General features: G+C 37.7%; 4 protein-coding genes and 1 long non-coding RNA gene across 7 annotated transcripts in view; 2 read left to right on the top strand and 3 right to left on the bottom strand.

The window, feature by feature from the left end:
* Positions 1–14062: 14062 nt before the first annotated feature.
* On the bottom strand, positions 14063–23576 carry LOC107597414 (WD repeat-containing protein 3-like). Its single transcript, XM_016288462.1, has 25 exons — positions 23442–23576; positions 22641–22827; positions 22333–22542; positions 22117–22235; positions 21456–21534; positions 21075–21170; positions 20840–20935; positions 20617–20718; positions 20539–20546; positions 19748–19841; positions 19171–19272; positions 18912–18997; positions 18668–18806; positions 17658–17714; positions 17466–17566; positions 17119–17230; positions 16703–16837; positions 16342–16392; positions 16193–16258; positions 16014–16106; positions 15787–15837; positions 15421–15464; positions 15183–15311; positions 14921–15014; positions 14063–14813 (listed from the first exon to the last, which is right to left on the bottom strand). The coding sequence occupies exons 2-25, from the start codon at positions 22812–22814 to the stop codon at positions 14658–14660; spliced, it is 2394 nt and encodes a 797-aa protein (XP_016143948.1). The 5' UTR covers positions 22815–22827; positions 23442–23576; the 3' UTR covers positions 14063–14657.
* Positions 23577–24984: 1408 nt separating this feature from the next.
* gdap2 (ganglioside induced differentiation associated protein 2) lies at positions 24985–43290 on the top strand. The gene is made up of 13 exons (XM_016288461.1): positions 24985–25273; positions 26463–26686; positions 27716–27855; positions 28041–28194; positions 28822–28910; positions 29034–29110; positions 29434–29593; positions 36103–36253; positions 36906–36982; positions 38176–38252; positions 39105–39244; positions 40778–40832; positions 43084–43290. The coding sequence occupies exons 2-13, from the start codon at positions 26490–26492 to the stop codon at positions 43288–43290; spliced, it is 1524 nt and encodes a 507-aa protein (XP_016143947.1). The 5' UTR covers positions 24985–25273; positions 26463–26489.
* An 827-nt stretch (positions 43291–44117) lies between these two features.
* Positions 44118–50224, top strand: LOC107597371 (uncharacterized). Its single transcript, XR_001610454.1, has 2 exons — positions 44118–44265; positions 49171–50224. It is a non-coding gene; the product is annotated as an uncharacterized lncRNA (long non-coding RNA).
* An 8352-nt stretch (positions 50225–58576) lies between these two features.
* On the bottom strand, positions 58577–62009 carry tent5c (terminal nucleotidyltransferase 5C). 3 transcript variants are annotated; one of them, XM_016288389.1, is made up of 2 exons: positions 61968–62009; positions 58577–59966 (listed from the first exon to the last, which is right to left on the bottom strand). In XM_016288389.1, the coding sequence occupies exon 2, from the start codon at positions 59952–59954 to the stop codon at positions 58785–58787; it is 1170 nt and encodes a 389-aa protein (XP_016143875.1). In that variant the 5' UTR covers positions 59955–59966; positions 61968–62009; the 3' UTR covers positions 58577–58784. The 3 variants fall into 3 exon arrangements, with proteins under 3 accessions (XP_016143875.1, XP_016143874.1, XP_016143876.1); XM_016288388.1 differs by lacking the exon at positions 61968–62009 and adding an exon at positions 61685–61794; XM_016288390.1 differs by lacking the exon at positions 61968–62009 and adding an exon at positions 61424–61442.
* A 5863-nt stretch (positions 62010–67872) lies between these two features.
* LOC107597367 (mannosyl-oligosaccharide 1,2-alpha-mannosidase IB-like) overlaps positions 67873–72089 on the bottom strand; it is a 55064-nt gene continuing 50847 nt past the window's right edge. Inside the window, exons 10-11 of the mRNA XM_016288387.1 lie at positions 70268–70383; positions 67873–69882 (exon numbers count right to left, since the gene is read on the bottom strand). Coding sequence (XP_016143873.1) covers positions 69750–69882; positions 70268–70383 — 249 coding nt within the window. The 3' untranslated portion in view covers positions 67873–69749. The remainder of the gene's footprint in view (positions 69883–70267; positions 70384–72089) is intronic.

The raw sequence follows: 72089 nt of genomic DNA, 5'->3' as shown, positions 1-72089 counted from the left end.
CAGCTTCGTCCACAGTGAAAGCCGATCTAGCGATCGTCAGCGCGAAGTTGAAGTATTTCCTCAGCGACCAGCACGGATCAGCTCTAGGCATGACGAAGCGGATATCATCCTCTTTTGGAAGGCCAAACAAAGTAGTTTCACTTTCACAACGAAGCACACAGCGTCTTCACGACATGGCGGCAGCAACAATACTACAGCGAGTATAAAAGTTACGCCTTCTTTCTTTGCGTGAACATTTGGGCGGCGTTATGCAAATCTTCCCACATCGTGATGTAGACATGTGGGGGCGTGTTAGAACGAGCCGTTTTAGGTAGGCGTGGCTGACTCTTAACTTTTATAAAGAATATCTCTTTGAGACTTTAGTCTTTGCAACTTTACAGATCTTATTTATGCACCAAGAGCTTGTAACACTCCAAAGTGAAAGGAAAAATTGAAATCGCATCATGTGACCCCTTTAATTAACGACTCTAAACTTTTGAATGGTTGTGTACTGTAAGTTGTTTTAAGGACGTTTAGACAAAATGCTGAATAATAAGATAATATTTTGCATTGTAACTAACAAAAATGAATGAAGATATAAGTTATGTGGATATTGTTGCACAAAATGGTTAAGAACATGTAGAAAAAGCACCAAAAAAAGAGTAGCATAAAAGTTATATGACAAACATTGTACCCTTGAAAGTGTACCCATGAGGTTTTGACTGGTGTATGCAATGTAAGTCCTCTGGTCTTAAAGAGTTAACATGTTAGTGTGGATGGTCCCAGCTGGTCAGACACGTCTGTCAGCACAGCTATTACAATCCTCTCTGCCAATTGAAAGGAGAGTAGGGCCAGTGACCTTGGAACCAACTCTGAACATTATTTTCTGCCTGCCACCCAAATACACATTACTTTTAGAATTCACCTGTGGACATATGTTTATAAGTGTGTATTTGGATTTATTGTGAGCGTGACTGTCCAGTGCTTTTAGTGTACCATGTTAACGCAAGTCCTCTTTCAGGAGAATGGTTTTCTGCTTTGACCCCTTAAACTTCCTACAATGTGATAATGCAACAACGGGTCCGTATGCTAAGTGTGAATATGTGTGAGTGCTAATGTCAGTGAGAGACCCTGAGGAGTGAAGGAGAGTGTTAATTTTGCTACTCAACAAAGAAGCTTTGTGGCCTTCAGTTTAAAGTCCCATATGGAGATTTAGGGAGATCTCATTTTTTATTGTGAGTGATAATGGGGGCTTATGCTCACTGCAAAGCAGGAAGACATATTGACCAGAGTTCATAGGAGATGCATGGTCTACTTTTTCCCGAAGGGTCAAGAGGTTACAGGCAGACCAGAATTCCACAGAATTCTGCAGAATATTCCACAGATTTCCACAGTGGTTGATACTGATATATACTGTATGTATACATACCACATGCACATTTATTTGGAAATGTAATTAACAAGCTACTTTAAAAAGATCATTATGACAATTTCTAAAGTGAAAAAGCTGCTTTAAAAAGATCTTTATGACAATTTCTAAAGTGATGGCACAGCTAACACAAATATGATGAATTTAGATTTTTATTTCTAATTTTTATTTAGAGTCATGAAGATTACAGAGAACTTATCAACAAATAAATTAATAATAAGATACTATAAAATACTGTGTCTTTAACTGCTCTAACTGTTGATTAGTTTACTTAGTAAATGTTCATAACAACAGAAGCTCTGGCCTTGTGTGTCTTTTGAGCGATTCATTAAAACAACCGGCTCATATGGTTCATTTGATTGTGAATCAGAATACACAGTTCGCACTGCAAGTTTCTGTTTGTTGCTCGCGGGAACAGAGCGGCTCAACATAAAAACGCACACAGATCTTTTCTCGTCACATTCAATTCAGGCTGAACTTGCATTCACAACTCAAGTAAACGGGATTTATTTTGCTGTAGTGTTGTTTGCGCCTCATTCAAATTGCCGTTTCACATCTTACATCTAACTTATCGACTTTATTTTTAAGGTAAGACCATTTTTTGGCCAATTTTTGAATAGGCATTTGGCAAGGTTTCCAGTTTCATCTGTTTCCACTTCTTTTAGATGTACAACAGTCTGTTGCGCTGCTTAAAATTGTAACATATTTAGATATAAGTTTAGCAATGTGCAGATATATCAGCTAATGAAAAAAGACACATTTGCTAATTTAGTTGCCATATTACAAAATGTAGCTCAAAATGCTTAAAAGACCAGGGGCAAAGTGTCATCAAAATAAAATACTAAATCAGCTATTTTATTTGACAATTTAGTTTACAAATGTTGTTATACAGATGATGAAAATGAAGAAGAGAATAGCCATTCTTGAAATTGCATTAGGGTGTGGGATCTCACCCCATTTTACACAATTTTATATCATATTATTTTAATTTATTATTGTAACAAAAACATAGAGCAAGTTGTTTTGCCATGATATTTTTGTTATTTACTGCAGATAATGAATCTGAAGTCTTGAACATTCACAGAAAATAGCTTATTTCCATGTTTAAAAAAAGGTGAATGTCTCGCAATCTTTATATCTCGCTATTGTGACTTTATCTCACGTTGTTGCTTTGTATCACACAATGTGACTTTATCTCACAATTACTTTTTTATTCTTTTACTCTCAGACAGATTTGAGCTTCCATTCATAACCACAATAAAAATTATACTTGAAAATTTGTAGGCCTACCTGTAGACAAATTTCTACTGGCACATAGTTTAGTGTAGTACTGGGATATGGTTATAATAAAGTCTAGAAAGAGCGAGAATATGTGAAGCCAGCAGCTCATGAGAAATGTTGGTGAAGCACGGTGACAGGTCTGACAGGCCAGGCTTTCACAGTCCTTAAGACCTTGGGTTAATTATAGATGGAGGGATTGGATGTGCTCTTGGAGACATGAGCTGAGGCAGTAGAAGAAAGTGATGAGCTCTTCACTTGTTGGATCTTTCTAAACACTAGCATGTCTGTCCATCACTCGTCTGTTGGCACCTCAGCGCTTAAGTCTCCTTCATCTCACGTCTTCCCTCAGCAAGCATCTCCAGCTTTTAGAGCCCTGTGGTTCTGTCCCGATACAAGTTGCCACATAAATCAGGTGCTGTGCACAGGCATTGGGGGCCTTGCATGCTAAGTGAGTGTTTGAGCAACTTTGCTTGTGCAGATGAGTGAAGTTGAACACATGTGGGTAGTCACCATGTATCTGGCATGTTTCTGGGACAAGCCGTACTGTCGTGCGTTGCACCATTAACATTTTCACCATGTCATTCCTCTTGAAGGTAAGACTACACCACACTGGTTCAATAACAAGCTGGCGGAGAGGCTGAACATCTGAATAGCGTGGTACAAGATGTACAGCTGGGCTTCTAGAATTCAAGTCATCATTAGAACATGTATTAACCATATTGCCTTGCTGCTGTTCCCGTCCCTCAAATGACACGACATGTTTTAACTGATTCAGGCCACTATCCAAAAGATTATGTTGACTATGATTAAAGGCCCCCTTGTGGTTTAAGGAAAACCAGTGCTTCAAATCCATTGTCATCAGCTATGGGTTCAGTGATTATGTGAAGTCAGCATTGTCCTGAATTGGATGAAGGTTTTAAAATGTATTTAGAGATCAAGCTCAGTGACTTGGTTAAGCCTTGGTCCTGGCTACCAGGTAATAAAAATGGCTCACCTCTGATCCAAAACATGACCGAAGAGCAGCATGCTGGAGGCTTCTGGCAGTAAAGTTGGCTCAAGTGTGATCCTGGCCATGGCATCTTAGTCTTAGCATCTCTGATCTGGACAAGTCATCAGCGAGACTTTGCCTAACAGCTAATTAACATGACACTGTGATCTGTACGTTGCATGCTAATACCAGCTGAAAGGGTTTTGCACTTGGAAATAAATTGATCAGCAATTTGACATATATTTGTTTGCTACTGTTTTACATTTGCGAAATTAAATGGGTCAATGGCATATTTGTGTCCATGATTTTTTATTTTTTTATTTTTATGTAAACTTGGTTTTTATGATGGTTTCATATGGATTTGAAAACCTTTATACAATTTTCAAGAAGGGTTTACATGTAATTACTTTATTAATGTATTCAAGTCATGTATGACTTGCAACTTTTTTTCTTATTTTTAAATATGTTAATAGATAGGGGGGGAAATGGTGTCATGTCATTGAACCAATTAGCAGTTTACTAAGTTCAATCATCGGTACATTAAACAAAGTAATTACAGTATGACATATTAAGGTAAGAATAGAATGAAAGAGATGAAAATACAATAATAGCATGATCTTGATATCTAGAGTAGATCTTTTCTCACTAGTATCGTATGACTGGACTCAGTTCCTTTGGTGTGTCTCTTTTTAGTTGGCATGGATGTGAGATTAGTTTCCAGCTGTCCTGGTAAACCTTATCATACTTCAGTATTCTGGTTTGTCAGAGAAAGAAATAACTTTTCTGTCCCTGGAGGCAGAGGGAGAGCGGCTGGGACCACCTGACACTGGATCACCTCCATGGAATCCTGGGAATGGTGGTGTTCATTCAGCGGAGCCACACCACGGGAGAGCTGGCATCCTTGAATTGTGTTTATTTGTTGGCACCCTGTCGTGAAAACCTTTCCATCAACTGCATATTAATCTTGTCAGCAAATTTCTAAAGGTCTTTCTTCCTTTGCATCCACACCCCTCCCAGCTCAAGCTTCTGAAGAATTTATTGCCCTCTCTTCACCTCCTCACTCGGCTCAGCCTTGCTCCTGTTCTCCTCCTGTTTCTCGGCTCCTCTACTCCCTTCCGGTTCATATACATGTCCTCTACCCGCACATGCATTGATATACACTGGTGACATATAGCCATCACAGAAGGTCACTAAGAGCGCCAGTGAACAAAAACCTCTCAATCCGGCTGAGAGAGTCCATCTATTGGCTGAAGCAATGGCCACAATCATGATCTGACTGAATACTCCTAGACTGGAAGTAATCTAATCACTATTGGCTTACATTCCCTCACTCTGACTTTAAACATATGACTGGAAAAGTTACATTGCTAATATGAATCTGCAGTTGTTTTCACATTACAATAATTATATTGAATTGTATTTTGAATTGCGGTTTGCATTGTGTTGTGTTTTAGGGATGAAGGAAATGTCTAATAAATTAACAGAAAAAATTTACTAGTAATTTTCTGCAAGGACATTATCCATTTTTTATGACTTTTTTCTTACAGCGTGCTGAAACCTCAGCAGGTTCCTGTCATTTATAAAATTATAAAAATCTCCTTATGTTAGGGTTATTTATATACAATTATAGTATTTATTGCTATTTCGATTTAGCTTTTATTTTTATATATATTTTTTTTATTTCAGTTTTATTTTAACTTAAACTTAACTCAGACTTTATTTCAGTTAGTTGTTTTTTAAGTTAAAATTTTTCATCTAATATTTGTATTTAATTTTACAATTTATTTCAATTAACAAAAATTATTGTAATAGTTTTAGTAAATAATAATGCCACTGCTTCTTCCCCTTACATGTCAGTTAATTATATTTTTGGTCATTTAATCATCCTTTTGGGTAACAAGATGCAGGTTTTCCACAAAATTGTGAAAAAAACAATACCTTTTTTTTTTTTTTTTACTATTTTACCTGGTCAAAAAATCTGACAAGGAACATACAATTGAGGCCAAATACTCGCATATAAAACATCAACCCATAAACCACCTACAGTAGCTTTAGAGTCTGAAGAAAATGGTTAATTATAGACTAAAGGTACAGTTCAACTTTGCACTTTTTCTATTGCTTCCCATCAAATTATCGGATGCTTAATATTTGTGTTTTACAGGCTTTAGGCTGAACATGTGTGTTGGGAATCAGGTTGCAGGGGTAGTCTTGTGTTTTAGGAGTCCAGGGAGACCTATAGTCAGAATGAGAGGCGAGCATGTCCCCCAGTACAGCACAGTTACCACAAACACTGCGCTAGACTGCCAGAGAAAACTGAAGTACAGCGCCAACATCATCATGACAACAGCTAGTCCTCGATTCATTTTCAGAAAAGAGACCTCTGAATGATAACAGTTTTTGGTGTGTCACCAAGAGTTTTGCTGTGTTTCTGTATGATGATAAAAAATTATCAACGGCTAAACAGTATATGGTGGCCCAGTAGTCATATTTTCAGTCATGGCTGAAACAAATTACATATAAACACCTGCAGTGTAGCACTCTGGAGAGTTAGTGTACCCTGCTACTGAAGTTACTGAAGCCCAAATGTCAGGCAAGGACCAGGGTTACAGAAGACCTTTAATGCCTGCTCACCCTAGACCCAAACTGCTTAGATTTACTGAGATGTTGAAACATGGGAAGAAGATCTGGGCCTATCGGAGTACAGCAGACTGAGTGAAATAGAGAGGGAGGACGGCTCTGTCATAGTAATGAGGCAGTCCACACTTCTTAGAAAGAGGGTCAGGGTGCTCAGAGAGAAAATATTATCTCCAAAATGTCTGAGGTCATAACTCACTCTGAAAATATCCCAGGACTGGATTTATATCTTTTTTCAATATACTTATTTGTATGTGTTTTTTAATGATACTTTCCATCTCATTTGTATTATTTAAATACATTAATAATTTGTTATATCAAGTAATATCAAGTAATATATATTCACTCTACTGCAGTGTTTAAATTCACAGCTCACTACCAAGAGAAACCCTGCTCTGAACTACAAAAAACAGACGCTCAGAGAAAAAAGAAAAACACCCCTGCAAAATCATACAACTCTGCTTACCATTCCACATTTAATCTGCATCATTCATATGCACTACCAAAGACCGCATTTATTTGTTTAAAAATATTGTAAAAACAGTAATATTGTGAAATAGTATTTCAATGTAAAATTACTGTTTTCTGTTTTATTTACTAATTTATTCCTGTGATGGCAAAGCTGAATTTTCAGCAGTCATTAATCCAGTCTTCAGAGTCACATGATCCTTTAGAAATAATTTTAATATGCGGATTTGGTGCTCAAGAAACATTTCTTATTATCATCTATGTTGAAAACAGTTGTGCTGCTTTTCATAAATTCCATTCCGGCACTGTGTAATGGACTCAGGGGAAACAAAGCCACACTTCCCCTCTAGAACTTCAGCGAAGTGTGATCTTACATCCCTATGAGCATGAAGCTCCATAAGAAAGGGGCCGTTAAATCCCCCTTCCCCTTCAGTGTGGAAAGAAGGATCTCATTGTATAAATATTACACTGTATGGTGGTGTAATAATGAGATTCTTTTTAAATTAAATACTAGGTGCCACAATAAATACAGACTCTGTAGTGTAAAATGTGCAATGATAGATTTAAACCATTTTCTGTTTTGTGGGGCATTATAATAATGGCACGGAACAAAAAAATCACCATGGTGATGTAATTGAAGCCCACTAGATATTTTATTGCTTAAAGAGATTTATGGTCCTTTGGCATGTTGGCCAGATAAAATGAAACTTGAGACACCAAAAACAAACTTTTTCAGACTTCGCTCACTTTTTTTCCCCTTTCAACTAATACGAGATTACATCTTGATCTTCTGGAGAAGATCTCTGGAGATCAGACGTGGCTGTTTTTAGCCCGTATGAAGGTGCTAAGCAGAGACCTTTCAGTGCGAGCGCTTCAGGGAGCGTCTGTATGTGTGTGCTTGTTTGTGCAGAACTTCAGATGGGGGTCACTCTTAATGGTTTTATTGAATTAATCACATGATTTGGAGATCAACCTTGGCCAAAGGCTACAGGAGGCCTGGCGGTGATGGCAGCCCATCGGAATGGGTTGTTGCTCTGCACGTGGAGAGGGAATGAGAGCGTGGGGGTCACTCTTTAACTTAATTAAACGTTAATATGAAGCAGTCAGTGCGTCTGCCTTTGTTGTACGGGGGTGTTGGGATGGATCTGGGCCTCTTAGTGTGTGCTGAAGCTTCTGAGATGCTATTAGTGCAGGATTACACCAAACCCCAGGGCTCTCTGGCTGGCCGCTTGACTCTCAGAAGGGAGATGGTGGTGGAGGGGGTCCTGTGATGTGGGACCGGCGGAGGTGTGATCACTGGCCAAAAGATTAGAGTGAGATCTACGTCTCAATCCCGTTGTGCTGACAGATAGAAGAGAAGCGGTGTGGAACCTTGAACGCTCTTGTAGGACGGTGGCAGCGGTTCTTGACTTATTTTTTGTGCGGCGGTGAATGAAATATGAGAAAAATTCAACATTTTAGGCGAGCTGATGTGTTTATGTTTCTTGGTAAACATTCACATTAGAAATGTGGGATCTTTAGTGCTAATTTGAGAAAGTATTACTGCTTAGTCTGTAAAAATGAACGCATATGTTTTATGGATGATTGACAGGTCACTCTGTGGTCTGGGTGGTCTTTGCGGTGCTAGCGTTGGGGGAGTGATGGTTATGACAGCTTGCATGCCTTCAAGACATTTTTATTTTGTCCTCCTCCTTTAAAGAAAAAAGAAAAAAGTAAAAGAAGTAAACCTTAAAGGGATTTACCATACCCATGGCAGGCATGAATATCGCATCCCCGAAGGCACTTCTGACATGTGGGGCTCCGAGTCCACATGTTCCCAGTAAAAAGAAAAACCATACAGTCTCTAATGAATACAACCTTTCACTGACTTCTTTTGTGTATAATTCGCTTTTTACGGCTCATTTTTGACTTGGTTTACTTTCAATTCTTCAAAGACTGCAGAGTCTCGATGTCAAAGGAACTTCACAGACGTTCTTTGAAGGCTCTCACAGTCCACTGATTTGAGCCTCACAAATACATTGACCTAAACACTAAACATCTTATCCTTGCACACACCGTCTGTTTTTTTTAGATGTTCATCACGCTGGGGTGTTTACATACCAGACCCTGGTGACCTTTACAAACATCCATTAATTGGAGATAATTACATCTGTTTCCAACCGAGAGAAAGAGCATACAAAATCCAAACAGATCAGTGGACAAAACAAAGAGATCCCTAGGCCAGGAGATCCCATCATCCCCACTGATCCTCTGCTTGAAATCATGGATGTTGGATTTTCCTGCCCACACCTGTTGTCAGACAGCTGAACCCAATGATATGCAGGGAAGGCCGGGGCTAGTGGTTTCTCGTTAATACCTGATAATATATTTTGAAGCTTCGTAAACTGTATGTTCATTATAAATGTGAGTTGTAAGATTTTAATAATTTACATGACTTTCCCAGGAATAGAGATCTGAAGGGGTGAATAAAAAAATAAATAATGTCAGAGACAGTAGCCTTCACGATGATTGGGGCAACCTAAATTGGAATCCCTGCTCGTAATCCTCTCACTCCCATTTCGCTTTTGTGTCCAGTCTAACTACTGTACTCTTTAAATAATGGCAAAAAATTAGAAATAACTTTTTGTTGTTTGGGCTTATTTTAATGCTTATTTTGACTTAATTTAAACAATTGTAAGTCATTTTGAGACCCCCTTGGAAGTCTACTGGAGCCCCCTGGGTGAGAACCATTGTATTATAGGCTTTTTGGCAAAATTTAAACAGTACAACAATTATGAAACACAAAACAACAACGACAGAAACTACAAGGCTATACAAAATGATTAAATTGCTATTTTGGCCAATTGTAGTAATAATAATATTAAAACTAATTGTATTAAAAACCTTCACATAAAACTCACTGCTAAAAAACAAAACAAAACACAATTGTGCAATTGGATTCTTCACCGAAATTGTATAGCCTAGCCTTTGTGACAACTTCCCTGTGTGGCAACTAGCCCCGATCTCCATTTTTTTATATTTAAAAAATGTAATATATAGCCTATACATTTTCTGTAGACATATATTAAAAGCCAAAGCAGGCACAATGGGTGAATAACACATGGGTGTGACAGACTCTGTTGCATTCAACCATTTTATATTAGTTAGGAAAGTGGGAAGAAAGTCAGGTTGATTTTCACCATATGTCGGTTTGTGCATCCGCTATGTGTACATCTATAACTGAGGTTACACTGACATCTGAAACAACATTTACTTCCATCCAGATCACTTTAGATTTCCTTGAGTAACCCCAGCTACTCCTAAATATTTGAATAAGATTGACATTTATAGTGTGGGTACTTGACTTGAGATAAAGAAATAAAATAAGCTATTACTATAATTGCCCAGCATGCTACTATTTGTATATTTTTCTTTTGAAATCACATAATCATATGAACTGATCAAATATTTTAGCAAAGCAGTAATGTTTGTCAATATGTTAACGTATGTGACGGAAAACTTTTACTGGCAAACGGAAGGTCGCTTTGCTTGTGTAATGCAGATTTATGTCTGGATATATTTAGATGATGTAGATCAAACCTTTGAAAAACTTGTCAAGGATGTTTTTCATTCATCACCCCTGCAATATTTGCATCGTAAATCTAAAAGTTGTGTGCTGTTGTAAAAGTGTTTTGGGAACAAATCTCGACATTGTGTCCATAATCGATTTGTATTTATTTTCCTTGTTTAATTGGACAAATGAACTGCATTCCTCCGTGGAAGTATAGGAGCATTATTGTTGGGGAAGGATAAACAGATGGTGGTCCAGAACGGATTGTAAAAGACTAGGATAAACAGTGAGGAAAGGATGGAACAGTGAGGAAAGGATTGAATGTCTGTTTATAGGGAGTATTATGAAGTTCATGACTCTGAAATGACTAATTACATCAGCTGTGTGGATTTCTGGGGAGAGCTCTTAAAAATGTCTCTCTTTGTGTGGGTTCATGGTTGTAATGGGGTTCACATAGCAATGGGACGCTTTCAAAGGCTCAATCACTCTCCACACCTTTGGTGAATCAGTGTGTAGTGGCTCAGAAAAGAGAGCAGTCCTGACCATCTGACACAAAAATTACATTCTAAGATTCTAACATTCTTGGTTGTTTTATCTCAATTTAAAAGTAAACACACTGGACCACAGGTCAGCTGTTATTGTTTGAAATCATTTTCATGGTGGGAGAGAATTCACTGGTGACTGTTTGAATTGCCTTTCGATACTGAAATGTGGTGGTTGCCAGCTGGAACTGATAGAACTAACCAGAAATGAAGGTGAGGGAGTGAATAAAATGCAAGCAAGGTAGAAAGACAGATTAAAAGAACGAGAGAGAAGGTATGTCTCTGCATCTCTATGCACTGTAATTCATATAGCGAAATGGTGGTTGATAGATTTGAGGTTATCTATCCACCTTCTTCTTCAACGCGGAAGTAAGCTTATGGGTGAGACTTCCGGTTCATTAGCCGCTATAGGTAAATAACGAGGAGAATAACAACTTGCAGTAAACGGTAAAACTGTTTGCACTACAAACCAGTGTGTTCATAATTAAGATAATACATTAAAATAATATGATAAGACACACCGACACATTTCAATATCAAGCAGCAAAACGAACTGTTTTGTTCGGCTAAAAATAGCTGGATGGAGTGGACGCAGAGACCGGAAGCCAGACCCATATAATTTACAAATGGCCGCACCCATTTTTACGACAAGAAAAAGGTGGATATCTTTTTACATTCAGTAAGATGTGTGCACGGTCAGGTATTTACAAATGATAAAACAGTGAGCAATTAGCAACTTCCATTTACCCACTCAAAATCGCTGATCTTGAGATTTGCCAGTGACTGAAAGCTCAGAAGAGCGTTTTTGGAAAAGCAATGGTGCCACCCAGTGGTCATTCCACATTAAATAAATGAGTATTTACTAATGTGGTTACATACAATTAAACATAAAGCATATTTAAACTTTGATTAAAAAAAGAAACTAAATTTAACATAATATATGTATTTATTAAATTTAATACAATTTACACATTGTTATTATTTACTAGCATTTAAATATTTTATATTGGTCTTGTTTATTTTATTTTTAAATTTTTATATAATATATATTTATAATATTTATATATTTATAATAAAGTGGACCCCATGTTGGGAACCACTGAAGATTAATAAATAATTAGTAATAATCTTAAGTCATTAGCTGCAGAATAACTAAGTTAAATAGAATAGGTTACTGGTAAATCTGACCACTGTTACCATCTGAACAGCCCCAAGGGATTGTCTGTTTCAGCCTCATCTAGGATTCATTTGACCAGTTCTTGGCCCATAAACCAGTAGTTGAAGAACCAAAACTGTCCTCTACTAAAGCTTACTTGGATAAAGATATAGACAGGCAACTGATACACACTTGACATCAATTTTCCTACTTTTTTCCCCTCTTCACTAAATGCAGTTTTCGATCCCACTGTGCATATGCTGTATATGTTGCCCTGCTTTATTGTCCAGTGTCAAATGTCAAGACGTTTTTGTACTTTGTTATTGTTTATATGTGTTGTAATAATTAAGTAATGTTCATATAAAAGAGATATAGCAATAAATCGAGAGACACATTCATGTACATTAGAATAACTCGAAACAAAGTCACCCACTTTTTATTTTTTACAATCATTATTTTTATTGAGAAGCGGCACGATCACTGATGTCCAGTCAAAGTAATAAAGGGGGAAAATATATTATGAGGTGAAAAGCGAGCAGTAGATCAGTAAATCTGCCCGATGACTCAAGCGTTGGGGAACCGAGGAGATGTCAGGAACATTTCATACACACTCTCTATGCTGTGGATGTTATGAGTGCTCTGTTATTGCTATGAAAAATATCAGCCGCAGTATGAAACAAAATTATTTCTGGACTCAACTGTATAGTTTTTGAAATTGGTTCAGACCAAGACAGCTATTATTCTGTTCTGTTTACAACTGAAGCAGGAGGTTAAAAGGTTATAGGTTCATAGATTTGAGAGAAGGACTGATGTCTCCAACATGCTGACTCTAGTCATTATCAGTGGTAGCCATGTTTAAATTAATGTGCTTTTCCATAAAAGCACGGCAGTGTTTGATTAGTTTGTCCTGTTCGAGGGGGATTAACACAGAACATGTTCTCAGGCGTTTAACTTCAACTTTTTTCTGAGGAATTTTTAATATTGGTAGGTGTGACATTTATAGCTTTGAGACCCAGACCGGTCTCATAAAATGCTGCAAGCCTTTTTACGGCTTTATAAATACACACTTCATTTGCTTTTTTCCACTACTGTTAGATTGAACAGGTCGGAAAAGGAGTGTGTTGAGGGATTTGTTTCATTATTTCCAAGACACTGATGATTAGGATGTTAACACACAGCAGGAACATGAGGTGTGAGAGGTTGGTGAGAATCGCTGTTAAGACCGAGGAGCACTAAATAGGAGTGAAATATGTCGCTGAAATAAGCAGCATCAGTTTCCAGGTGGTGAATTATGAATCCCACATACGTACAAGCTTTTAACTGTAAATTTAATCCAGGTTATGAGCTCAGTAAAGTCAAGTGTGGATCTCACCACTTCAGCCGTACAGAAAGATTGAACTCATTTAATTATTTCATCCCTATTGAAAGCTCTTGTGTTTTTTCAGGCTTGCAGAGATTAGTGAGATTGAGAATATGTCTTGACTCACTTCTTCATCTTTTCCACAGAATTAAGCATAACAGAAAACATATGGGCATTAATGTTGGGTAATTGAGGTTAATCTGGGACATTGGGTAATGTGGGGCTCCAAAGATCTGATGCATACATTTCTCTCTTCCACAATCAAAAAAAGTGCCCAAAATGTCCCAGATTACTCTGATTCAATCTTAAATTCTGCATATTTTCTATATATGCTTTTACATAAGAAAATTACATGATTTATTTGTGCCACTCCATCATTTGATGCACATGAAAGATTTAATTATAAAACACTGCTTCTCCTTAGTGGTGCTGCTGCTTCACTTTTCAGTAGCAGCACTTGTATTAACCAGCCAGTAAGAAGCCTAACTTTGGTCCTTACATTAAAAAAAAAGCTTTTAAATATCTAAAAATCCTTAGAACAGTCTACATTTTCTTAACATGTTGTTTTCATGAAATGTGTTTCTTCTTGAAAACTTTTCATAGCCAATTTAACAAAAAAAAATGTCCCAGATTACTCTGATTCAATCTTAAATTCTGCATATTTTCTATATATGCTTTTACATAAGAAAATTACATGATTTATTTGTGCCACTCCATCATTTGATGCACATGAAAGATTTAATTATAAAACAACACTGCTTCTCCTTAGTGGTGCTGCTGCTTCACTTTTCAGTAGCAGCACTTGTATTAACCAGCCAGTAAGAAGCCTAACTTTGGTCCTTACATTAAAAAAAAAGCTTTTAAATATCTAAAAATCCTTAGAACAGTCTACATTTTCTTAACATGTTGTTTTCATGAAATGTGTTTCTTCTTGAAAACTTTTCATAGCCAATTTAACAAAAATAATGGTGAACAGGATTTTTTGCAGTGCATGCAGCTACAGTATAAGAAAGATGCAAATGAAAATCATCATAATGGCCATGGAATTGGTTGAAGCTTTGGCCTGGACTCTCCATTCAAACACACACACTTAAATATTATAAAAAACAAAATAGCCTCACTAAGTTGATTTGTGGAGAAATGTACTTTTATGGACTTTAGACAGGTGCAAATGATACATTAACTTATAAAAACATCAGCATGATGCTTCTTCAGGATGGTAAAAGCACAAAGCAGTAGTCTGTTATATCAGTTGACAAGCACATCAGTTTCATGTGACTGTAAGGACGGCTCTTTCACGTTTCCTTCTCTTTCTTTTTTTCTCTTCAAAGCGGTCTGTGGCATCAGCAAAGAACATTACGTCCTCTTTGCTCTCAATCTCACGCTGCAGGAACTGAAGACCCGCACTGTTAAAACCCAGGACATCCTGAAAACATGGGTAAATGAGAATACATAGGCTTACACAATCTGATCATATGAGAGGTGTGATCACATTAGTTCCATCCTGTTTCCAGTACTGAAAGCGGTACTCACCCTGATCTCTCGCACTTTAGAGATCGTGTTGGTCCTTAACTCATCAATGACTGACAGCAGCATCTGATTACTGGTGATCTGACCAAAATGGACTCTAGGAAAATGGTAAATGATAGAACTGTTAGTCAGGAGCAAAATCACATGGGCCTAGGAAAATAATCAACTCAATGCTAATGAAAGTATAATTTAATAAAATGGTAAAATGTAATGAATAAATGTAAATGAAACCGTAATATGAAAAGCAATAGCTACAGAGGAGTACCTGAGCAGGAAGAAGAGACAGCGGCACACTAGCTCCACCTCCAGGCCCTGCTGTACGTAACCATTGAAGAGCTTCAGCAGATCTGGGACGTAAGGAAACGGCAGCACCAGCAGAGACACTTCCAGCTCACTAAAGAGAAAAACAGTGCTGAGAATCAGACTGACCCATAAAATATAATGGTATATAACAGATGGGAAAATGTAGAATACATTTGACTGGGTTGAGGAAGAGCTCTTACCTGGACCGCACCTTCTTAATAACTTCCAGAACATATCGAGAGGGCTGCAAATATAATGGCAACCATCAGTAAATACGAGTGATGAATCTCAGTTTTTAAAGAGACTTTTAAATGAAAAAATTAATTTGGCTCTTTAGTGTGGTGTAATATTAAAGATTAACTTTAAGTGAGCAGTACATGACAGCAAAGGTAAATCTAAATATCAAAATAAAGGAAATGTGCATGTACAATAAAATATATAATATCATCTGATATATCTTAAAAAATTCACTAATTGGCTATTGACCGATATGGTACTGATACATTGCGCACCCCTAAATTATTGACCAAACAAGCCCAGTGCTAATAATTAAAACACACGCTCACAGAGATATTTCCAAAAGCGACAAGGATGGGGTTCATCTTAGGGGGTGGTAACTGCAAACAAGAAAAGCACAGAAGGGTCTGTAAAGCACCAGCATCATTAGATATAAATCCATATTTTGTGAACTCTTCAAGCTCCAGTCCTAATTATGTGCAGACAAAAAGAGAACTACAATAACATTTTGTGTTTCCTCTCTTAATGGGCTTTGAGTGTCTAGAAAACATCATACCTCCTTCCCCGCTGCCTTGCAAGCGGCTCTGTGCTCCTCCAGCTTTTCACTTTCCTCTCTATAGAGCTCAATAGCCTCCATTATTTGCTCAGCCTATAGAAACAGAACACAAGTGTCATTTCTCCATTACTGAATTTAAAAGAGAGGAGCTCTTTATCTGTACAGTTCGGCAGACTCACAGCTTTCACTGTCTCAATGGTCTTCTTCCCAGCAGGCTCTGCCTCTCCTTTAGTCTCTCCAGGGACCTGCGAGACATGAGGAAACACTGAGACCACGCAGAGACATAAACATACATAACTGTTCTCTAGGATTTAAGAGAACCACTTACCACAGGTTCATCACCTTTAGCTAACGACTCCTCAAATTCTGCTTCCCTTTCCTGAGGAGAAAAATATTTACAGAGATAAAATATACATATATAAAATATACAGAGTCAGCAAAAAATATTCTATTGCCATGTATAGAGTAGATGTTTGTTTTTATAGATTAACTAATATAGATATTAGTTTGAAGCCAATGTAAAATAGTAAAATAGCTGAAAATTAACTTGCACAACTATGATGTGATCAGATATTCTAATATTAATGTGGCAAGTTGGAGGTGTAAACGTAGATTGTACATTTGTAGATTTAATACCATCAAACCTGTTTTCTGCTGTGTGACATTCTGCTGAAAAACCAAGCACTCACCATCTCCTTCTCCTCCTCCAGGATGATGGGCTCCCTGGTTCTCTCCCACAGCCTCAGGGACTTATCATGAGACGAGGAGACGATGTGGTCTCCATTGGGGCTGATGGCCAGGCACCAGACCTCCCGATGATGACCCTGAGGAACATCCAAGGGTCAAAGTTCAAAAATACAGTCAAAGAGTATGAGAGGGTCTGCAATAATGCAACCGTTCCAATACATCTTTGTCTGTGATTACATTGATTAGGGCTTAAGCAAAAGCAGACTGCGGCATACGTAATGCAATCAGCCTCTGCTCCATATTGACTGGGCTCTTATTATAACTCTAATCCTTTCAATATAACAGCGACCTTTGGAAAACTCATTCCAGCTATGGAAAAATGTCTATTGAAAGCAGTCCAACTATCAGAGAAGGTCACCTCCAACGTCTGGATGTGCTCAAACTTATCAGCGTCCCACTGCTTGATCTTTCTGTCCTTTCCCGCAGTGAAGAACAGATGGGTTTTAGGGACAAACTGAAGAAACATGATACTAGGGAAACAGGGAAAAAACAGTGGATGACAAATAATGACCATCTGGGCTGATGTCATCCAGCGACTACAGCTCACAGGCGCTGGAGGGATGTCAACACCGTAGGTAAGCAACACCTGACCGAACACTGAAATCACTGTACTTGTCATCAACCGGTATCATAACTTTCACTAACAATATAACTAAAAACCGTACAACTAAATGTGTCATTATACAAGCAGCAGTGTTTTATTACCTGTCGTCATGTGCAAACATAGAGCGATGACAGTCTCCGAAGTCCAAACCCCAGATCTTCACGTTTCTGTCTGCTGAGCCTGTGGCTATTAAAGCGCTGTCCTGCAGAACACGCACAGAAACCCACAAACAACATTTGAGCATAATTACGCCATCCGCCAGAATGACTTGCAGGATGTGTCAATGCACTTACATGTGAAATGTCCAGGCATAGAACGGGCAGCTTGTGTCCATATAGCGACAGGAAGAACTAGAGGAAGTTGAGGCAAATCTCTTATTATTCTGCACAGCTCTCATATCTGTCCTGTAAAGCACTGCTGTTGTTTTGGATAGAGTTGGACAGTAGGCATGAGGGCATCATATTATACGAGTGGTGATTGGTTATTTAATGTGCTTACAAATTTCTGAGACACTGTGGCCCCATTTATTGTTTGTATTAAACATGTACAATTTGAATTCAATTGCCCACACCCAACAGGAAGTTGAATTGATTGACAGGAATTGGAACTTACTGAATTGCAATTTCACAGGTAATTGCAATCATGTGTTCTGCTACATCGGTCCATAAAATGAAAATGAATTTACTAAATATAATACTTATGAAATATAAATTAAATATAAATTTCAATAGGGCACATTTTAAATATCTTTTCCTACAAGTATGAGAATACTGTAGATGAATAGAGAAATTGGGTAAGTAATAATTTACTTAGAAAAATAACCAAAATAATAGCTTTAAAAATAATTACAATTTTAAATGTAATTTTTTTAAAGAATTTAATTAATTTAAACAATTATTAAAATATATGATAATTATTGAGTAAGAAAATTATTGAATGATTGAAATCTCATCCATCAATCAGGCCTATAAAACCTTCAAGACTTTTTTAATTTCAGTAACATATATCATGCGAAGCACAAACACATGAACTGAAGATCAGTTAATGCAAGTCCTCAAATAAAATTACAATTAAATGTCAAGCATTGAAATATTTCATTCATTGTGAGCGCTGCTTTTTTTTTTCTCAGTAAATGTAACTGAAGTATAACAGTGGTCTTTTTTTGGATACTCAACCATTTTTTACATTTTATTTTATTTTTTACAAAGCATTGGATTTATGTATGGATTTGACATACAAGAGATACCAAGTGTTGTGGTATGAGAAAAGTATTGTAATGCTGTATGCTGTGCTTGTGGTTTACCTTTAGCGTGTCTGTGTAAAAGATCTTCACCGTACAGTCGAGAAGAGAGACAGCCAGCAGTCTCTGGTCAGGACTGTAGCGCACACACAGCACGTCCTCATCTAACTGTAGGGTGCGTGTGTGCTTCACCGTTAGTCTCCTGTGGATTACACAAAGCAATAATACATTAAAGCCAAGTAGAGAAAGAGAGATGGAGAAATCAGGATGAGAGAGCCATGGTTTGTGATCACAGATAATAACTCACTTGTTCTTCCCAGAGTCCTGATCCTTTATGAGCTCAAAGTCCCAGAATTTCACAGTCTTGTCAGCACCACCAGTTACAATCCCTCTCTGTATAAACACACACAAATCAAGAGTCAAATATGTTCACATAAAGCTAAAATCCTTGCTGATGGCTTACAAAGTCTTTGGAATAGAGTCAGGAATTCAATGTATTCACAGACTGTGGTGTTTTGTAGGGATGAGAAGCTCTTTGTCATTCAACAGAGAGATCGATATTATACCTGGTCTGGAGAGAGACACATGGACCAAAGAGCTCCATCATGGGCATCAGTCGTCTCTAGAAGGCTTCCTGAGGCCAGGTCGAAAATCTGAATCTTCCCACTCTGTGACAGAAGACACATAAATACCACAATACGGAACAAGCTGCTAACAATAATGCAAAATTAATTTTTCTGAGGAAAGGATATATGGACTAAAAGTTTTGCAACAGAAGATCTTTCAGGATCTTAATTAGCATTCACGAAACGTCTCATTCAAATCTCATTCATGCATATTCAAAGTTGGTGGCTCATGTTCGGTTACAAGACACTAATGGCATTTGATGCCAATTACAGTCAACTTGGCACAATGGCTTTTTTTTAGTTTGAGCTTGATAGCCCATAGTCATGGTCTACCTTTTTTTAATGGGAAAGAGCAGAGCAGACATTCTGCAAACCATCTCATTTTGTGTTCCACAGAAGAAAGTCATACAGGTTTGTAATAAAGTTAAGACATGAAGTTAAGCAAATTATGACAATTTAATTTTTGGGTGAACTATCTCTTTATTGATTGTTGATAGAGAAGTTAATAGTTATGTACCTTTGTTCCTAAGATAATCTGTCTGTCTCCAGGAACAAATAACGAGCAGAGAGCATATTCACATCCCATGGTACGAATGACCTGCAAGGTGGACCTGACAAAAGAAGATACTTCTTGTAAAGGACTAGTCCGGGGTCGTCACATGTGGTTGCTGCAAACTCGCCGGACGCTACCTTTCATCGAACCCACCGGCCGCGCCGTTCTCAAGCCCGCCCGCCTCTGCTCACTCTAGGCCGCCGTGTGTGACGCTGTGTTTCGTTGTGAAAACGAAACTACTATGTTTGGCCTTCCAAAAGAGGACACAACTAAAAATCAGTGGTTAAATTGTATTTACAACACTGTTCCAGAACACTTCAACCCAAATATTCAGATGTGGGCAGCACATTTTATGGAGGACCGTTTCCTGATCCTGGTAGAGCAGACTACAATGCCGGCTGTTCTGACTCAAAGACTGTAAGTACGTTTTTTTATATTTAAAGAGTTTTTATATTTTATATATTTAAAGCAAGTTTTTTGGGCAGTGTAGAGTAGGGCTTGTTGTTTGTCATTTCTCCGATCACAAATGCAGACATGGTTTTATGTTTACGCGGCGCGATGCAACGCAACACGTAAAAAGACAGTATAAGTCATTATAATCCATAATTATGTCCCCACTGGATGCAATGAATGCCTCGTTTATAATGGGTTTTCATGTTTTTGAATCACACATTTCATTACACCAAATACACAAAATAATGTTCTTTTTTGCAACATCATATGAACCCTTTAAATTAGGGACTTCCCAACAATACCGACCAAGCTAAAGAGAGTGGAACCCTTTTTCAGTAGGAAGTGAAACACTAGTATACACAATTATGAAATATACTTACATGGCATGCAAGCACTTTAGCTTTGGCGTCTGTGACCAAGGACACTACCCTGTCTCTGGCTTCCCTCAGAACAGAACCAGCTTTCTTACAGCTGAGAATTCTCTGTAGACAGAAATCAGATCTTTGATGAATATTTGAAGGAAACCCTTTTTCTTAAACTAAACGAAGTGTTTTGCGTCATGTCAAATCACTAATATCCACTGAATACTGGAAGAAATATTACTTCTTCTGGCTCTTCGTCAAGTCCTTCCTCATCATCCTCTTCGTTCTCAAGAAGAGTTCTGACTTTCTTTTCCTGTGGCTCCCCCACTTCTTTACCCTGTGAAAAATCTTTAAAGTCATTCTGAATACATGAGATCAGTTTCAATTCTCTATATAAGAGACCAAAGATCAAATTCAAGACTTAATTCAGCCTACAACGTAAACCATTTGCCACAGCATGAGTGATATTGCCTTACCTCCTCAATGTACTGAATGTCCCAGGCTCTGAGCTCACTGTCAGCAGACCCTGTAATCAACCTACTCTCCTGGTTCAACAGGACCATTCCCCATACCTACAGAGATTGGACAATGTTGCACTGTACTACAACACTAACAGATATTTAGATTGTGCTGGAGACTCATTCTCCAAAATTAAAGTAAGAAAACACCTTATGTGCGATTTTCTTCAAGATACTAAATGCCACCTAGGCTCAGATCATTTACAGTACAACCCCCTAATCATTTACAGTACATTGATTTATGCTGATATCAAAGCAGCAAGAACATGCATTGTGTGTTGTGTTGTATATTTCAGAAAGATCAAAACAGTCTCAACAGTGTCCAGTGATCCTATTTACCTCAGTGCGATGCCCCACCATGGTCTTGAAACAATGCTGTGTGTCCAAGTCCCACCACTTTACAAAACTGTCCTTAGAGCTGAGAAAACATGAGAAACACAGAATCAGATCAGCAGCGCATTACTACATTGCTGCGCCAAGGTACACATCCAGTTACTTTATTCTTTCAGCATGAAGTATTATATAAAACAAAGCAGTCGTTCCTGAAAATGTAATCAGTGTCGCTTCAGTGTATTTATAAGTCACATTTCATCATTATATTAAAAAAATTATGTAAAACACAGTAAATAAAATGAAACGGTTACAAGCATTACAAACACTATGCACTATTTTAGTTCCCCACACTCAAATCCTTTCAATTTAATAGTATTTAGTACAGAACAGCAGTAATCAAAGTAAAAATTTATTTAAAGTGAAACCACTAGCATGTGGGAAATGTGCTATACAAATAAACTTGTCCTCATGTACTACTCACTTTTGGCAAAAATACAAATGCTTTACGTTTTTGACATTAAGTCACAGCACATCTCAAATGATAAAAAAGCGACTTATATTATGGGAAATGATGTGTCCATGCACGTATATGTATATAATATAATATAAAATGTTGAGTATTTTCAAGTGTTGAATTCATTTCAATAAAATATACAGACTGATTTACCTTGTAATCAGCAGGTTTTTGCTCTCCAAAAACAAAATTTGTGTGATTGCATCTTTGTGTCCTTTGAGTCTGTACAGACCACACTCATTGATGATATCCCACACAATAACATCTGTGTCCTGAAACACAACAACAAAGAAAATGATTTTACTTCATGCAAAATTGAAAATCAGTAAAAAAAAAAAAAAACTGTTTTAAAATGAACTCTGGTCTTACTCTGGAGCCAGTGACGAGACGAGCACCCAGTGCATCATATCTTATAACTGAGACAGCTGATTTGTGTCCACTGAAGGAGATGTTGCTTTCGCCATTGAGCAGACTAAAGATGCGCACACCTCCATCCTCATAACCTACCGCTATGTGGACGCCATCAGGAGAAGGACACAGGTATGTCACCTCATGCTTTTTACCTTCAAGTATAAGAACCTGAGAATTGAAAGGAGTAGGTGCAATGTTTATGAGTTTAAATAAACTGATGAGTAAATGTACCAAGCAATCTTCTAAACCATTTAAAAAGCAAGTACCTTCTCAGCTTTGCGGACATCCCATATGAACACATGCTCACAAGCTCCCACAGCAACATATCGACCCTTCTCACCTCCCCTAAGGGTCACAAATGCGATGTTGGCCTTCTGATTGCCGATCACTCCAAATACAGCACTCGCCACATAGCGCAGGTACTGCTTAGTTAAACCCATGGCAAGCCAGAGGCTGTAGACACACACATACACACAACAGTAGGTAGTGGGGTGAGATGTGTGTGTTGAATCTTTAATCTAGCAAACTGCACAGTTTGTCATGTGAGCGCATATTTAGAATGAGACCAATCATACTTTATAAATCGGCGTATTTATCTAGTAGTTAAAGCATATCTGTAATTATGAGTTTAATGTTGTTGTATTTTGTGTGCATGGATCCTTATAATAAATACAAAAATCACAATTATTGGTTAACAGCTAATGTGTAAAACCATAATCTTGAGCTTGCTGAAAAATTCAATTATATTATATATAGATTGTAAATGCTCAGTCACTTCATGTTCATCCTGTATCAACAGTGATTGTGACGTTGTTTAATGGTATTTTAGCGCCAAACAAAGCTCGTAACTACCTTCAAAAGTTATGATTGCCAATTGTAATGTATATTCATTTAACGGTCAGTCCATAAAATGAAAGTGAGCAACTAATGCTCCAACACCACGCTTCACAGCAGCGTGAACCACATGCAGTCCGTTTAATCGTATTTAGAGAGCAAGAGATAAGCAGATATTAGTAAGCTACAAAGTTCAAAATAAGCAACTGCGTATAGGAAATGTAGTTACATACTTTATCGATTAGATGTATTTTGTATCTGCAGTCTTTTATGAAAACAGTGTTTCTGTGGATGTGGAGAACGTCGACATGCTTTTCAGTCGCATGTGGGACATCAAGTAAAGACAAAAGTGGTAGATTACCGAGCGGAACTACGATGCTACTTCACAAAATGTTGCCAGAATGTTTTTATAGTCATTTTGTGCCACTCTAAAATACGTGTTCCTCATTATTCACACTACTTTATGCATTTTATTTATCTGTTCTTATGAATTATGCGTATAGTATCGATTACTTCGGTCTGAGAATGCGAAGTCATGTTGCTGTCCACGAGGCGCATCAAATGTGTTCATAATTCAACTTTATTTAATTTATTTATTAATTATACTTTATTATGCTTATTTTAATTTAGCGATGGCACTATAACGTCGATTAAAGTCTATGTTACAATATTGTATATGTCTGTGCGTTTTCTACACGGATCGACAACATAGCCACTGTCCTCCAATAGCACCTTGGTTATTAGAACAACCAGAAGTTGACTTAAACGTACATAAAGAAATTAAGGGCACGGGGGATGGGTTTCATTTAAAAGCGTATGATAAAGAATATATAAAAAGTATGCATTATTCATTTCTCCAAATTTACACAGATGGATCAAAGAACATAGAAACTGGAAGGACAGGTGCTGCATTTTTCATTCCAGAATTTCAGGTTAGGAAGGCTGGAAGAATTACGGGTGGTACTTCTGTATATACAGCAGAGATGGTAGCTATCCTTATGGCATTAGAGTGGGTATATGAAGTAAGACCGGATAAAGTAATAATATGCTCTGACTCAATGGCAGCTCTTATGAGTTTACAATCATGGCAATCAAATAGAAACGACATTTTAACAGAAATCATGATTACACTATATAGTATTAAACCGATAGGGATAATTACTCGGTGTATATGGGTACCTGCACATGTGGGAATTCAAGGTAATGAAGAGGTAGACGAAATGGCTAAAGAATCCTTAAATATGAATGATCCGAGTATAAATATTGCTCTCAGCAGAATAGAAGGAAAACAGTTCATATTAAATGCATGCAATATTGTATGGCAGATATACTGGGACTCATGTCAAACAGGTAGGCATTATCATAAAGTACAAAGGAGTATAAAGAGAAGAAAAATAATTAATAACATAAGTAGAAGGGAACAAGTCATTTTAACACATATACAAACAGGACACTCAAATCTTAACCAAACACTATACATTACAGGGAAACATAATACTGGTCTATGTAATGTTTGTTTAACAGAGGAATCAGTGGAACACGTTGTGATGGTATGTACAGCATATGGAAGAGAAAGGGATGAACTTAGAGATGAATTACAATCCTTAGGAGTTAAAGAATTTTCATTAAGTAGTATTCTGAATGATGGTCCAAATACAGGAAAATAAATAAGTGCAATCATGAGATTTATTAAGAATTGTGGAATAATGAACAGAATTGAAGATTTAGGTGAGAAATGGTACATTCTCTCCACACTCCGTCACAGTAGGTGGCGGTATGCACCTACGAAGTTGGTTCGCAACCCGCCATAAAACCAAAAGAAGAAGAACATAGCCACTGCCCCTACTGCATTCCCGGAAGTGATGAGTTTTGCCCTCGTGAATCAGCTGATCAGGAAACTCGCTGAATGTTGCAAACACGATGTGTTGACCACAAGCAGCTAAAATCACATTTTAACAATGGCTCATGTAAAAGCGGAAGCACAGGAAGAGGACAGTGATCTTTAACGGAGTAGTTCGAGCTAATGTGGCTTGGTGTTTGCAGTAGCTGCTTCATAGGACATCTGGTAGGTTGCTGGTCTTTGTGATTGATGGTGGTTATAATCTTGCATCTTCATCAAGTCGATATAAACCTGTGTGGTCAGAGTCAGTGTGACGTGTTGCTTTTCTTTATATCCTCTTTGAAACAGGGTTGTGTTGCATTGTTTGTATGTTCCTGTTGCAGTCGAGATGAAACTTTGATGTATTTGAACAAACTCATTGCTTTGTTGTTGTTGTTGAAATCTAATTTAGCCAGTCGACCTTTACTCATGCATCTCATTTCTGCTGAATATCTTATCTGTTCCTGAAGTCCTGTCTGGCTGCACTGCTAGAGCCTCTCTGTTGTGCTTGAAAGTCAGTTTTAGGTTCATGAACACTCCACTTCTCATACTGCAGCTGGCACTGAAAGTATTGCTGAATGCTTTTACAATTATTGTTGCATTTTGAAAGTTTGGGAATTTATTTATTTTGTTTCATTGTGGCTTTCTGATTTATGTGAATTCATTTCGAAGAAAGCGCCACACAGTATTAAAAATAGAGCCTCTCTGTTGTGCTTGAAAGTCAGTTTTAGGTTCATGAACACTCCACTTCTCATACTGCAGCTGGCACTGAAAGTATTGCTGAATGCTTTTACAATTATTGTTGCATTTTGAAAGTTTGGGAATTTATTTATTTTGTTTCATTGTGGCTTTCCGATTTATGTGAATTCATTTCGAAGAAAGCGCCACACAGTATTAAAATATAATTTCAATAATCATAATAATATCATATGTTTTTTGTAAACATCAGTTGAGTGTGAAACACTTGCATGTATATGTGGGTTTAAAAAATACAACACTTTTACTAAATTGGTTCTCAACCAGGGCCTGGGGCCCACTAGAGGGCCTCAGCAGACTTCCAAGATGACTTTATTGTTTAAATGGGTTATATTAAAATAATAGCATTTATTTAAAATGCATAATTCTAGAAATTACAATTTATAACATTTAAATTAACCTTCAAGTATTGTCTTGGACAATAGTGGCCTCGAAGCACTGTTTTAAAAGATACAGCATAGATCCAAAGTAATTTCATACACCATTTATCTGCCTGAAATTCAATGAAGTCTGGCATTGTAACCACCATCTTACATGTTTAAACTGATGCAATGCCAGTATAGCCCAGGTCAAACTACAGTCTCTTTCTGTGTAAATGCTCCTCTGTGTTCTTTTTCAGTTCAAAATTGCCCAGTGAAGCTACAGCATGGATCCCTTGGGAGCTCGTTCCCAGTTTGTGGAGGTCCAGAACCTCCCCACGTGGGACCAGTCTCAGGGAGTCCAGGACGAGGTGGATGGAGAAAACCAATTAACAGAGGAAGATGACCAGCTGACCAATCAGCTCAATTCTTTCGAGTCCCCTTTCCCCTTCAGACAAGACATCAACAGCAAGATTGTATTATTGTGAGTGTTATTTTCAATGACATTTCTTAAACATTCTGTTTTGTTCTTCTCCACAAATTTCTGCATTATTTCAACAAAAATCGCTTAATAAACAGACTACATAAAATTTTTTTAGTCCTAAAAGCCTAAGCCTCAAGATTATCTATAAATATAAGTACTGATTTGCTTAATTCAATAGTTTAAGATTGTTTAATAGTTTAATCGTTTAGTTATTTAGACCTAAATATTATGATGATCTTCACGTCTGTTAGTCATTCCTTCGTGCACACAAATCCCCCTTATAGCTCAATCACGTGACTGTCTGAGAGGTTCTTTTGGCTTTCAGACCAATATAGCTTTTTTAGGGCAGGATTAAGCTTTTTTTCCCTCTCTGAATTCATAGTTTCTCTTTTTTTAAGAAAGGGGAAATTCATTGCGTGGCACTTCTCTATGAAGTCCAATTAATAAAACCAGTCCTTCTGGAAATTGAGGCAGGAATAGAATTCAGCAGTACGCATAGTTTTATGCTTGCAGGATTTGTTTATAGGGACTATTCTGTCATTCATCTGATTTCCATGTATGTCTGCAAAACAATATATATTTTTTGATCATTTGTTTTTTGAAAACAAAAAATTCAACATTCCACGTGATGGCATAATTATATTAACACTTAACGTTATAAAATAAAATGAACGTTTTAAAATAAAAAAGTGTTATTTTAGTATTAATAGTATTTATTAGCTTTTATTTTCATATTTTAAGTTTCATTTAGTTTTAGCTGTTTATTGTGCTTTTTTTTTTTTGGTAGGTTTTTTTCAGTTTTAGTCTAATATTAGTTCTTAAATTAATTCTTAAAATAATTCTTAAATGTTTTTCATTCATTATATTTGATTTTATTTCAGCTTTATTTCAATTACCTATAATTTTAACCGTTTTATTTCACAATAACAACAATGTTATTTATGCTACATTTGTTCACACAGCTTTTTCATGGCTTATATGATGTTCTGTATCTGATATGCTGATTTATATCATTCCCTTATTTTACAGTAATGGAGATGTGGCACTGTTAAACTGCACTGCAATCGTCAATACAAGTAATGAGACACTAACGGACAAGAACCCTGTATCAGACAGTATCCATAGATATGCTGGACCTGAACTAAGGGATGAACTACTCAAACTGAAAGGTAGGGGGCACTACCAGGATAGCAGATGAAGAATTGACATCCAACTATGATCTTAAACTATTAGTGTTTTTAAATGCTGTTTGTGTTTGATACTCGGTTTTGGAATAGATATTATCTCATTTTGTTGGTATCTCATTTCGTATCGCTTTTATTGGAGTGATATGCATGTGTGTATATTTTTACAGGATGTCGGACCGGTGAAGCAAAAATGACAGAGGGTTTCAACTTGGCTGCACGTTTTATAATTCACACAGTTGGACCCAAATATAAAGCCAAGTACCGGACAGCTGCAGAGAGCTCTCTTTACAGCTGTTATAGAAACGTCATGCAGCTTGCCAAGTAAGCCGGACCATTCCAACCAATTTTGTGACATTGTTGCACAAATATTAAATGTCAGCTCATACAGACTGTCTGGACATTCTTACATGGTTATACTAAGTAAATATGCTTAGATATTATATCTGTTAGTCACGCTCCAAGATCATATCAGACATTAAAAACAGTTCAAATACAGTCTAAATCAAATATTTTAGCATGAACTTGTGTTGATTGGTGGAGCAGTTCCCATGGCAACAAGGCGTTTAGTAAAGTAACACCAGCCTTTATGTTCAGTGCTTGATCATTATTAATAGGGATGTCTGATGATGTAAAAAATAAACCCCATGTGCTTGTGGGAAGAAAGGAAATTATATAAGATTTAGATTCCTTCTGTGAATACATTAGCTTTTGTGATTTTGAACTCACCCTTGGCTAAGGATAAATGCCATTCATTTCTTTTTTGGGAATGACTGTGTGTGTGTTAACAGAAGGTGTTTATGACAGTGATGCTTTACTATGCAAATAACATGTCAGCAAAGACACTTCTGCCTGCTCCTAGATGGAAAAACCGGCTGACTAATGTAAACTATGTGTAATTGAAGTACATGCAACATATTTTATGTTTAATCATTGTGTTTCTCTCCTCAGGGAACATGCCATGGCATCTGTGGGTTTGTGTGTGGTCAGCACAGTCAAAAGGGCATATCCGCTGGAGGATGCCACACATATAGCATTAAGTAATTTCTGTTTAATTAATTTTATTATACAAGTGTTATACATCACATGTGAGGTCACTCCTTTCTGAAGAAATTCAGAGGGATCTCATCAGAATGTGTTGCCCCCCACATTTATGTTTCTAGGGACTGTTCGTAGATTTCTGGAGAACCATGGTGAAAATATTGAGACGGTGGTGTTTGCTGTTTCCGATGTTGAGGAGGTGTGTGGCATTTCATTTTTACTGTTATGCAACAGCCTCCATCCTTTAACTCTCTTGTGTGCTCTTTCATTTTCTTATGAAATTCTCCTTTTGATTTAAAAGCCAAACGTTGTCGTGTTTGTGGGTTAAACTAACTTGTTTGCTGAGTGTGAGCTACAGGATTGTACATTAGGGATTCATGTGTTCCTTGCTAACATTTTTTAAATTGAATTATTTAAAAAAAAAAAGAAAAAGATTTGTATACATTTTTTTTATCATGTGCCTGAATGTGTATCTATGATTGATTGCCCCTAAATGTGTTTGTAATTCATTGTGTTTTCCAGCCAGTGTACAGTAAGTTAATGCCGTTGTATTACCCATGCTCAAAAAAAGAAGAGAAGATCAGTCTGCCTCTCCTCCCTGCCGACATTGGTAATACTGAGGGGGAGCCCGTGGTCCTGGAGAGACAGATCCGCATTGTCGAAAAGCCAGGAAATCTAGAAGGTGAGCTCAAATAATTGTTCATTGTATCCATCTTTTCAGATCTTTAAGGTAGATATGCTATTCAAACAATTTGGGTTGGTAAGATTTTAAAAAATGTTAATGCTTTGTTTTTTTTAAAAACGCATTATTTTTCACATAATTTAAGTTTATTCCACACCGCTCTGTCCCTTCTCTGCGAAATGGGCTGATCATTTCCTTCTTTTATGAAGCACCTCCCTCAGAAATAGGCGATGGGCTCTGATTGGTTAGCTAGCCCAGTGTGTCGTGATTGGCTAAACCGCCTCTAGTTAAATGTCCCGCCCCTCGCCTCAGTGACATGTGCTCCGGTTGTATTGTAAACAACGGCGTCGTTAATATCGCTTATCAGTTTGAGCTCGATTGAGAAGCAGATGATATTATTGAAGAGGATCGTGCAGTACCTGTGAAAGCACGGCTTTTAATGGTATGCCTATGTTTTTTGTTTGTTGTTGTCTCATACTTTTAGATACGCTGTTATTTGTAAATGCTACTGCTTATGTTAGTTTTTAATATACGGTTTTATCCTGATTAAAGCTTTAATACAGTACATCTGATTGGTCAGATGGCCTAGTCTGTTGTGATTGGTCTACGGCATACAGCACGTGTCGGAAACGATACACCTATTTCAGTAGTTCTGTATTTTGAACACTCTATAGAAAATATAAACATCTATTATTTATCATACTTACAGGTTGTGACTCAGTGGAGCAGCTGGTCCAAATAAACAGGATACTGATCCATCTTTCAACAGCAAGCGTTTTGTGAATCCCGCGTTGTACTCTCCGAGATTAGAGAAGCAGTCGTCAGTAAAATGTGGTGTTTGTGGGCGGGGTCAAGTTGTTCGCGGCCGGCCAACGTAGAACATAGGCACATTATGCAAATGTGTTACCCCGTGATGTGTAGCCGGCACGGAAGTGGGATTCGAATTACTAATGACTCATTTTAGCTGTTCTGAATCGATTCTTTATTTTGGGAGACAATAACTTTATTTATCATGCACATTCAGCTTTACAACTTTGCAGATCGTTTACATTACACACTGCATGAAAGGCAATATTGGAAATGGCATAATAGGGACACTTTAAGAAACATTCCTTTTTATATTTATGTTGAAAACATTAATATTAACATTAACATTTAATATTTTTGTAGAAGTTTTGATACTTTTTTCAGGATTCTTTAAATGAAAAGTTCAAAAGAACAGCATTTATTTTAAATAGAAATCTTTTGTAACATTATAAATAAAGTCTTTACTGTCACTTTTGATCAATTATATGCATCCTTGCTCAAAAAAGTATTAATCTGTTTCAATTAAAAAAAACAAAAACAACAACAAATCTTACTGACCTCAAACTTTTGAATGGTAGTGTAGATGTCTTAAGTCTACCAAACAAACAGTAGGAGAATTTTTTTTTGCCAAAACGTTTGGAGAACATTCATCTGGAAGACGTGTATTTACACTGTGTAATGTAAAAGAGATTTTTTTTAACAGAAGCATTTTCAGTAATGTATTTGAGTTACAGAATGAAAAACATAATTGCCTTCCAGAAATGTGATAGAATAATGATTGAGCAGCATGCAGCTGATCGAGAGTCATCTCTTCCTCCCTGGCCTTTCATCTTGATCTGTTGTGGGTGTTTCATGAGTTCAGATTAGCTGACACTACCTCTTTGTCCCACAACAAGTGCTTTGACTACAGCAGAATCTTCTGCATTCAGACAGACCCACACAGCTACAATCAAGTGTGTGTGTGTATGTGTGTAGGCACCAGTGTCAAAATGAGAATGCCTATATGAGAATGAGTGTATGTTTGGCTAGTTTGCTTGCCATAGCACTCGGAGCACATGTGTATATTTATTTGTTAGTGGGAGATTGAATTTGTATATTTGTTGGCTGCCATTATTTCAAACCCAGATCCTGTGGACTGTGAGCCAGCTGTGTTAAGGTGATCAAGTCTCACTAGAGCTGTTGATCCAACTCAAACACACCACATAAGCCAGGTCCTGTCTGTCAACTTTCCTGTCTGTCTTTGAATGCTTTAATCCAGGACATGGAATGGCAGCCCAAGGTCTGTTACCAACTGAACTAATAAATAAACTCTTTCCATGTTAGGTCATTCAATAATCTGCTTTATCAGTCTCACTTCTGGTTGTTTGCTTGAGCCATTGAGAATGACAACAAGCTCTAATCTGAACAAACATGATCACTTAACCAAATTTACTTTGGTGTACAGTATACTAAAGTGGCACAACAGTTTCCAAACTTCCTTATTAATATGAAGTTAAAGGTGAAGTGTACTTTTTGTGCCACTAGTGTCATCAAAAGGAATTAATGAAAAATTAAATTCAAACTGCCATTGGTCAGCCAGACATTAAGGGCCCTATCATACACCCGGCGCAATGCGACGCCAGGCTCGACGCAGTGTTAATTCTGACAGGCATTTTTTATTTAGTCTTTATCTTGAGACGAAAATACTTAATAGTCTTAGTCACATTTTAGTAATTTGAGTCTTTCATAGTTTTAGTCGACGAAAAGTCATGGCATTTTTGTCAACTTTTAGTCATTACTTTTAGTTAAACTGCAGTTACCAACATTTATTTTGGTAGCTATTTTATATATAGTCTTAAAACAAAAATAGTCATTAATTCTTCTCTCTTTAGAACAAATCAATTAAGTTTATGAGAAATTTGAATCAAGGATTGAATTTGGAAAAACTTGAATAAATGATGACAATTTTCATTTTTGGTTGAACTATCCCTTTAACAGTAGTGAAAAGGGAGCAACTTATAAAAATTATAATTGTTTATATATAATATTTATAATTTTTGAAAAAGCAAAATAAGACAAATACAAAAGAGAATTAATTAACAATTTAAACTCCTTTTTCAGATACAGTAGGTTTACTTAACATGTTTATTTAACATCTTTTGTAATGAAACGGTAAAATGCTAATTAAGTGACTCTCAGAGCAGCTGCAGATGACATTCGTGTGCATATCATATAGTGAGATGGCAGAAGCTGAAAAAACGCGAGCATCATCCGCACTTAAGTATGTGTGTAGTAAACAAAACAGTACACCGCGCCATCCGCCATTCGTTCATTGCGGAAATCATGGCGCCTTATGCGTGATATCAAATGCTTCCGCAGATTTATAGTATTACTATAGCATTTCACCTGAGCTTTGCGAATCATGCGTATGGCCATGATAAGCGCTGAATGAATGACAGGCTTTCTGTTGTAACATCGCGCAATGTAAATAAGGGTGACATCTAGTGGAGAAGACTAATGATAAGATTCACGTTAATCAGATCTTGTATTAAATGTGCTGAAATAAATCCCGGAAAAGATCGATTCGCGGCTTTTGAGAATCGATGTCATTTTAAAAAACGATTAATCGAAAAATCTAATTTTTTTTTGCCCAGCCCTACCCGTAAACATAAAACCATGTCTGCATTTGTGATCGGAGAAATTACAAACAACTAGCACTGCTCTACACTTCTCAAAACAAATCCTTTAAAGGGGTCATATGATGTTGCTAAAAAGAACATTATTTGGTGTAATGAAATGTTTATGCGGTTTAAGGTTCAAAAAACATATTATTTTCCACATACTGTACATTATTGTTTCTCCTCTATGTCCCGCCTTTCTGAAACGCGTCAATTTTTACAAAGCTCATCGATCTGAAAAGCAAGGTGTGCTGTGATTGGCCAGCTCTCCAGTGCGTTGTGATTGGCCGAATACCTCAAGCGTGTGACGGAAATGTTACACCCCTTACCATACTGTGATGCCCTGTCCGGCCGGAGCGATGATTCAAAAACATGAAAACCCATTATAAACGAGGCATTCGTTGCATCCAGTGGGGACATAATTATGGATTATAATGACTTATACTGTCTTTTTACGCGTTGCGTTGCATAAAAAAACGGCATTGTAGTCTACTCTACCAGGATCAGGAATCAGTCCTCCATAAAATGTGCTGCACACATCTGAATATTTGGGTTGAAGTGTTCTGGAACAGTGTTGTAAATACAACTTAACCACTGATTTCTAGTCGTGTCCTCTTTTGAAAGGCCAAACAAAGTAGTTTCGCTTTCACAACGAAACACACAGCGCCTTAACGACATGGCGGCGGCAACAACAATACTACAGCGAGAATCAAAGTTACACCTTCTTTCTTTGCGTGAACATTTGGGCGGTGTTATGCAAATCTTCCCACACAGTGACGTAGACATGTGGGGGCGTGTTAGAACGAGCCGTTTTAGTAGGTGTGGACGAGTCTTAACTTTTATAAAGAATATCTCTTTGGGTTTGAGACTTTAGTCTTTGCAACTTTAGGGATCTTATCTATTCATGAACAGCTTGTAACACTCCAAAGAGAAAGGAAAAATTGAAATCGCATCATATGACCCCTTTAAATTGGTCCTCTGTTCAACACTAAACCCACACCATTGGTTGAGCACATGTTGCTGTTTCGGTCGGGTTGGGTTTCAAACATAGTAAATATTTTTAAAGGTCTATAGCAGTGTTTCTCAACCCTGGTCCTGGGCGCCCCCCAGCACTGCACATTTTGTGTGTCTCCCTAATCAAACACACCTGATTCAACTCATTAGCTCATTAAAGGAAACTCCAGGACCTGAAATGGGTGTCAGATAAGGGAGATATACAAAATGTGCAGTGTTGGGGGGCGCCTAGGACCAGGTTTGAGAAACACTGGTCTATAGTGTTTTAAACTTGATTAACAAAACCTGATCCGTGTGCTTGACTTATCTTCTGCAGTCATTTTTTTTGTATATTGACTGTTAAAAAGACAAATGACTATTAAATGTTTTCCCAGACAACCTACTTAGCAATATTAGTTTAGTGTCTGTCTCTCTCATCACTCTGCGTTTTCTTCGTTTATGCATAATTTATTTTAGTTAAGTAGCCTTATTATACATATAAAAGGGGGAGGGGGGGGTAACGTTCAGTCAGCCATGTCATAGCAAAATAAACCCAACAGTGTGATCAGGTCCCTGAACCAATGCTTAAGTCCTTTACTTAACATGCTTAGTAATGGAATACCACAAGGTTCGTTGTTGGGCCTTTGCTAAAGCAGATGATGTAACTTTGTCACATCTGTTTTATTATGTTTTATTGTGTAAATGTTTTATTACTTATTATTGCTATCATTGGTTGAGCCATAACCCTACTAAGGGTTTTTTATGAGGATCAGAAGTGTTTGTTCCTGTGCAGTCTTTCTGAAAGACGTTAGAGGACATGTTTTAATGTTTGTAAACTGGCTCTGCTGCACCCTGTCACTGATCTGGCTGATCTCTTCAAGCTCTTGTCCTATTTAATGCCATTTCATCATGTGAAGCAGGTCTGCCTGTCATTCTTAGAGTAATATTAAAGACAACAGGTGACTAGGCCTTCACTAATACAGCCCGGCTCTTATGGATTAGTCTATGAAGCCATGTAGAGGTCTCAAAGCATGTCTCAAACCACACACTTGCCTAATCTGCTTTCTCCATTTGTTCTTTTTCTGCCCAGTTCCCTTAATGCCCATTTAATTTATCGTCTTTACATTTTCTTTCCTTCATTTGCTGTGCTATAGATATATTTGTGTTTAATTGTTTACAATTTACTTTTTTGATTAGATCAGATCTTTGCCTGTCACAAAGTTTAATGTCACATTATGGTGAAGTGCTCCTGAAATCCAAATAAATTTTAGCTTGAGGCCATAGGCCTTACTAGAAAGTGCAAGCACTGGTGCTCTCCGTTCAGTGAGGATGATCATAAAAGGACCATACGTTGCATTACAAAAACATAAACTCAATTTTTGCTTCAACATGCTGTAATGATTTTGACCAAAGATAACTTTCGGGTGACCAAAGATAACTTTCGGGAGACATCTGTGTCTCATTGAGTCCTGATGATGTCTCACCCTAGGTTTGCTAGCAGCAGAGTATTTGGCTGTAATCCTCTTATTTACCTGTTAATGTTTTTACCTCTCTGTCAAAGGTGTTTCTTTTTATTTCTGGCCGACAATTTTGTAGTATGACCAGTACCATGTGGTTGAGCTGAGGAACTCAGAAAAGTTTTGTTTGTTGTTCAGACTGGACTTTCTTTTCATGTCTGTTCAAATATGGCTAAGGTTGGCCTGTAATAGAGATTTGGCATACACATGTAAACAAGAATAACAGACAAGGATTATTTTTACGCTTTGCCTGGCTGTACATCACACACACCACTGGCTTTCCCAGCTCTGATTGAGGGTGGGAGTTCAGGCCTGGTGGAATGTACCACGTTGTAGTTCTCATTGAACCTGGTAATAGTCATTCCAAGTGTGCTAGAGTATATTTTACTGTTTATCATAGCAAAAGCATTTGTGCTTCAGCAAACTTTTATGGCACAATTGGTTTTGCTTTTATTGTAATATCCAGATCTCTGTGTAGTGTACTAATACACCCTATTAAGTACATAATAGTGATATTAATCAAATTTTTCTGCAGAGGACTCTGCGGATGACTCACTAGAGTCCGACCTGGGGCTGGTAGGAAGTCATGCGTTTGCTCGTATGGAAGGGGATGTGGATAAGCAGCGTAAACTCATCCTTCAGGGCCAAATGTCTGAAGCAGCCCAGCAGAAACAGCACCAAAGGAAGTAAGATGTCTAGTTTTCTTATTATACTCTCACCTTTTTACAACTACCAAGTTTCTTAACCAAGACACTTACAAAAATTTACCATGATCGTTTCTGCCAAAATAGGATTGGGTGATGTTGATGTGAAGCAACTGTTTTTGTACTCATACCAGATTTATCATTTGTTTGCTATGAAGACTTGTATCCTTTGTTTTGCATTGGTCATACAGTGGGTACGGAAAGTATTCAGACCCCCTTAAATTTTTATAAAATTGCTCAAATATAAGATTGGTTATGCTGCCTACCCCTTGTAAGAAGCCTTTAGGGCCTTCCTGTTGTTATGTGTAATTTTTTTTTTTTTTTTATGAGTCACCACAATTTTACAGTACTACCTGTGGTGAAACCTTGGTTATCATGGCAAATATTTGAGACACTGGAAACGTAGCGTAACCAATAGCATCCTAACAGCTTTTAGCCATGTTTAGATGTATGATCTCATTCATATTCATTATTATAGAGTACAGATTTGTTTAGTATACCATAGAACTGTGTACTCTGAGATTGTATGTATGTTATTTGTATATATGTTCGTATATTTTTAAAGAATTCTGGTTCTTAGCAAATTGTTTTTACATCACTGCAAATCATTTAGATTTGGTGTCTTTCTTTACAGCTATAGCCGCTGGCTTTGCAGAGCTCGAGCAGAGGACCTTTCAGACATAGCAGCGTTAAAGGCACTATATCAGACCGGTCAGTCTTTGTCTCTTTGAGTGTTTATGTATTTTAATTGTTTTATGTAAATTAATTGTATTTTAAATGTTCTAATTGTAAGGCTGTCAATTTGACATAATGCTTTAGAACAATCAACTGCGTAGCATTAATAAATTAACTAATTTAATCAAAATAAACTACTTTTGACACACTCAAAATGAAACACTCAGGAATAATTTAATTAATTGGTATATCAATTACTTTGATTAAAATATTAAATTGTTTTACAGCCCTAGTTCATGTGTGTTGATTTTATTTTAGTAGTATGATATGGTCTGATGTTTGCCTGTTTTATCTCACACATGTTCTCCAGTACATGTTCACTCGTTCTCTCTGTATTGCTGTTTCTCTGTATATCTTTATGCACATGTGGACTTTGTGTTCTCTCCATCTGTGTGTTTGCACTCTGGGCAGGAAACCTTTATTCCGCCTCATTGAGCTCAACATCAGGGGGTTCTGTAATCCATTTCTTTTGTTTCACAATTTCAGGACAAAAAATAACCACCAAAGTAACAGTTTCGGGGTTAAGTATTTATCATCATCTTTTTTTGTTTCTTAGCTCAGATAGTGTCCAAGCTGACCTACTGAGTTCTAAACCTCATGACATTTTACCACAGACTGTACACATTAGGTTTGCCAGAAGCTATTAGTCCTGCTAAATTTAATCTTGAATTTCTAATTTTAATCATATTACAGAAAGCCTCAGAGCAGTACTTTTCATAAAATTGAATATCTGAGTCACATTGACTCACTTGACCAAAGGGGGGCAGACTTTCTCCAGCTGTACACCTCAACATGCATGTTCGCTATGCCACGTGAGGATGGACTATGAAAACATCTGGCTATGCATATCCAGATGATTCTCACAATATAGTGCAAAACATTATATATATATATACATACATACATACATACATAGCTCAGTTCTGCAGGATGAGTTCATTAAACAGGATGAGGCTGAAATATCTAATGTGTTTCTCCAGATTTGCTGCATGTGAGAATGTTGCCAGCAGAGGAAACAAACTGGAGAAATGTCTGGCTCCTAACCATCTCCCCAACCTTTGAGGCTGAATTGGGGTTAGGGGCTTATGCACCTTTTGCAGTGGGTGTGAGAAAACATCCTTCCATAATATAGTTCTATCACAATGCAATTTTTTTTCTCTCATTTTCAGGTGTTGATTTGTGTGGTAGGACAGTCATGGTTGTTGTTGGCAGGAATATTCCAGTTACTATTATTGATATGGAGAAGGTAAATGAGAAAATGCTTCCATTTATCATGTTCTGTGTATGACAATAAACTCAATTTTACTGATCTATTATTAGTATTAATTGGTATTGAGCATATCTTATGTTGCACCAAATGGTACATACATTTTGTCAGATTTAGCACTAAATGCTGCCTAACGAAATGAAAGGTTAACCTAAATTTTTAAAAAATGAAGAAGAATTTTCTTTAAAAGAATGTTTGGCTCAAGATTTCCATTTAGATGTAAATCTTTTAGATTTACATAAAAAATTATATTTGAGATTTGCATTTGTATCAGAAACTGATTTTATTTTAATTAGATTTTATTTTTTTAAAGATTGACTTGTTAAATATTTAATACACTGTAAACGCAAATGTCAAAAATTATACTGCACTGTTTAAAATGTTTATTTAATGGATTAGTTCACTCAAAACTAAAAATCCCGTCATTGTTTACTCACACTCTTATCATACCTGTGTGGGTTTCTTTCCTCTGTGGAGCACAAGAGAGAATTTGAAATGTCATGTAGATGGTAAATGATGACTGAATTTTCATTTTTGAGTGAACTATTACATAATAGTAGTAATAGTGTGTACCTACTTAACCATATTTGGGGGACAACTTTGTGCCAAGAAGTGAGTTAAAAATGACAAAATGTCCTCTTAAACATGTCCTCATTTGTTTAAAAAACCCCACAATGTAAAAATGATAAAGATGCAGAACATTTTCTGTTAGGGTTAGTTGTAGGATGTGGTTTTAATGTTAGGTCATAGCATTTTAGCTGTATATAAAAACAATAGAAGTCTGTGGAATGTGCCTTTTTAGATAGCGAAGTAAATGTGTTTGTGTGTTAGGCTTTGCTGTATTTCATCCACGTGATGGACCATATCACAGTGAAGGAGTATGTGATGGTGTATTTCCACACACTCACTGGTGAACACAACCACCTGGACACCGACTTTCTCAAGAAACTTTCTGACGTTGTGGATGCCAAGTAAGATTTATTTCTGTTGCAATACAGAGATACTACAAACCACCCACAATGCCTGCTCTCTATGACCTTACAATGTTTTTGAGATGACTTGACCCAGTTCTTGGCTGAGGTATTCTTTAAAACCATAACTCCAGACTCGCATGGAAAAGCTAATCACAGTTTTGTATAAATGCTGGCTTGGTGACTTTATGAGCTTCTTGTGCCAAACAGTACTGTCTCCTCAAACCCAAACACACCACATATGTCATGATAATCATAAGGGAATGTCTATGTCTTGGGCTTCCTGTTCTTTGAATGTCATGAAGATTTATACACAGAAGCTCAACCCTTTTGTAGGTTATGACAAGCTCGGAAAGCACTGTTCAAACACTACTAAGTCACGTTTCCTCAGTTTTACCTGCTGTTTCTCCAGAGTATCACTCTAAATTGGTGCTCAAATGTGTCCGAGGTGATTGATTCTTCTAAGGAAAGTGAAGTAGTATTGCTTTTTTTCAGAGCACTTTGGGAAATTTTGAAGGGGGTTTCTGGTTATCAAGGTTAGAACACTGATGAATCTGAGGTCTCGATGTTCTCCTCTCACCCAACCAATTGAGAAAAACGGCAAACTACCACCACCAGTGGCCTACAAACACCTGTATGTAGGATGTAGCTCCATGGAATGGCATTGTAATTGTGTTTTAAGAAACACATTGTTCTTTTAATCGAACAGTCCTCATAATAGCTATTTTCCTGGCTTAGCGGAAGAGTTTGAAACTTTGTCAAAAGACAAAACTGTGGCAGGTGATTGTGAGGTCAGGCATTCCTCATTTATTCAGGGGACACTCTCAGCATGCAGGCAGAGTAAGCCTCAGTCTTGAAATAAAAAGCAGAAACGCTCTCCAGCTCCAGTCCCTCACACTTTCCGTACATCGTGGAGATCAGCGTGACTCATAACTTTGAGTGCCAGGCCAGTTTGACTCGTGTCATTTATTATGAGGGATCAGCAGAGCACAGCAGATCATCACTATTATTTATTCTCAAAAGGCATCGGTCTTTAAGAAAGTGTTTTACAGACATAATCTTCAGCAACAGTGATGAGGTTCTGTAATTGTTCTGTTAGCAATCACAGCCATGTTTATAGCTGAGTTAGCCAGTGATGCTATCACTCCCTATGACCCCTGCTCATGGGTTTGGACGGGACTGGCCGAGACCATCGTGGGAAAGTGGAAAGGTTGACGGACACGTCTCTTGTGCTTTTCGAACACCCCTCAACTTCTGGCCATCTAGCCGTCCAGATCTCTATCCATCTGTGTGTTTTGGACAACAGTTTGTGGCTTGGACGTGGCTGCCCTGCTGGATGTGATTCACTGACTTTTTCTCGTTCTTAAAAAATGCGCTTTAGCTCTCTTTCTAATGGGTTTATTTTAAGGCAATGATCCTTTCTAAGCTAAGTGCACCAGAGGAATTCACTATTTGTGTAATAAGTAATTGTTTGGATGTGTTGATAATGTTTCAAAAACCATTTCTCGCAAGGTTTTCCTTTTGTGTTTTCAGGTTTCAGAAAAACCTGAGGGCTTTCTACTTCGTTCATCCAACGTTCCGCACCAAGGTAAATGTAATCAGTTCATCAACTCAGATGTAAGTCCATTAAACTAGATGTTCATCTCATATTGAGCTTTTCTATCCGGTTTGTACAGGCCTATGGTCTGATTCACAGTGGTCAGCTCCACATTTCACATTTGACTAAGAGAAGACTGTATGTGAGTCTGTGTAACAGAATATGTTGAAAAGCGTCTCTGAGACCACATTGAGATTCATGTTGTTTCCACACTAAGTGTTCCATAGTGTTTCACAGAACCTATTCAGGTAATTGAAGTACTTATGAGAGCGTGTTGCCTCTGCCAGGCTTTGCTTTCATTTGCAAAATTATTCAACAATTATGCTTTATGCTCTCCAAATGTGGAGGAACCCTGGCAATTAAGTGTCAGATAATTGTTCGTTTTAAAATGCGCCCATTTCAGTCAGAGAATGCTCGAGCATTGTAACAATCCCAGGTGTGAAATGTGTTCAAGCTTCAGGGCTGAGTCATTGGAGTAAATGCTGAAAATGACTAAAAAACAACAGCTTTATGAACTTAAGAGTTTGCCTTTAGCAACAAAACACTTAATTGAAGTGCAGCTTCACCAATTTTGTAGCTGTCCGTTTTAAATTGACCTTAAAATGGAGTATTGTCCGTTGTTTTCTTGTAGAGTTACATTTGAGTTAATTTGCAATGGGTATAGAAAAGAATCACCCCCTTTAAAATAATCAAATTGTATTGCTTTGTAGTCTGAAATGAAGACTGACACATTTTTATTTTATCCAGCTGTATTTACTCAGTGCAACTTATAACATCCAAGTGAAAGATATAACACCAACATATCTGAATTTTTTTTAAATAAAACCGAATCACTGAGTTGGAAAAAGGATCACCCCCCTCCCCCTTTAACTTTCAACTGTAATCAGCTGTGGTCATTTTGATTAGAAAAGAGCTTTCCTGGAGCGTTTTAAGTCCTTGGTAGTGCAACTGAAGCGAACAATCAACTATGGCTGGCAAAGCACTGTTAAAAGATCTCTGTTAAAAATGCCTAGAAGCACAGTGAAGTCTTATTAAGAAGTGGAAGGTATTTGGTAAAACACAGACCCTCCCTGCATCAGGACGTCACTCCAAACAATCAATTGTGTGCATGTGACAACAATATCGCAAATTCTCCACAAATGTGGCTTGTATGGGAGGGTTGCAAGAAAAAAGCCATTCCTCAAGAATGGCCACATTCAGTCAAGACTGAGCTTTGCCAAAACCTTGAAGATTCTAAAGCAGATGAGACTAAAATTTAATTATTTGGCCTCAACACTGAATGATATGTCTGACGGAAAGCCAATATAGCTCACCATTCAAATAACCGCATTCCTACAGTAATGCATGGAGGTGGTAATATCCTGTTATGGGGTGTTTATCTGCAGCAGGGACTTGTGAGGATAGAAGGAAAAATGGATGGTGCAAAATACTGTCAAATTCTTGATGAAAATCTGCTGCCCTCTGCCAGAAAGTTGTCAATGGGAAGAAGGTTTACCTTCCAACATGACAATGACCCAAAGCACACACCAAAACTGACCACACAGTGGTTGAAGGAGAAAAAGGTGAATGTCCTTGCATGGCCTAGTCAGAGCCCAGACTTAAACACTGTTGAAAATCTGTGGAAGGACTTGAAGACTGCAGTCCACAAACACTCACCATCAAATCTAACTGAGCTTGAGCAGTTCTGCAAAGAAGATTGGGCAAATATTACAAAGTCTGGATGTGCAAAGTTAGTAGAGACAGAGACATATCCCAACAGACTAAAGGCTGTAATTAAAGCAAAAATACTGACACAAGGTGGTGATCCTTTTTCCAACTCAGTGATTGTTTTGTTTTTTCTGATATGTTGGTGTTATATCTTTCACTTGGATGTTATAAATACAGCTGGATAAAACAAAAATTATCAGTCTTAATTTCAGGCTACAAAGCAACAAAATGTGATTATTTTAAAGGTGGGTGATTCTTTTCAATACCCACTGTATAATGTGAGGTGAACAAATAATTATAAATGATATGTATATTATCATAAATGCTTTTCTATTTCAAACAAATGCTGTTCTTCTAAACCTTCTATTCTTCAAAGAATCAATGAATACAGAGTTCATCAAATAATTTTAAATGTAATAATTAAAAAAATAATATTGTACCAAAATAAATTGTGTTTCAAGACCAATTTTTGTACCCTTTTCATGAAAAGTGCCATCTCAGTCAATCTAATGCTTTTATTTGTGATTCCTGTCAGGTCTCTACATGGTTCTTCACAACATTCAGTGTATCAAGCCTTAAAGAGAAAGTCCATCACATAGAGAACCTCCAGCAGCTCTTCACCTGCATCCTGCCTGAGCAGATCGACATCCCTCCTTTCGTCCTGGAGTATGACACACGGGTGAGTATTCAGTCCTTTACCACACTACAATTGTCCATTGAGGATAAAGGACGTTACACTTAGAAAAAGATGCGTGTATGCAACTTGACCTTTACTAATTCTTTTGTATTTAATCTGTATTAAATTCTGTCAACATTTATTCATCGTCACGTTCTTCAAAACCTGCATTTCTTCTCCGGAACACCAAAGAGAGAGTTGAAGAATGTTTTAAAGAATCATTTAATCCTGTTTATAAAACTGGTCTGACTTAAAACATGAAACATCATCTTTGTGTTTCACAGAAGAAAGTAAGTCATAATATCTTGGAACAACATAAGGCTGGGAGCTTGAGCAGTTCTGCAAAGAAGATTGGGCAAATATTACAAAGTCTGGATGTGCAAAGTTAGTAGAGACAGAGACATATCCCAACAGACTAAAGGCTGTAATTAAAGCAAAAATACTGACACAAGGTGGTGATCCTTTTTCCAACTCAGTGATTGTTTTGTTTTTTCTGATATGTTGGTGTTATATCTTTCACTTGGATGTTATAAATACAGCTGGATAAAACAAAAATTATCAGTCTTAATTTCAGGCTACAAAGCAACAAAATGTGATTATTTTAAAGGTGGGTGATTCTTTTCAATACCCACTGTATAATGTGAGGTGAACAAATAATTATAAATGATATGTATATTATCATAAATGCTTTTCTATTTCAAACAAATGCTGTTCTTCTAAACCTTCTATTCTTCAAAGAATCAATTAATACAGAGTTCATCAAATAATTTTAAATGTAATAATTAAAAAAATAATATTGTACCAAAATAAATTGTGTTTCAAGACCAATTTTTGTACCCTTTTCATGAAAAGTGCCATCTCAGTCAATCTAATGCTTTTATTTGTGATTCCTGTCAGGTCTCTACATGGTTCTTCACAACATTCAGTGTATCAAGCCTTAAAGAGAAAGTCCATCACATAGAGAACCTCCAGCAGCTCTTCACCTGCATCCTGCCTGAGCAGATCGACATCCCTCCTTTCGTCCTGGAGTATGACACACGGGTGAGTATTCAGTCCTTTACCACACTACAATTGTCCATTGAGGATAAAGGACGTTACACTTAGAAAAAGATGCGTGTATGCAACTTGACCTTTACTAATTCTTTTGTATTTAATCTGTATTAAATTCTGTCAACATTTATTCATCGTCACGTTCTTCAAAACCTGCATTTCTTCTCCGGAACACCAAAGAGAGAGTTGAAGAATGTTTTAAAGAATCATTTAATCCTGTTTATAAAACTGGTCTGACTTAAAACATGAAACATCATCTTTGTGTTTCACAGAAGAAAGTAAGTCATAATATCTTGGAACAACATAAGGCTGGGTAAATTAAAATTTATTTTTGAGGTCAACTATTTCCTTAAGAGAGTTTAACTTTTAATAAACTGCATTTTAATATTTAAGTCTTCGGGAAACTTTTACAGAGAGCCAGATACCTCTCTGTAACAAATTCCCCACAGTCACACGTCAACAATGGCTTTTGCATTTCAAGATAAGTCAACTTTTAATTGTCATTATATGCAACTACAATTAAATTCTTGATTGCTTCTTCACAAATAATAGATAAAATAGTTCTAGTATACTGTACTACTAAATAAAAAATGAAGAAAAATAATAATACAAATACAATAAAGTGACACTGTCTGTAATGAGCTTAAAGTTTAGTGAAAGTGTCATGTTCTTAAACATGTTTAGGAAAACTATTAATCTCAAACATGCAAAAGATTTTCTCTATGCCTAAGGTAATTGAAATGTACAACTTGTGACCAATTTTAGATGCAATTATATGCAAATTCTTCAAACTAGTTTCCCTGTATGACCTGTTCTTTAAATGCAGCCTTTAGCACAGTTTTTTTTTTTTTTGGTGAAGCCGGTATATAAAAATATTCACTTTTTTAGTTCTTAATGAGGTCCTTTTTTGTTTTGAAATGGATTGCGTTTGGCTTGTGGAAAAGAGATGCTTAGAGGCTTATTTTTAACTGTTGACCCAAAGTATGGGTGGAGGAAAGTCTTTCCCCTCAGACTGAAAGAGGCCTCAGCCGTGAGAAACTCAGCCGTCTGCGTGCTGTGCTGCTGCTGCTTGCTCCAGCTCAAAGGAACACATCACATTTTATTTCTTAAGATTACTTCAACTTCTTATGTGGGATAGGGTGACATATTTAAGGAAACAGAGAAACAAAAAGTCAGTTCGTTTCTCTGGAATATGAGAAGAGAAAATGGGAAAATTATGGCTGTAGTCATCTGGCATTGCAGAATCTCATATTACCATTATAACGTATCATTTAACTCGACGTGAAGAACATTGCTTAATTTAAAAGTATGCGTTACCTTTGCTACCACTGTTGAATCCAAGCAAACTGATCTGACACTAATGTGATAAACGGATTTGTCACAGCTAATAGCAGACCATATCCATGCATTGATTTGACTGCACTCATTATTTAGTTGATTTTCATCATGTCATTGCTGAGGTCTTAGTTTTGCAGTGTTCTCACAGCATGCACATACACATGGCATTCTTCTAGAGTTTCATTCTAGGTGGGTGGTGTTACCTAGCGGTTAAAGGTCTGGGATGGTTACCAATAAGGTTAGGTCCAAGTCCCACTAGGCATGGAATTGAGCTACCACCATTATGCCCTCACTTTACCCCATGGGCATTGTTCCTGTTGTGATTTGGTGTCCACATTGATCTAGGATGATCCGATTGCAAGTGGGTCCAAAATGTTTTGTGGTCTGAATCTCATTCAAACTACATTCAGGAATGCATATGACCACATCACATTATGTAGTGTAAATGCTAATCTTATTGCCTCTAAGACAGTAAAGAACCACCTACTCCGCACTGATTTTTACACCTTTTATTTTATTTCAAATTCCGCATAAACAGATCATTACACACGCAGCTATGTGACACACTGAGTATTAGTGCCTTCTGAAAAACTAAATTATATTCCTCACTGTATGGTCATATACGTTTATTTTTCCCCCTTCTATATTTTAGATGTTGTTTTTTGTCTTTCTGTTTTGTTCCTGGATTAAAGGGCACTGGATTAAAGTACATTGAAAGCGGGAAGGAAGGCACAAAGGTGAGGCAGCTGTGAAGAATCGATCATGCCACTAATGTGTTAAATGGATGGTCTTTCTAGCGCCAGGTGCATGTCACCCTGTATTTATGTGTTCCCTGAGCAAGAGTGCAGACATACAGGCTTGATTAGAAATATATATTTTTTCTTGCTGCCTGTGTGTTTGTATTGTGTTGGTTACTTGAATAGATAAACCCGTTTTCTTTAAATGTGTCTGACCTTATTTTATGCTAGTATAGCGTGTGTTTTTGGTCTCTTTGCCTTGGCTTTGGATTCAGTCCTGGACTCCCTTGCTTCAGTATTTCCTGTCATTCTTTGATTACCCAGGAAGTTAATGGGCAGGAGGGGAAATGGCAGAATGTGTAAGCCAATTGCACTCAGCTTTCTCTCTTTGCCCATTTGAATAGATGCAGTGCCATGGAAAGGCACCTCAAATAACCCAGTCGACTTTCCATAAAGCATTGAAAGGCACATAAAGTGTTTTTTTTGTACCTCTATACTACAAGCATTGTTGGGGAGTAATGGTCTACAGTGTGTAATTTGGATTATGTAATCAAAATACAAAAATCTTGTCGTTGCATTGTAGAATATTAAAAATAATTGTACTACAATTATTTTTGTACAGATATCATGATTGCATATTGATTATTATCAGGCAACAGCAATAAAATAGTTCCTCATTTGTTGATTGGCTCAGAGGCTAAAATATGTGACCCTGGACCACAAAACCAGTCATAAGGGTCAATTTCTGAGTAAAAAAAGCTTTCCATTGATGTAAGATTTGTTAGGATAGGACAATATTTGGCCAAGATACAACTATTTGAATATCTGGAATCTGAGGGTGCAAAAAAATCAAAATACTGAGAAAATCGCCTTTAAAGTTGTCCAAATGAAGTTCTTAGCAATGCATATTACTAATCAAAAATGAAGTTTTGATATATTTACGGTAGGAAATTTACAAAATATCTTCATGGAGCATGATCTTTACTTAATATCCTAATGATTTTTGGCATAAAAGAAAAACGAAATGTTTTTTTGGCTATTGCTACAAATATACCCAAGCAACTTAAGACTGGTTTTGTGGTCCAGGGTCACATATGTTCGGTAGGCCTTCATAACATTTCTGAAGAAAGCAGTAGCAGGAACACAAACAGACTTGATCCCAGCCGACTTTGTTGTAGTGCTACATACATAAAGCAGTCTCATTCCTCATTTGACCACATACAGAAATAAGTTTCAACGAGACATATTGAAAATGTCCTTGCGTTCCGAAACATGCCTTAAATCCATCATAAGACTCCAGTTTAAACTGCTAATGTTTAATTAAAGTATTTTTGGTATCTAAACAACTTATAATTAATTCTGACATGTTTTGATGAAAATTTAAAAAAAATGGAAACTTTATATAAGGCTCTTTGTCTCAGAATATATTCTTTGTCAAATTAAATTAAGGTGAGATTTTCTTGTATGTGACTCAAAATAAATACAGAAATCTAAAAAAAAAGAATAATATGAAAAATTACACCGTGCAAAACCACATTTCAAATGTGAGAGAAACCCTTCGCTGAGCGATCCTGTAACGAAAGAAAACACAAAGCCCCAACCCTCTTTTCATTCGCACTAAAGCCTCTCAACACCACTTTGCACTTTTTTTCTTTGTTTTTAATGAATTTCCTGTGCTCTTTGAAACAATTTACACCATAATCGCTTATGTATTCATTTGACCCGAAGGCCTGAAGCACCTCTGTTAGATTGTCCTCACAGCTTTCAGGAGGTGAATCATCTGCCGTGCTGTGAGTCATTCAGTAGCATCCAAGCAGACACTCATTAATTCCCAGCACAGCACTTTCCTCAAGTGCTCATTTGGGTATTGGAATCCTTACATACTACTTCAGAATATCCTAGAAACCACAACCTTTATTAAATACTTACCTACTGAATATTTGTATTCTATGGTAAATACAACCTCTTGAGTTTGATTTACCATGCAGCTAGATCTAAATCTAAAAAAAAAAATGGAAACTTTATATAAGGCTCTTTGTCTCAGAATATATTCTTTGTCAAATTAAATTAAGGTGAGATTTTCTTGTATGTGACTCAAAATAAATACAGAAATCTAAAAAAAAAAGAATAATATGAAAAATTACACCGTGCAAAACCACGTTTCAAATGTGAGAGAAACCCTTCGCTGAGCGATCCTGTAACGAAAGAAAACACAAAGCCCCAACCCTCTTTTCATTCGCACTAAAGCCTCACAACACCACTTTGCACTTTTTTTCTTTGTTTTTAATGAATTTCCTGTGCTCTTTGAAACAATTTACACCATAATCGCTTATGTATTCATTTGACCCAAAGGCCTGAAGCACCTCTGTTAGATTGTCCTCACAGCTTTCAGGAGGTGAATCATCTGCCGTGCTGTGAGTCATTCAGTAGCATCCAAGCAGACACTCATTAATTCCCAGCACAGCACTTTCCTCAAGTGCTCATTTGGGTATTGGAATCCTTACATACTACTTCAGAATATCCTAGAAACCACAACCTTTATTAAATACTTACCTACTGAATATTTGTATTCTATGGTAAATACAACCTCTTGAGTTTGATTTACCATGCAGCTAGATCTAAATCTATCATATTTGTGCCGACAGGCTCTCTAGGATGTAGGTGTGTCTTGGGCTTATGTTGTGGTGATAGGTGCCTCTTGTCAATTTGCCTCTGACTTTTTACAGCGAGTGCCTCTCAGCCAGTCCGTGAACAAATGTATCCTTTACTACTGTATATATTTATTCGACTGTACTTATGAATATCATATCTGCTCTTCCAGGTTAACAGCCCTTATTACACGGCTCAGTCCTCAGGCCTGTGATGGTGTCAGATAAACCCAGAGCTGAGGAGTTTGACAGGACCTGACACTTTTCACTGGGCAAACACTCAACCCAATGACCCCGACTCTGATGTGAACAAGATGAACACAGACAAAAGTGCATCTTTGGCATTCCTGACGAGCAAGTTTTCTCTGTGATGGTGAGAGACTCTTGATCAATAATGCTGTATAAGCACATCCTGCTGAACGTGCTGTCACCAAAGGAACCGCCTGCCTGACCCAAGCTGTTTTTGGACAAGGTATGTTTGTGTGGTGTGTGGATGAAGAGACTGAATTTGATAAACATACTAAACCAATGTTTTGTACCAATGTGAAACACATGTACCAGTGTCTGCATGAATAATGGCTGGAAATAGCCGAAACAATTCTGGTTTGAATTTCTTATGTCCTTGTCCATCCAATCATCTGAAAGCCTCATATTTTGCTGTTTTGTAGTTTCATCTAATTTTGTCTGCAAAGTGCTTTTATCTTGATTCTCTTTTTTTTTTTTAGTCACCAAGCACTTTTACAGCTTTATCTGAGGTGTTAAACAACCATCACTACAGTTTTTTGAGGTTTGACAGGAAGCAACTTTTCCTCATGTGTGAGCGATGTGATGTTGGAAAGATTGCTTTGTAAAGCTCTAATATCAGGTTGGCCTGTTGAGATTTCCATTAGCCTAATAATAATACTCCTTTCTTCTGTTCCTTTAAGTGTGGTACACTGAGGTACACTAAAATCTTCCAGTGCACCTGTTTGTGTTTCGTTTTAAGCAGATTTACAAGCTTGGCCAAAGGAATATCACAGACAGGTCTGATCTCAAAGTGAAGCACTGTAAATAGGTCATTGTAGATACTGCAGATGCTGGCTGGTATTATTAATTCAGTTTTTTTTTAGTCTGCCCTTACTGTTGCCATGCAGTGATTCATGTGCTAAATTTCATACCATTTTAAATGAAGAATGACGTATGAATTATGATGATGAAAGTAATATTTGAATAAACAGAATATAAACATTTGATGTTATCATTAATCTTTGTTTGTGTGTCTTTACTGAATTATTTTGTGTAATTGTATGATCAGTGTATTTTCAGTTTGTCAACCCTGTGAAATGGGTTTCAAATAAAAGCAGCCTTTTATTTTCGAATGGTGTCAAGTATTTTTTCTTTAAAATGCTAGATTTTAAAATTTAACTACATTATTTCATGAAAAAAGGCTAGTTTTATCATTTTTGTATGAGGTTGTGCCATCTTTCAAATGATTGCATAGTACTTGTGATTTGCGCAAGCAAATAAATAGTTTAATCAAAATCAAATAATCGAAAAAGTATAGCTGTACTTTTATGACACCACTCACCAAACACCGTTTTCTATAAGATTTAAATTTATTTTTTTTACAGTTCAGAAATCACATTGTTTTAAGCTCTTTTTGTCATATTACAGTGTCTTTAAGTTGTTTTAAGGGAATTAATTTAAGACTTAAATGGAATGCAAAATTGTTTTTGAGGGTTGAGCAAAAGGATCAGTTCTAAATATCTTTGCATATCGAGCTGCAGCAATTCCTTCCCCATTTTTATTTATTTATTTTATAAAACTCTGTTGAATTGAGTGGACAGCCCTTTTTAATGTCCATTCTCATATTCACAGTCAGATTTGTCCAACAGCACATGATCTACTTCTGTCGTGCCGTTTGTTTTTAATCATTTAAGCAGTGCTGGTAAGGCAGCAGTCAGTCATGTGGTGAGGAAAATGAATCCGTCTTCAGCAGAGCTCTCACCATGTCTGAGGGGTCAGCAAAGAACTGCACTGCACTGAACTGGACAAGATTGCTTTGGCTTTACACTGAATCAGACCGAGTATGACAACATCATCAGGAATCAGCAGGGGGATCTGGGAAACGGACAATGTGCCTAATCATCACTGGCTGGTCTGCAGGCTTACAAGAGCTGTCCTTAAATAACCCTCCTTATATCAGTTATCATTTAATCAAATGCATTATTTACCTTATATATTCATACTACATGTATTCTCTGTTCCATGTGTTTTCCAATCATTAGTTTGGACATGATTCATGCACACAAAATAATAAAGGAATAGTTCACCCCAAAATTATCACTTCATGTCATTCCAAACTTTTTTTTTTTCATCTACAGAACACAAAAGAATCATTTTGATATCTAGTAGTTTCGATACCCATTGATTTTTATTGTATTTCATTGAATTTTTTTATACAAGTCAATGGGAACGGAAACCATTTGTTTATCGACATTCTTCAAAATATCTTTCATGTTCTGCAGAAGAAAGTCATACAGTTTTGAAATGACATGAGGGTAAGTATGAAGATAGAATTCTCATGTTTAGGTGAACTGGGCCTTTAAATGTGAATTATGATCTCATGGTTCTTTATCACAATGTGAAACTTTAAGCAGAATGAAATGAAACAGACTGATTGGCCCAATAGGCAACAGGATGATTAATTGAGGGAATGAACATAGACGCTCGTGCTCTTTTATCAGTGCTGGAACTGAAAATATGGCATTGATTAGCGCAGACCATCTGCTTATTGTACTGCTCTGGTCTGTGACTGCTGAAGTTGGAGAGCAGCACGGGTCATGTGTTGTGAGTATCGCTGCTCAGTGGGGGGCAGCAGCACACTTACTACATTTCTGGGTTGTTGATTCATAATGTAGAATATTACATTGTTTATCCACACGGATCCATTTATTGTAGAATTCTGCCTGTAAATGTTTCTGGGAAATAATATCATTCACGCACGAAGATGTTTATTTGAAACGCGACAGCAGGAAACTTCATGAAAGTGATGATATAAGCAAACAGTAAGTCATTTTTACTGACTGACATTTATACGGAATCTGAGGTTGTAACTCCACAAAAGCGAGGCAAATTTTTTTTTTTTTAAATGCAGTATCGGATACGAGTTCATAGACATAAATCAAATTCGAAAGATGAAATTCGGTTTTAAGTCAGAAACAGGATCCTGGCCGTATCTTATGGCACGTTGTCAGGAGCTCATCAGACTGTGATATGCAGGAAGTGGTAGTTTTATTGTAAAAATAAAATAGAAGAGTATTTTCTAGTTGGGCTACTGTTAAAATGCCAATGCAAATTATACATTTTGCTTTATTTTCTTTGTTCTTACAACCGTTCAGCTTTTTGTCATTCTTCCACTTTTATCTTTTCACCCTCTTTGTGAAAATAGCATGATTTTATTTATTTTGCGAAAAATTATGAATATTGTACATATTCAAAATAATAAAACGAACATGGATGAATGTAGGAGAGACCAGGATTTGTAGTCACACTTTCACTCCATTTATATTTGTTTATTTTTGATAAGTCAGTTTATGAGTATATATTGAAGTCTTGATAGCAACTGAATATTTCCACTGTTATTTCCAAGAAAAAAGATAAAGCATACTGACCACACAGCAAGGTAAGTTGTCACAATGAACTAGACATGAAACAGCCAATTAAAGTGTTTTTTTTTGGCAAAATACTAAAAAAATTTATAAAACATTAATGATCACTATCATCATCAAGCAGCAAAAATATAAAAGGTAACAAAAAGCATGGTTTTGACCAACAAACATTGCAAACTTTAACGTGAACTTCTGCAATTAACAAAATTAGTCTTTGTGACAAAAAGCCCCTGGTCTTTCCTATAATATACAAAAATTACAATATGATGAAGCATTTTATTATAGACTTCCTAGATCATGTCACACTGCTGTCAGTTACGCAAGCATGAACATTTGAAAGACTATCTGCCTGAAGACAATCATATGAAGTTTGTGACTCAGCGTAAAGCGTGTGGGGAGCTTGAGGTTGCGGCTCACAGGTTTCTGAGTAGTGTCAAACCAGGGGGAGGTGCAAAGGAACTTTGGGAGGTGTAATAAGATTGTTTCTGAGAAATGCTACAAACAAGGTCAAAAAACACCCAGCTTCGGTAGAGTTTACTCCCCCTTACCCCACCCCACCTCTCTCATTCTCTCTGTTTCAGCCACAAGAACATCTGGCATCCCTCCCTTCATCTCTCACCTGTTTCTCAGGACCTTGAGCTCCTATAAATGGCACCTCTTGAAAGATGTTGATGCAGGCAGTTAGTGTTTGAGCAGCCTGCCCATTTCCTGGCCAGGAAAGACAGTTTGCTTAAGCTGCTTGATTTCTCAGAGGATTGATAGGTTTGCCACTTGCACCTTCTGCTTATGTCACGCTGAACCCTCGTGAACCTCGACAGCCTTATGAGAACACCATGGGAATATTCTCTGCAGGTACTGCTCAACATATCACAAAGAGCATGTCAAACACACAATAATGTGTTTATCTTTTCTTTAACTGCTCCTGATACAGTAGCAGTAACCATTACATACATTACATATTAACTACATACAATTTATAACCTGGGAAACAGACATTTTCTTCATTCCACATACTAGTTACAGAACTCATCTCCTTTTTGCCTCAAAAACACAGCGGGTCCTGAAAACAACTAACACAGCAGCTTGATTGATAGTTTTGTGGGAATAAAGTCTCGGTATTCATCTTTTATAGTCTTGTAATGGTTCACTGAAATAAAATTTAAGACTAATTAAAAGTTGATCTGACAAGAGGCATAAATATTATGAAGAAACACATGCTCTCCCCAGCATAACCTCTGTGTGCACAGAAACCTGGCATGTTTTATATAACACAGGCTGTTCTCTGTGCAGTCAAATGGCCCTTATGCAGAAAGGCTGGTTATTTCAAACAGGGAACTTTCTCTCAGCCATATGTCTCTTATAAATGATAGCAGGCCTACTGGAGAGAGGGATTCTCTAGATAATGTGCAGTAACACTGTAAAGATTGTGCTGTGCTTTCATTGTTTCACTATACATGTTTCTATCAGCACTGTTCTAGAAATCAGTCATTGTTGGCCAGCAATTTTCACTCATTGTTCTCGCTGTGGCCTCCAGTGACTGAGCACAGGGCCTTAGTGGGAACATGCACACTAACTGTCCTGGGCCTTTGATTATCAACCACACACACACCTGCATGTCCTTACCTTTCATTTGAGTGCATGGAATATGGGAGAGTTCCAGATATTACTAAGTGAACTGTAAAAACAATTCCTCACACAACATTGTGCTAATGTGCACAACTAAATGTAACCATGGAAATGTAATGAACAGAATTCCACCATACACTTTTTTTTTCTAACAGGCATCACAACCATGAATTTAACTTGCTCTGATATTTTATTTAAAATAAATCAATAAAAAAAACCTATTTATTATTATAAATAATAATAATGTACACATTCATTTTCAGAAGTTTTTTTTTTTTACCTACCCACCTTATATAACTTATAAAATACTTTCAAATGAATATATATATATATATATATACACACATACATACACACACATACATACACACACACACGACATGCTGAGATTTAGAAATATTTTTATAATACATAAAAATGAGTAAATTCGTTTTTAAATGATTTTTTTTTTTTTTTTTAAATGTCATCATGTCCGAACAGGGAAGTTAGATGCATTTAATAGAGAGTACGTTGATCTGTAACCATATCTGTAAGCAGAAACGGGTCAGGGAATTTCCCTACACAGATATAGGTTTAAAGGGATAGTTCACCCAAAAATGAAAATGTGATGTTTATCTGCTTACCCCCAGGGCATCCAAGATGTAGGGGACCGTTTCTTCAGTAGAAAACAAACGGAGATTTTTAACAAACTGTTGCGGTCTGTCAGTCATATAATGTAAGTGGATGGGAATCACGGCTTTGAGAGTCATAAAACATACACAAACAAAACCAAATTAAATTTGACAGACTGCAACGGTTGGAGTTAAAAAATCTCCGTTTGTGTTCTACTGAAGAAACAGTCACCTACATCTTGGATGCCCTGGAGGTAAGCAGATAAACATAAAATTTTTATGTTTGGGTGAACTATCCCTTTAACTAATACAAATGTTTGGATAAATAGAGACATGTGGTCAATAATAAGAGGTAAATAAACAGGCTTTTAACATTTAATTTTCATTTAGCATACAAATAAATGTAAATCAAATACATGTACCAGTAAGGGCTAACTAAAGATTAGAATTTTTAGCCCACTGTGATGGATATAGATCAGGACTATCTATATCAGCCACAGAGAGCAGCTCAAGCCTGCAGCAGAGACTGCTGATTCATACTTGTGCTTTTAAGGGCAGTGGAGCAATGCAGCAGAGACCAACACCACAGGGGCCAGAGAACCCTTGGGAATGAACACCTCAGTGAACCAAGATCATTCAAACACTTGAAACTATCAGTCTCCACCATTATGAGAAAACACTGGAAGAAAGTCTCCCTCCATCTCAAATAGCAAATCTACGGTCACAGTCATCACTAAAGTTTGAAGTTTTTTTTTTTTTTTAAAGATTTTAATGTAGGAAAAGAACAACTTTATAGAAAATATCTATTATATTTATATTTTCAAAGAAAAGAACATGAAAAAAAGAATGGGCTTTCAATACTTTATTTTTCGCCTTGATACTCATTTTCCTTATTCTCAATTCCATCCAAAGGAAAATTATAGTGAGGTAAAAGTGCCGAGAAACAAAATGGCATAATGAATCTACATCATAAATCACCACGGCGACATCAGAGAGCCGACATAACCATTTCAAAATAATAGTGCGACTTCCATTTTTCACTTTTTTAAACTTTCACAATCATTAGCATCCTCACAGACAAACAAAACACACACAAAAAAAAAAAAAAGTAAACCAAATCTGTTGAAATCCACAACTCTTCTTGCAACATTGCAAAAGGGCTTCAAAAAAGGCCTCATTCATCATTAAGACTTGCACTTCAGACAAGCATGTCCAAATCCAATAAATCTCCTGCACAGTTACAGATGCATTCAGAGCTGTGTAACATCTTTGTCTACTGAATAAAGGGCAACACTGTGGAATATGGAATTACAGCTGACAGAGGGGACAAAGAAAAAAAAAACAAAAAAACAACGGAATATGAAATTCAAAAAAAAGTTCCCCCATTTTTAACACTCCCCTTTCAAGTAACATATTACACAGACTTCAAAAAGGAAATGATCCAAGCCTCATCACACCAGGCCTTATCTATGTGAAGCGCATTTGAACAAGATAAAAAGCACACAAAACTACTTTTTCATACATCAAAAAAAAGAAAAAAAAAAAGGACAGATTAAGGTGAGATTCTGTTGACCAGCCACTACAGATCATACAAACTAGCTTTTACACAAAAAAGGAAAACCAGTTCAACAATAGTACTTGTTCCTGATGAGCCAACATTTTATGTACTTTAAATTCCTTAGTAATACAATGCTTTTAAAACGGTTTCACTTTTCAGGAAGTTGGCTGAACAAGAGTTGTTACCCTCAAGACACGCTGTAGCCCTTTACCATGTCCCAGAGACACCCTAAAAAGAAAAAATGTTAAATTAAAAAAAGGGGGGGGGGGGGCACCTTATAGCTTGTCACAAGGCCTGTAAAGTGCATTCATTAACATGGGTATTTAAACAATTTCAAAAAAATCTGACGGCATTCATACTTCACCCTTGTTTAATGGACCGGCAAAAATCTATTGACACCAAATTGTTCTGAAACCAGAGGATGAGCTACAAGGTCTTTACATTGGTTTCATACATGAAACCCAAATGGGTCACCGCAAAAAAAAGGCACATGTGCCGTGTTGCTGGTTCAAACATTGCTTTAGTCTGCATGTCCCAAAAACGGAGAGAGGGGGGGGGGGGGGGGGGAAAAAAATCCATTCCAGCTCAATGCACTTTGGGGTGTAACCCACTGAATGGGAGGCCATGTGACCAGTCTCTCTTTACCCTAGAAGTCTGTGAGCGCAGATAAGAGAAGGAACGTGGCTCATGGTTATCTGGTGCATGTGCTTGTACAAGCTGAAGCAGCAGGAGCTGTGGCGCGTGAGCAGAGGTGAAGAGGAAACCTGAGGGGCAGGGGGCAGCTGTCGGCCATTACGTAAGAGCAGCTAGCAGAGTACTACCCTTCTCTGAATGGACGAATGTCGAAAGAGGAACTACACATGGGCATGATGGGGGGCCAGGACAAGAATAGACATTTACATAACTTAATACTGTCTAACATACAAAAGGCATGGAACTGGCTTTACATCAAATTCACTGACAAAAGGACCAAGACAGGAGACATCGAAGCCCAATAAAGATCAAGAGCAGCAACATCGATTAGATCCAAAACTGGAAAGGAATCCACACTGACATTCATTTACGTCCATGTGAATGAGCACGGGTATATTCCTCAGCTACGGCAACCCCTCCCAGACCTCAACTACCAGAAAAGGCTTTGTGACATACCAGCGTTCAATCCTCATGTACAGTGATGCTAGTCAGAAGCACAGGAAAGACAGTTGCCCCATTAGAAATTCCACCCCACATGCTGTCCATTCAAGGCACATCCCGAGAGGTGCAGGAAGGGATAATTTTAGAGCACTGTGACACTATTTGGCTTGGCTAGGCTGTTAGCTGGAGGAGGTCTTGTTACACATAGCAGTGTTAAGTCTGCTAATGGTCACAAAAAGCTCAGGAGGACATATCGTCCAACAGCTGAACCTTGTATGGACAAACATGACCTCTCTATCCCACTTAAACCGAGATGAAGGAAGGTTTAACCACTAGGGCTGAAAATATTCATTCATCTTCATAAAAATGGACTGTTTAACTGCTCTCTCTGCTCTATGGGAAAAGGAAAAGCATCTTTTTGTACATGCTGCAACCAAAGTCAAATTTCAGTCTCACCTTCGATGTAAACCTGTTCAGTCTTGCTAGTTACAAACGGCACAATTCTCAAAAACATACTGTAGAACACAAGTCATCTATATGCATTCACACAGCAAACTGAAGCGCATTGCTATGAATACTTTAACATGTTTCCGTTCACATTTCTATTTGAAAACAAAAAGAATTTAGCTGCCCACCAGTGTACCAAAAAAAAGCGAACAAAAACTCCTGATAACCCAAGTCCTAAAATACCTATTTCACCTGTGCTCACATTTTTCATATATTTTTCTCAATTTTTTTGTATTTTTTTCTCTCCAAATTTCTAAGAACATTATTACTTTTTTTGGCCTTTTTATTTTGTAACACGGGAAAAATATTAATTCGTCTCAATATGCATTTTCTTTCATTTTTAAGGTTAGAATATATTAAGGCACTATGGGAATTGTTTATCTTCAAAATGGAAAAAAAATGAATCTCTCAAGTCAGGGACAGAGATGAGAGCAAACATATCTGAAACTTTAGAATCTTAAGTAAAAAAAAAATAAATAAAAAAAGGAAAAAATAATTCAAAGCACTAAAATACATCACTTTAAATCAGAAATGTCTTGGCACATCTGCAGAGAAGGAAATAAAAGAAAAAAAAAGAAAAGAAAGGAAACACTTGTCATTTTAAATATCCTTTATGCCTACGGAAGGAAACATCCCTTACTGCCATATCCGGCTTTCTGGCCAACTCATGGATTTTGTTGTTGAACAAGCATCTTTGAGTCTTAGTTACAAGGCAACCAAGTTGGAATGGACTGGTTACAAGAGGCCACATAGTAGTTGTTGAAGTTCAGGTCTCTGACATACGGAGCCGGCTGGTAGTAACAGGTGACACTAGATGCATCAGGTATGGCATTCTGCTCGGCGAGCACCCGAAACGCCATCAGCGAGATGAGGTTAAGCGTCTGCCGCCTCTCGTGTCCCATGAGACACACGGTGCTCTCGTTCACGACCCGCCGCAGGATCATGAGGTAGTTGTACTTGCTCTTCTCCTCACCGACAAAGTGGCTTTGCAGATAAGCCTCCAGTTTGCGCTGTTGCTCACCAATGTCGGGAAAGTCAATGAAGAAACGGGAGCACATGTAGCGCTCCAGGGCCTTAAATTCATCTTCGTCCGTGGGCCTAAAGTCCCTCACCAGGAGGTTGCAGTATTTGAGCAAACCACCTCCGCGGATCTCCTCCGGCCGTTTGGTGGCAATGAGCTTGTTCCTGAGGTGGTCCAGAGCCGCAGCAAAGTCTCCGTACACGCTCTCCCCGACCACAGTAGGGTGGAAGTGCCGAGACATGGGGTTTTCTGAGAAGTCATAGTATGACAGAACAGAGTCCAATATGATCTGAAAGGAGTCCACGCTGAACTCAAACTGTCTCCGGATCGAGTCCACAAACTTAAGTTCCACATTGCGGCCGTTGTTGTTTGACAGCGAGATGAGGGACCAGCGGTCCTGCTCAGTGTACACTTTGACCAGCTTCTGGACATAGGCCTCTTTCAGCGTCATGGGAGTGATCTTCTCTTTGTTCACCCCCTCTGGCAGAAAGTTCAACAAAGTGCTCAGAACCACATCTTTGATGAGCTGGAACTCCTCTTCCCGAGGAAGGTCTACCCTGAAGATGACGTCCAGGTCTTTGTAGCTCCAGCCAATGTCCTTTACCAGCACGTGGCTGGCGGTGGAACCATTCAGACGTACATCTTTGACCATGATGCCCCTCAGCTCCAGACGGTTCCTAACCATCTGGACAATATCCTTCAGCCGGACCTCCAGGGTGGGAAAGTTGCCACGTCCGTGAACCGGCACGGCCTCCGTCAGCACGTCGTTCAAGCGGCTCACTTGCTCCCAGGTAAGCACACTTTGTGACTCACTTTCGCTGCTGGATGAGGCTGAGGCCATGTTTGCCATCTATGGAGTTTCCTGGAATAAAATATAAGTGCAAAAACAATTTCACTGACTCAATAAATCTTCAAAAAAAATCTCCTAAACTATCTAGAGTAAATATTTAGTTCGATAATTAGCTTGAACTGAAATAAAACACTGTGTACTTAAAGAACATTATATACAATGTCCAACAGGTTCACCACTCTCTCATAACAGAAGAGCTAACAATGATTCACAGGCTTTCCAGAGGGCCAAACAAACTCTATACAGAAACTGAAGCATTTATACCCCTTGTCCAAATGCCCACGCTTGCGGTCTTGGCCACTTGAGAGCGCGTGCGCGCGACAGGAAGTAAGTGTGCAAGTCTGTCCCATGTCTTCAAAATACCAAAGTGCAGTGCCCTTAATGGATACTAAGTCCACACTATCTCGAATACCGCTTCAGAGCGCTATTCAAGGCTAAGTGTATCCCATCATGCATCATGTTCTGGAAATAAATTGTGAGACTTTTTGCCGAGATCACGGAAACCTTTCCAATGCACGTTAAATATTAATATAATAATTAGATATTACAAATAATTTGGTAGAAAAACTGTTTACTTTTATTGGTGCAAAGAGGAGTAGTGGTGATTTATTTTGTACAACATTTGCAACTGCTTTTTACCATTTAATTAGAAGCACCACAAATTGAAATTATGTCATGTCTGTTCAGTAGTTCCTATAACATTTAGAAGTCGATTTTAAAATGCAAAGTATGTCAAATTAAAATAAAGCTGTGTAAACACTTGCATTTTTACAACACTAAGTGTGTCCCATCAGGTAATGAAAAGTTCGCCACACACTTGTGGTCTTCATGCTCACTTGAACACTTGGGCCAAATACAGCAAATACGTCATTTAAGTAGTCAAGTGCAGAGAACTGCAAGTGAGGGTATTTGGACAAATCCATAGTGTTACACTCAGCTGCTCCTCAATTAATTCAACATGATGCCCAATGAAACACATACAAACTAATCTCAAAAGAGCACTGATCAATCACGCACACTAACACTTAAAGACACGTCTAAACCAAATTACACTCATGGCTTAAATATCTTGTCAGAATATCATCACTATAGAATGTAGAATGTGTACAGGATTCCCATCATAATTGTAAAACAACCAGAGGAAGAATTTAAAGGATACAAGATTAAAATAAAAGTAAAAAATATATATATAATTTTTTACAGTCCCATTGACGTCTTATTAGGACATTTTCATCCTATTGGTAATAAGATTATTTATTGAAAATAAACGTGTTAGAAAATATCAGATTTTTATCTTTTTATGTTGGAATAAAGAAAAAGTTAGTCGGAATACTTTTGGATTGGTTCCAAATTATGATGGAATTACACATTAGACGAAGATAAAGATACATGGCTGGCTGCACGCGAACTCTGTATATAAACTTTATCAGAACCACAACGTAAGTAACGTTAAATAAAAGCATACGTACAATGTTACAAACAACGCATTTGGTTGGGAAAAAAAATCTAAACGAGTTCTTTGTTCGGAGTATGGTGTATAAATAAAAGACAATCGTTTAAAACAGCGCACGTGAGAGATCAAAAACTGCGCGAGATCAGCGTTCAAACCAAGCAAACCAAACACATTTAATCCGAAACGCAAACTTTAAAGTGAATCGTCCGACTGCATCAGAATCACACAGAGCCAACGCGTTGGTATCAAGCTATACACATGAACGAGGTCCACCTACTGTTCTCAGCAACGTGGTCGGCACAAAGTAGTGGATGTCAAACAGGGTTTCGCACCAACACCTCCATCCATCCGCTCAGTCTCCAAACACTAGAGCTTCAGTTCTGAAGAGCACACACATGCGCGCTCTCTTATAACTGCCTACAAAACAACCTGGTTCCACGCACCTCCACTGCGCACTATTTTTCTGAAGCCTTGCCATCAACACACACATCATCGCACATTAACATATTTATTTTATTTAACAGATAAAACCATAAATAATCTGTCTGTATTTTACTTACCCTTACTCCCATGTTAAGGTGCGCAATACAAAACATCTATGGGCTAAGGCTCTATATGGAATTCAAAAGCATACGGCGTTCTATTCGTTGGTATCAATGCGCCAGGCGAAGCCTGTGATTGGCTGATGAGGTTTTTGTGTTGCCAGGCAACCACAGGCACGTGTCGAATTTGACGTCCGGCTTTTGCAGAGAGTAAAGCAGGTTATAACTAACTGGAACACATTTGGTAACCTGAGGTTTGAGATTACCTCAAATATTCATGTTTTTCAGAAGGTGCATTAGGTAAGCTTGGCATCAGTTCAAAATATTTAAAGCTCAGCCTCTTCTTGTTGTCAAGAGTGGAAATTATACAACAAATAAAAGAATTTGCTATTGTTTGATGATGATGATCAAACATGTTAAAACAAAATATAGGCCTATATATTTTTTTCATTTGATGATAATAATAATAATAATAATAATTCATTACATTTATATAGTGCTTTTCTAGGCACTCAAAGCGCTTTACATTGTCAGGGGGTATCTCCTCGTCCACTACCAGTGTGCAGCATCCACCTGCATGATGCGACGGCAGCCATAGTGCGCCAGAACGCCCACCACACACCACACACCACACACCACACACCAGCTTACTGGTGGAGAGGAGACAGAGTGATGAAGCCCATCAGTAGATATGGGGATGGTTAGGAGGCCATGATGATCAGAGGCCAATGGGCAAATTTGGCCAGGATGCCGAGGTCACACCTCTGCTCTTTTCGAAAGACATCCTGGGATTTTTAATGACCACAGAGAGTCAGGACCTCGGTTTAACATCTCATTCGAAGGACGGTGCTTGTTGACAGTATAGTCATATATGATCAAATAAAAGGCAAAAAATGGAGGCTAGGAGGAAGAGATGTATTGTAACGTGCATTTGTAACAAAAGCATCTGTGTATTTCTCTTAAAATTCTGCTGCATCTAGCTGACTTTCATTTCTATATATGAAGTGTTAAAATATTCAAGAATGTAGTCAGGTAGGTAATACTGCAGAAATATTCACATATGCATAGTGATGATAAGTACTAACCCTCACAAGGTGATAGAACTGTTCACATCAGTACAGTAGTATCAGTAAAGTACCAGCAAAACAATTTATGATCCTTTGATATTGTGAGGACCTTTTCTAAAATCATTCTGAACATGGGTTCACTATATTTGTGAGGACATTTTTAAAAATGTGGCCCTCAAAAACATACCCCCACACAAATGCTCTTTTGTAGGCTGTGTCCTTCATAACAGAGAAAAACAGACACTAATTCATATTTGTGTTTTGAAAAGCTGGATCTATGAGAAACTCAAATAATTATTACATACATTTACACTGAGTCTATAAAGAATGGGCCACGCTGTGGTGAGTGTCAGTGAAATTGTGGATGGTGAGTTTGAGGGAGTAAGAATAAGCATGACTGGGGAAAACACAACATCAGCACATACAGCATATCGCTGATGCTGCCGAGTAAATCAACAGACCTAGTGCAGCCTCCAGAGGAAATATGAGGGAGGGATATTCCGGTCTGTAGGTCCCTTCTGAATCTTTTCTTAGCAATGATGTGGGTATAAATTACATGAGAAAGCGAAACAGGAAATGATTGCTCAGTAGCATGTGAGGAAACTCCAGTTTTGTGTGCTGGGTCTCTGAACCACAATGAATTTTGTGAATGGCAGAGAAAAGAGAAAGAGAGAATGAGACAGCAACAGAGAGAGAATTAGAAACTGGATCTGAGGGACTGTCCTAACAGTTTTGTGTTAATCTAACATGACGTCAATGGTGAGGACGTGCAGATAATTATATGAGATAAGAAAAAATACAGACAAGATGCTATTCCCCGAGCCGCTGACATTTATGATGGGAGCCTCATTCCCACGCGGATTCATACACACACAACAATCAACATTAAACATTGTTTTAGGGAATAATTGCACCACATTTTAAACATTTGATTACATTTCCAGTCTTGACAGCAAGGTAAAGTTTCCAAAAAGGATGATGCATTTACATATTAAAATGAGGACGAAGCATGAAAGATGTGCTACTTAAGTGAAGGAAAGTGATTTATGTCAGTATGTACAAAATAAGAGCATCTGGATTATTACTGCCCAAACTGGATAGTAAACGTTTTCTTAGTTGGATTTTTTTAAAGAACTTGTCATGAGTAATAACCACAAGAAAAAAAAAGAGAGATGGCGAAAGGAGGCGGTAGAGGTCATGAGCCAGGTGTCATTTGCCCTCTTTCAACAACCCTAGAGCTCTATCACAAATGTTTGCCAACAACATCACATGGAGCTCAGAAGAAAGTCACACCTAAGACTAATTAATAGTTGAATAAATTTTTTATAGCATCAATCACATAAACAGCACCAAACAGCACGGTTAATGTCTTTGAGAAACATCTTGCAATACATGAAGTCTTATGAAGCATTTTCTTTCACAGATGGACCTGATAGAATAAATAAACTTCACAGAGAGCACTGAATCGAGTAGAAATTAAGCATTAAGCAGTGTTGTTCAAAGGTGAATGCCATACAGTTTGAGGAGTAGCAATGCCACCTGCTGCAGCTGGGCTCAGCGCCAAGTGAAAATGACTCACTGTCCATGCTATGGATGATTAACCGGTGGACATTAACACATTAAACACACTGAAGGAGGCGCGCACACGCACATACAGGCCATTAACACATTAAACACTCCACTACGTTTACAGACATCCACGCAATTGTTTTTTTCCCGTCTATCAGTCCGATGACTCATGGTGACATTCATAATCTCTTTCCTGTGACATCAGCAACCCTCGGGGATCTATTGATTAAAATTCAGAGCTCCTGAAAAACAAAAACACGATGCAGAAGGTCTCATGCGTCCTCGGAAGAGAGGTCTGGTTAATACCAAAGGGATGGATGGAGCACTGGCTCTCAACTGCTGGACAAATGTATCTGTCAGAAGCTACAGTAGCTAAAGGGAAAGTTCACTCGAAAATATTGTCACCATTTACTCATGTCAATCCAAATCTGTATGACTTCATTTCTTCTGCAGAACACAAAATATATTTTGAAGAATGATGTAACTAAGCAGTTTTGGTGCACATTGACTTCCAATGCATAGAATGAGGAGGGGGGGGGGGGGGGGGGGGGTGACATTTCCATAGAAAAAAATACAGGTCATACAGGTTTGGAAGTACTTGAGAGTGAGCATATTATGACAGACCTGTCATTTTTTGTGGAAATTGTTTCTATTAACTCAGGCCGATGGCTCAATGACATGACATTCATTTTTTGCCCAGAGTATGAATTTATTCAAAAATATATTAAAATGCAAGTAATAAATAAATGACACCTAAAAAGAAGAATGAAATTCTTGTAAAGAAAACCTTAAGTAGTTTGGCATGAGGTCTGGAAAAGAAACACACACACACACACACACACACACACACACGCAAAACAGGAAATGATATCACAGCAAGAACCCCTGTAGACCATCATAACTGTGTCAAGGTTAATAAGTCTCTTAAATGATCAGAAAATTTGACATTATGACAAGACAAGATTATTTCAGGTTGTAAAGACAGTATCATGTGGTGCAACTCCACAAAAACGTAATGATATTTATGAATTAATAATTCAACATTTAAATACTTTTGCAAATATGACAGACTTTTACCAATTTTTATTACATTTCATTAAATTGTACAATATTTTGGCACTGTGTTGGGTTGCCACTTGTCCAATTGAAATCTGAATGCTGAAGCAAAATCAGTTTAGAACTATTACACACTTTAAGGCTCATCATGATTGTTAGAACTTTATACTAACAGTGCTGAAAAGGTCAGATCAGACATTAGACAACAAATATCTTCTTAGGTAGCTTATCATGCAGGAATAATATTGGCATATGACAAATATGGCTGTGGCCATGTTGTAATTTGAATTTTCAAATGTGTTTAATACCACAGAAATACAACATGCCCATGGGAGAAATATTTGTAAAGATATTTGAAATATGCAACATAGCGTCACGTTCAATTTGACAGCCTTAGACTAGCATATTATTTGCTTGAAGGAATAAGATCCTTTGTTTTCACAGTTCCGTTTTGCTAACCTGAAGAATACAAACAGCCACAAACTCGAGCAGATACAGGAGCACGTAAACTAACCAACAGGATGACGTACCAATGACAAAATGCAGTTTCAATGGCCCCTGTTATTCTATTTCTCTTGAAAATAGATAACTATTCTTTTTCAGCAAGGGGGTATGTAAAAAGTAAGAGTACTGGAAATGAAAGCAATTGGATGTAGTTTTGTGACTTTGGACATTTGGCAGTATTTCGTACCTGCTGTCCTGCCCACTAAACTTTCATTCCAGAACAGATGTTTGAATGGAGTGTGGGAAAGCAACAGAAGCCATTTGCCCTATTAAAAGTCAGTGTATTATCAGAATGATTCTGAAAGTTATATTTCAAGTCAGAAAACTTACAACATACAGTTGCTTAAAATAACTGGTGCTCCATATGCTCTTCTGAAAGTCAAATCTCTCATGAACCAGTGGCACTGGAGCTCTCGGTACCCCCTCTATCTGCGTGTGTAATCGGTTGGCTATCATTAGTAGAAGCTGCCAACTGACCTACCTGGTTCACAGTGACCTTGGAGCTTTTTTTGTTTTGTTTTGTGGTGCACACTTGCAACATGCCAGTTTCTCCAGCTTATCGCTCACTGCTTTCCACAGAGCAACAATTGACTCTGTAGCCTAAGTTGACCCTAAACGAGACATGATGAAACCCATTCTGTACGTAAGATTCAACATTTGTTCTTGCTTCCGCTGACGCACAAGATACTCTTTGGATCGTTCTCAAATCATGCTGGAGAACATGATCATCAGGTTTTGCACTTGTGGAGTTTATGAAAACTAAACAAAAAAATTTGTATTCAATTAGGAAAATGTAAAATACAAGCATTTCCATAGAGTTTTGGACCTGAGTGTATGCGTGGAAGGATAAATCCGTCATAGTTCAGCAGATGATACGGCAGGGTCACATTGTGTCACTAGGGTTGTTGAAAGAGGGCAAATGACACCCGGCTCATGACCTCTGCCTCCTGCTTTTGCCATCCATCCATCCTGTCCTGTCATACTGCGGTCAGTCTAGACCAGTGGTTCCCAACCCTGGTCCTTGAGGCACCCCAACACTGCACATTTTGCATGTCTCCTTTCTCTGACACTCCAGTTTCAGGTCTTGGAGTCTCTACTAATGAGATGATGACCTGAATAAGGTGTGTTTGATTAAGGAGACATGCAAAACGTGCGGTGTTGGGGTGCCTTCAGGACCAGGGTTGGGAACCACTGGTCTAGACAGCTCAATGTCAGAGGACAGCTTAAAAAAAAAAAAAAAGGACATTCCTCATTTTTGCCCTCAAATCTGCTGCTTCTGCTAAAGAGAGAATAACAAGCTCACAAGTGTGAAATACTGTTTGCAATGGTGATGACGTGTATACTGAGAGCGGGGTAATGTGCCAGGACCAGTTCACCATGACCTATAATATCAATGTGTGCTGCCAAGAGTAAAGGAGCATGAAGGCCTTAAAATAGATAAAAGCCTCTATCAATAATAGTATTACTGAAATAATTGAAATGTACATGCTGTAGCTAGATTCCATCTATGTGCTAAGAATCTCTAGGTCTGATCTCTCTAGGTCTTCAATGACTGTGAGAAACTATGAAACTGATCTATAAAATCCACTGCAAGTCTTTTATATGAATCGGCGAGAAAAGACTTGACAATAAAAGCTTGTTTTGTTTTATTCCTTTCACTTTTTTCATCTTTATTGAATTTGTGTGGCATTTTAAACATATTTACAATTATTGTGTTTTTTTGTTCAGTTCAGTAAAAATACAAATACAGAACACAGCTTTGTTAAAACTCACCCAGCAACAACAGGGAAGAGTGTTGGCCTGGGCTTCACTCACCATTAGTCAGTCATGTTACTGGGAGAAAAGAAAAGAAGAGAAATGACAGGTACAGGAGCAGCCGGACACCGCTGCTGCCATCTAGAGGGGAGGAGAGGACACATCTCCCTCAGACTGGGATGAGAGGTTTAGAAACAGGAACTGAAAGGACAGACCATTAAGGGAGCTGATTGATGACACCCAGCATCCCATCAATGATCCTCAAGTCTTTTTGACAGACTGATTCTCAGTTTCTTCATTACCCAAGATGAGAAAATAATTAGCTTTTCCTTCTCTGGTTAACTACATGAACTTTTCTGAGGATGAGCCATTTTACACGAGTCTGAGAGCATAAGGCTGAGCACATCTTCCAAAGAGACTGAATCAATATTCATTAAAGGTCAATTAAACCAAAACATGAATAAATAAAATCAAAGAAAATACTTCAATGTTGGCTGCAGGTTGTGTTTAATCATCTGATATCAGAAATCTGTTTCTCTGTCTGCCATCACCGTGTTTCAGAAAACATGTCCAGGGACATCCAGAGTGTTTACAGCCCAGGACTGAATAAGTCATGTGAAATATAAAACTCACATGAAATATTCAGAGGTATGCATTTGACTAATGAAAGCATCCAGAAACTGGAATGACAAAAAAAAAGTCTTTGACCTCAGTTCAGGAGTATTCCCAAGTCTAAAACATCATACACATCACAGGTTTAGTTGTTATGCAATTGTATTCAAAATCCTTGCACTGTTTTTTTGTGTTTATTTACTCTGGGTGTCTTGTAAAGGGCTACCTAAAATCTCTACCTTGTTGGCTACAATTAGTGGTAAATCTTGGCTGTTGAAAGAATCTGGTCTGGTCTAACAGAGCAGCACAATCGACAAATGAAAACAAATGGTAATGGCATCTAAAGCACTGCGACTCCTACCCACAAGTTACAGTTACTTCAAGCGTTGATTCATTGTGTTGCAAAATCAACCATCAGCCCCATCCATGTTTCAGAATGCAGTATGAATTACATTCTGGGCATTCACAATGGATGGAAAAAAAGAAAAAAAAGATGGGAATGGAACAACGTAGGTTTCTGGAATGACGGTGGTGACTGTGTCACAGGCAGCAACTGTTCGATTAGCAGCATGTGTCTGTTTTTACCCGCTAACCTTTACAAAGACATCGTAGATACTGTAGATCTAGAGAAATTATGGAGAAAAGAACATTCCTGGGGGCCTCTGGCCTAAATTCAGCCTCAGCTGGAGAAAGATTTCACAGGAGGTCACATCCAACATCTGGCATCTCCAGGAGCCCAGCTCAGAAAGAGAAAGACTCTGAAGGCGGTCTGGTCAGAGAACCATTAATCCATCATTTTGAAGTGGTTTAGCACTCAGCCGATGATATGAAATGCCGCCAAATTGGAGAGAGAGGGAAAAAAAAGAACGAATTTACTTGTTAAAATCCTTCCCCAAGTGAGAAACACACTTCCATTTCAGAAGGTCATTTAGTCCGCTAATGCGTGTACAGTGTGTACGGACATGTCAGGCCAGCGGCCACAAGAGAGAGACACACGATTAATCCAGCAGTCTGTCCTTCAGAGAATATATGAGAGAGACATAGATAAAGAGAGTTCGGTCTGTTCTGGTCCCATCCGTTCACTGCAGTCCCTTGATTCACAGACCGGGACGAGACAGTGGTTGGTGGGTACAGTTCTCTCCTCTCCTTTGCACTGGCAGCTTCTGTCTTTCACAAGGAGGGAGGCGTATAGAAAAGGGGCAAGCGAGGGGGAGGACGCCCCCCCGGTGAGTCCGCTTTACCGCTGGGTCTCGCTGCCAGGCAGGGTGATGTTGCCCAGGTGCAGGACGGGCAGAGGGTGGGCCTCCGTGTTGAACACCCAGTTCTCAAGAGGCAGCAGCTCATCGCTGGAGAAAAGTAGATAGAGATACCTACAAAAACACACACAAGGTTCATACATTTAAGTTGATACTAATACCAAACTGGGTCATGGATCTGATGCATCTAATTCAAACACATCTGGTGATGGGAAACTGCAGTGTTTCAATGACACCAGCAGGCGGCAGTAATGGCTGTCTGTCTTTCCACTCCAATGTACTTTGCAAATCCCACGTTGTTTAGCTGAGAGTCACTGTTTTTCACAGGTGTAGCCATGTGTTGCATAGGTATGTTAATCATTACAGTAATAACTGAGGATTATTACATTGTTTTATATTCAATAATAATGTGTATTAGCATAATGAACTGAAACGGTTTGTGTTACAATAGCAACAGAGCTTCAGCACATTGTATTTTAGTAAATGAAATTATTTTTACTTGAGCGTTTCAGCCAGGAAGAAGCTTTGCTGGACGTCATCGTAGGTGGGGTTGGAGGAGTAGACATCTTTAACACCAGAGAATCCTCCACTTACTCGGCAATATTTATCTATAGCCTGCAGAAAATACAGAGAAAGTCTGGAGTCAGTAAGAGCTTTCGTTCTTTTTTTTTTTTGGAAAGAAATGAATACTTATTCAGCAAGGATGCATAAAATAAATTAAGCAGCACAACTGTTTTCAGCATTGATAATAATTAGAAATGCTTCTTGAGCACCAAATCAGCATATCAGAATGATTTCTGAAGGATCATGTGACACTGAAGACTGGAGTAATGATGCTGAAAATTCAGCTTTGCCATCACTGGAATAAATTACATTTTAAAATATATTCAAAGAGAAAACTGTTATTTTAATTGTAATAATATTTCACGATATTACTGTTTTTACTGTATATTTTTCAAAAACATTAAAAAAAAAAACATACCAACCCCCAAACCTTTGAACGGTAGTGTATATATAATATCACATATATAATAATAATAACAACAACATATTGTCCCCATGACAACTACATTGTTTATTTTGTTTGGCTTTTTCAACTGAATTGACTATTTCTTGCAAATTTGTGAAAAATAGTGAAGGTCCATTTGGTAAAACATGTTTTCGTTCTTAATATATTCATTATAGCGGCTTAATGTGAGAAATATCTTCACAAACGTGATGTTCTGGAGAAAATAAGAAAATCCCTGCACCTTAGATGAACGTTTGATGGTTGTTAAAAAATGCTTGAATCATGACTATGTCTTTGATTTGAATTATGCGCATATCTTACATCAGTGAGGGCCAGACTATTGTGCTTAAATTCGATTAAACCATATAATATCTTGCAGTTTCTAATAAAGTTACCATCCAACTGGTGAGTAACTCAGGCTAGCTCAGTTCCAGATGTACCATTTCCTGTGCTTTAGCCCAGAAAGATCATCTATGCAGTAAGTAACAAAGTGACGTGACATGTGGTGACCCATACTAGGAATTAGTGCTCTGCATTTATCCTATCATAAGTGCACACACACAGCCGTGAACACACACACACCGTGAACACACACCCGGAGCAGTGGGCAGCCATTTATGCTGCGGCGCCCGGGAAGCAGTTGGGGGTTCGGTGCCTTGCTCAAGGGCACCTCAGTCGTGGTATCGAAGGTGGGAGAGAGCCCTGTACACTCCCCCCACCTACAATCCCTGCAGGTATGAGACTCGAACCCGCAACCTTTGGGTTACGAGTCCGACTCTCTAACCATTAGGCCACGACTTCCCCCAGTATGTGCTATATCAAGTGTCCTAATCACCACTTTATGACTGCAAATCAAATCAATGCATGACTGTGTACTCGCAGTAATGATGACAAGCCAAAAATAGAATATGTATGAAGCCGCTCTATTTTTCTGGCCCTGTTCTCCAAGAACCAATAATGCTCCATTAGTGCTGTTCCAGCCTCTGCAGGCAGGAGTGATGCAAGCCATCTGTGCCAGGAAAACATGGCATGATGTGCTCACCTACCTGGAGCAGAACTGCTTGAAACAGCTGCAACACTGAGGACTCACCTCACATGGTTATAACGCAACAGCAGCTGGCCTGATCCAGCTTTCAATTAACCTATTCAACAGAGATTCACTCAAGACTTGCAGCTTCATTTCCTCTACTTTCCATTTAGATTGCCTTTGCATCATCTAATATCTTTAAAAAGGCTAACTTAATAACACTGTTAAGTATAATCTTTAGCAAATCTCAAAATGAATTTCCATTTTTTCCATACTATACCTTCT

Source organism: Sinocyclocheilus grahami, unplaced genomic scaffold (assembly GCF_001515645.1).
Source record: "Sinocyclocheilus grahami isolate Dianchi unplaced genomic scaffold, SAMN03320097.WGS_v1.1 scaffold231.1, whole genome shotgun sequence".
Taxonomy (NCBI): domain Eukaryota; kingdom Metazoa; phylum Chordata; class Actinopteri; order Cypriniformes; family Cyprinidae; genus Sinocyclocheilus; species Sinocyclocheilus grahami.
The sequence above is the reverse complement of the archived record's forward strand: the minus strand, read 5'-3'. Positions and strand labels throughout refer to the sequence as shown.

Coding starts and splice junctions, on each gene's coding strand:
- gdap2 (XM_016288461.1), top strand. CDS start 26,490: ATGGATCCCTTGGGAGCTCGTTCCCAGTTTGTGGAGGTCCAGAACCTC. Junction 36,983..38,175: donor AAAGGCACTATATCAGACCG/GTCAGTCTTTGT, acceptor TCTCATTTTCAG/GTGTTGATTTGTGTGGTAGG. Junction 38,253..39,104: donor CTATTATTGATATGGAGAAG/GTAAATGAGAAA, acceptor TTTGTGTGTTAG/GCTTTGCTGTATTTCATCCA.
- tent5c (XM_016288389.1), bottom strand. CDS start 59,954: ATGGCAAACATGGCCTCAGCCTCATCCAGCAGCGAAAGTGAGTCACAA.
- LOC107597414 (XM_016288462.1), bottom strand. CDS start 22,814: ATGGGTTTAACTAAGCAGTACCTGCGCTATGTGGCGAGTGCTGTATTT. Junction 20,936..21,074: donor ACATTCAGTACATTGAGGAG/GTAAGGCAATAT, acceptor GATTTTTCACAG/GGTAAAGAAGTGGGGGAGCC. Junction 15,312..15,420: donor ATTAAGAAGGTGCGGTCCAG/GTAAGAGCTCTT, acceptor TTTTCTCTTTAG/TGAGCTGGAAGTGTCTCTGC.